General features: G+C 40.5%; 1 protein-coding gene and 1 pseudogene across 1 annotated transcript; both read right to left on the bottom strand.

The window, feature by feature from the left end:
- Positions 1 to 38,456: 38,456 nt before the first annotated feature.
- MYO3B (myosin IIIB) lies at positions 38,457 to 48,615 on the bottom strand. Its single transcript, XM_053665246.1, has 4 exons — positions 48,552 to 48,615; positions 42,519 to 42,625; positions 42,107 to 42,153; positions 38,457 to 41,336 (listed from the first exon to the last, which is right to left on the bottom strand). The coding sequence occupies exons 1-4, from the start codon at positions 48,598 to 48,600 to the stop codon at positions 41,198 to 41,200; spliced, it is 342 nt and encodes a 113-aa protein (XP_053521221.1). The 5' UTR covers positions 48,601 to 48,615; the 3' UTR covers positions 38,457 to 41,197.
- Positions 48,616 to 52,246: 3,631 nt separating this feature from the next.
- Positions 52,247 to 62,717, bottom strand: LOC119044953 (60S ribosomal protein L12-like; annotated as a pseudogene).
- Positions 62,718 to 72,089: the final 9,372 nt, after the last annotated feature.

Below are 72,089 nucleotides of genomic sequence, written 5' to 3'. Positions count from 1 at the left end.
TTATTTTGGAGTGGGGTGTGTGTGTGTGTGTGTGTGTGTGTGTGTGTTTGATCTTAAAGTGTGCCAATTTTTACCCAGTCCTCAAGACATCTTAGGCTATCTGCACTCTAACTCTACATACCATTCAGCCAAGGAGGAATTTCCTTCTCACTGTTCCTTCTCTGACCGGGGAAGCCATGGGAATAGCCAGCTACAAGACTGATGAAATTCCATTCAGTTTAAGAAAAGGTCCTTACCAGTCCCCAATATGATTATGTTCATACAAATAAAATACATAAAACTAGACCTTAAAAATCATATGCTATGTAATAAGACCACATTTTGTGTGTGTGTATACGTGTGTTGCGGAGAGAGATTTTAAAGTTAGTCGTCTGAATTTTCTCCTGTACAATAAAGTCCAATTATCAGGCACGTGGTGGAGGTGCTGTGTGCATGAACGGAGACTTTTACCAGTCCCACGAAAGGGGCTCTACTGGTCACATATATGACTTTTTGTGTTCATGTCAACAGTGTTTATTGTTATAATTTCCCATCACTTATGACCATACAGTGAAATTCCTATTGAACCTAGGAATTTTGGAGGTTAATATTTACTTAATATAAACATTGTGTTTTAAAAATAAAACCTGGACTCTGTACCAGTAGCACTTTTTCAGTTACTCAGTAACTTTACTTTTATCTGGTAGTAATAAATGAGAATTTATTTACCTGCTGTTGCTGGAATAGATGCTTAACATGAGGGTATTGCTGCCTGTTCTGGATTCAATGACTGTTTTTTGAATGCCTCTGCACCACTCTAACTTAGTTGTGCCTTTAGAATAATTACTATTTACCCACAATAGCAATATTTTGTGCTGTTAGGATGGGTTTTTAAGATGCTGAAAACATTAATTTTTCTTGATATTCAGAAAGGTGCCCTCTGGCCCCTTTGGCGCCAACATTCCTTGAAGCACTTTAGATGAATGCCTTTGGGGCAGGTGCTGCCTCCCAGCCTGAGGCCGCCCCTCTGTGTGGCCCAAGACTCCCTCCTTGCACCTGCCCAGAGAGGAGGCTTTGTCATTCTTTACCAGGGGGCAGTTGCTGAGTGGATGGGGCCCCGGACTCCCATCCTAGCACCAGAAAAGGGTTTTAATAACTTTATATTAAAAAAAATAGGCCATTTGACAGCATGATGGTGTTATTCTTCAGACCTCACCAACATAAGAATATGATGGCTTAGCCTTGGCTGGGTGACTCAGTTGGTTGGACCATCATCCTGTACACCAGAAAGGTTGCAGGTTTGATTCACAGTCAGGGCATGTGCTTGGGTTGTGGGTTCAGTCCCTGGTTGGGGTGCTGGAGGAAGGCAAGCTGATTGATGTTTTTCTCTCACATTGATGTTACACATACTTTCTCATTTAAAAATATCATGGCTTAAATTTAAATCTAAAAGGAGGAACTATATAAAATACCTGTGTGTTTTGTTCTTCTCTACACAACTCATTTTTTAAAAAAATATATTTTATTGATTATGCCATTACAGTTGTCCCATTCCCCCCTTCATTCCCCTCCACCCTGCACACCCCTCCCCCACCGTTCCCCCCTTTAGTTTCTGTCCATGTGTCACAAGTTCTTTAGATTCTATATTTCCCATACTATTCTTGCTCTCCCCCTATTTTCTATCTACCATCTATGCTACTTATTCTCTGTACCTTCTCCCCCCTTCTCCTTCTCCCACTCCCCTGTTGCTAACCCTCCATGTGATCTCCATTTCTATGGTTCTGATCCTGATCTAGCTGTCCTTTTAGTTTGCTTTTGTTTTAGGTGTGGTTGCTGGTAATCGTCATTTTGCTGTCATTTTAGTATACATGTTTTTTATCATCTTTTTCTTAGATAAGTCCCTTTAACATTTCATATAATAAGGGCTTGGTGATGATGAACTCCTTGAATTTGGTCTTATCTGAGAAGTACTTTATCTGCCCTTCCATTCTAAGTGAAAGCTTTGCTGGATAGATCAATCTTGGTTGTAGGTTTTTGGATTTCATGACTTGGAATTCTTCTTTCCAGCCCCGTCTTGCCTGTAAGGTCTCTTTTGAGAAATCCGCTGACAGTCTGATGGGAACTCCTTTGTAGGTGGCTGTCCCCTTATCTCTTGCTGCTTCTAGGATTCTCTCCTTCATTTGAATCTTGGCTAATGTAATGATGATGTGCCTTGGTGTGTTCCTTCTTGGGTCCAAGTTCTTTGGGACTCTCTGAGCTTCCTGAATTTCCTGGAAGTCTATTTCCTTTGCCAGATTGGGGACGTTCTCCTTTATTATTTGTTCAAATAAGTTTTCCACTCATGGATGTTCCTCTTCCCCTTCTGGTACCCCTATAATTCGGATGTTGGAATGCTTAAAGATGTCCTGGAGGTTCCTAAGCCTGTCCTCATTTTTTTGAATTCTTGTTTCTTCATTCTTTTCTGTTTGGTCATTTTTTTCTTCCTTCTGGACCACTTGATTGATGTGAGTCCCAGTTTCCTTTTCATCACTATTGGTTTCCTGTGCATTTCCCTTCATTTCACTTAGTTTAGCCTTCATATGTTCCTCTAATTTGTGACTAAAACCAACCAGTTCTGTGAGCATTTTGATCAGCAGTGTTTTGAACTGTGCAACTGATAGGGTTGGCTATCTCTTGGTCACTTAGAAGTATTGGCTCTGGGGCTTTAAGCTGTTTTTCTTGAGCCATAATGTTTTGGTCTTTTACACCTGTTATGTATGAGGGGTGGGGCCTTAGGTGTTCACCAGGGTGGGGCGACCCAGTTGCTGGGTTGTGACACTGTATGTAGGGGCAGGGTCAGAGAGGGGCAGTGGTGCTTGTTCTCTGCTTTCTCAGATTTTAGTCCCCTCTGCTGCTTCCCACAAGAAAATTGGGCCCTTCTGGCATTGGCTCCCGGGCGTGTGAGCCTGTGCACCCTCCAGGACCCTGTGGGTCTCTCCAGCAAACTCTCTGTGAGCCTGGGAGCTTCTCCTGGCACCTCGATCCCGAAAGTTTTTCCAATTGGTGCTTTTAGGCTTTAATTCCCATCACTGTGGCCCTGGTTTGTGCTGCCTGTCTCACTGCTCATTCCTCTGCTTGGTTTATCTGAGTGTGAATGTGTGATTGTGGTCAGCCAGCCACCTTGCACCCCCACTGGGTCTGCCTGTTGCCACCCCACACTTGGGATCTGCCAACCGCTGTCTGTGTGCCTGGGTCCCCTGGCCACCTTTTCCTGTGCGACCCTGCTCCACCAGCCACTGATTCTGCCCCTCTTACTGGTCTGGCTGAATGGTTTGTTGTTGTTGGACTTCTGTACAGTTCAATTTTCTGTGTTTTGGTTGCATTTTTGTTACTAAAACTTTGTTGTCTTTAAACTTGGTTGTGTGAGGAGGTACAGTGTTTCCACCTATGCCTCCATCTTGGCTGGAAGTCCCCAATTCATAATTGACAAAAATATACATTGCTCTGCTCTCTTGGCATAATATGAAGAAATAACACCATTTTCTTATAAAAGCAACCAAGCAATGTGGAGTTCTTGAACTTTCCTATTTTGATTATACAATAACAGTAAGTCCAGCCCCCTGTCAATGCAAACAGTCTTAGCTGAGGGAGCCCGGGCAGAGCTCTTAACCACTTTGAGTCTTATTTTCCTCACCTGTGAAATAAGAGACCATTTTCTTTTGTTTTGCTTTTGTTCTAGGATCAAAGACTGGCCTTGAAATTTAATCTATTGTTTTATAGATGTGGAAGCAGAGGCCTAGAGAAGTTAGTGATGCATGCGAGGTCAGCCAGCAGGGTAGTGTTGGAGTTGGGGACAGAACTCAGGCTTTGGGACTCTTAGCACAAGTATTCTTTCTACCACAGGAGATGAAGGACTTCATTTCCTGACAATCTAAAAGGAGGGTTACAAGGGGTAAAATAGCATTAGGTAGAAGGGAAGTAGCATCAGCTGTGCTTGAGGCCTGTGTTCCTCAATTAGCTGAGTTTAGTGAAAAGTCATGGAGTCCTCTACTGTCCCCCACTTGCATCCACCCACAGATGCTTAAAATGCTTCCGAATAGGACAAAGGCTGAAAGTCTTAGGTTGCAAATATCTAGTTACTGTGACACGTTGATGGACATTCTGCCTACTAAGGTATCATGAGCCAACCCTTCAACAAGGGATTTCATCAGAAACTTTCTTGTTTGGGGCGGGGAGCAGGCAGAACAGGTGGGTTCCCAGGATGCTAAAAAGGGGAGAATTAAGACAGGAGGGCACAGAAAGGGGAAGCCCGGGGCCGTAACACCTGCGCACGCCCACGCAGCCTCATCCGCCTGCAGTTGCCATTGGCCTGGACATTTGGAGGCAGATCTGCCTTGACCAGAACAGTATAACTGTGGACCCAGAGGTTTATGTGATTTATGAAGATTTTACTTTTCAGCCCAGTGAATTCCTTCCACAAGGAAGCTTTGTCACAGATGATACATAAATAGCAGAATTAGGCAACATTCTGCTGTTGTGAGTGTTACATAATATGTGTCTTATGGGCACCCAGAGGTATTTCTGCACACCCCCAAGGAATTCTAGTTTGATGTTTATTTATTTTGAGTCTTTGTTTTCTACTAACTAATTCTTCAAAGACTTGCGGAGAAGAGCAGGGGTCACCTTTATGGTGGACACAGCTTTTTCTCTCCTGTGCTCCTGGCTGGCTCTAAAGCTATCAGGCTCATTTCCATATCAAACAAAGAGAAGGCAGGAAAAAACTCCCCTGATCGACATAAAAAGACCAGTGACTGGAGATTGTCTAAGAATTTGTTTTTATGGCCAAAGTTAGCAAATTATTCACAGTAATAGGTGAGTTGGATGACAATAATGTTTAAGAGAACAAAGCAGCTCACGAGGACTCCAACCCCAAATCCACCCCAAGGCGGGTCCCCAGCTGCCTGAACATCTCTGCACACAGACAGCCAAGAGGCTATAAAAGAGAAAGAGGCAGCCAGGAAGTCTGCCACTTACCCAGATGCAGCTACCAGAAAATGCATTCCAGGACTCTCCACACTCACAGCTGCCCAGGAGGCTCTGTGGGTGGCCGCTGTGTTAATGTGGGGGCACACGTGGCTCCCATCTCGCCAGTGGTCCCAGGGAAACTGGGGAGTTTCAGACGCTCAATATCTATTTCCTTTTTTGACTTGAAACTCTTTTGGAGGTTTCGGAGTCTTTCAGCAGAAACCTGAGCTGCCAGCTGCCAAGCATAAGTGCTTGATTTCTTGACCTGCACTTAATCAATACCAATTTAATAACCCCTTTGAAAACGTTAACGTACAGTGGGTTGCAAGGTGGTGAAAACATGCTTGGCACCTTTCTGTATTAGATCTGTCCCAGAGACAGTTTATCACATGGTAAATCAGTGTTGGCCATCTGGGACTCAGCAACCCTTCCTATGAGACCATGGTAAAGATTAAATAGACAAGGCCTTGAAACTGGACCTGGTAACTGGGGCCTCCAGTAGGGGAAGAAAGTCTTACTGCAGGACCTGGGATCCATCTGTGGGCATCTGGGCTCAGACTTGCCGAGGTAACATCAGAAAAGAGCCCAGCCAAATGAGCAAATTTAATGCTGTTGTTTGCTGATCATTCCCTCCGCTTTAGGACATTCGTCCCTCCCCCGTCCCCTCATAAATAACGAGGATTTGTCTGGTGTCCTGGGCTCTCAGGGACATGTCCTCTGCTAGGTGACAGCTACTGAATCTCATAAGCTTCCTCTTACATTCTATTTGTGGCTCTTGGAGACAAGATCTCAACTCAAAAGGCAGCCTCCAATGGTAGGATTCCAGGCACCAGCTCAGAGGCTCCAAACTCCGGCAACTTCTCAGACACACAGACACCCAGACTAATTAAATTAGAATCTGTGAGGCCCAGGCATTGGCATTTTTAAAAAATTTCAATTTTCCAGTAATTACAGATTCATGGGAAGTTGCAGAATGAGTACAGAGATGTCCTGTGTATACTTGATCTGGTTCCCCAATGCTTACATAACCATAGGCCACAAAACCCAGAAACCAACACCGGCACAGTGGATGTGTACCGCTCTGTGTCAGTGTATCACAGGGGGAGATTTGTGTGAGCATGGCAATCGAGATACAGAACTGTTTCATCATGGCAAGGCTCCTTCCTGCTACCCTGTATAGTCACGCCTGGCCCCCACACCTCAGCACGGCAGCCACTAATCTATTCTTCACCTCTGCCATTCTGTCATTTTATGTAACATTCTGAGAATGTCATGCACCGGGAATCGTACAGTATGTGACTGCCCAAGACTGACATTGTTCACTCAGCATGATGCCCTCGAGAGCAGTTCGAGCCGTTGCATGTATCAGGTCTGTCCCTTTCTGTCGCAGAGTAGTATGCCATTGCATGAATCTACACCAGTCAACCCGTTCACTTCTTGTAGGACATACTGTTTCCAGTGTTTGGTTATTACAAATACGCCTGCTATAAACATTCACGTACAGGTGTGTTTGTGAGCTCATAAGTTTTCATTTCTCTGGGATAAACTTTTTAAAAAGCTTCTTGGGTCATGCCAAAGGGAGTAGGACTAAGAAACCTTGGACCAGGGCAAGTGAAAAAGTGGCCACCAAATCTCCCAAACATTCATTAAATACTCTGAGTGACACTGTGCTCGATGGTAGTGAGTCTAGGGGACTAAATAAGAGCGTGGGTGCTGGAGTCAGACTTCCTGGGATCAAATCCTGGCTTTCCCACTTCATAGCTTGACCTGTCTATGCTTCTATAGTTTATCCTTAAATTGGACGGTAGCACTAACCTGTAGTACATTGGACATTCAATCAATACTGCCATGAACTCAATGTGCACTCCAAAATTCGTATCTTGAGGCTCTAACCCACAATGTGATGGTATTTGGCGGTGGGGCCTTTAGGAGGCGATTAGATTTAGATGAGGTTGTGAATGCAGAGGCTCCATGGTGGGATTAGCGCCCCTATAAGAAGAGACCAGAAAGCTGGCTTCTCCCCTTCTGTCCCTCTGCCATGTGAGGACACAGCAAGGTGGCGTCCCACTGCAAACGGGGAAGAGAGCTCTCTCCAGGAACAGCACCGGCCAGCACCTTGCTCATGGATCTCCCTGGCTCCAGAACTGGGAGAAATAAATTTCTGTTGTTTATAAGACACTCAGTCTATGGTATTGTTATTGCAGCCCAGGCTAAGACAAATATAACAAGTAGAGGCTTAGAATATTTTCATAGTTCAATAAATGTTAGTGCTTATTATTATTGGGCTGGGAACTGAACTTAGTTCAGTGAGTTCCTGGCTTAGTACTCCTCAGTGGCCATTATAGGATCCTGCACACAGGCCATATGAACTTGGGCAGCGGTATCCTCTGTGGATTTGTTGCACATCCTGAGTGCTGAGGTAAGGGTGGCACTTCCGCTGGGGAACTCCCACGGTTTCTGCCCTTTCATAACACCCTAGCTTACCTGTCCATCTTGTGACACTTTGTGCTGGATGTTGGAACAGCCTCTTAGTATGTACGTTGTGAGCTCCTTGGTGGCAGGGACCATGTCTTGCTCATCATTGTGTCTCTGTGCTTAGCACAGTGGTTCCTGTCAGTAGGACCTCATTAAATATATGTTAAATGAAAACACAAATGAGTGAACTAAGAGTCCTGTTAGCATGTGTGGGCAGGAAAGGACTTAGCTCTCAGCGTCTGAGCAGTTCCCGATCTTCTCCTATTTCAGGGTGGTGGAGACCAGGGAAGCCAGGGCGGAAGGCAGGTCCTTGACTTAGCCTCCAATTTGCCCTGCTGGGACTTTCAAAGCTATTGGGGTCACACTGAGACCCTCAGAGTAAACCCGATGGGTTGGGAGAATGCAGCTAAGGGCACCGACACAAGCATAATGAAGCTGTTAGAGCAGAAAAATCCAGGACTTAAATTAGAGGCAGGTTCAAGTTGTGTGACTTGGAAAATCAAGTAAGCTCTCAGTACCTGGATTCATTTGTTGTCAAAATGAGGAAATTAATTGGCATTGTACCCTACGCCTGGTTCTGGAGCCAGATTTTTGGGGTGTGATTCCCAGCTCTGCTACTTGCTGCTTTGTGACCTTGGGCATTTTACTTAACCTCTCTGTGCCTCATTTTCCCATCTGTAACATAGGGATAATAATAATACCTACCCTGTGGGGTTACACTGATTAAAACCATTCATAAATGTAAAGGGTTTAGAACAACATGTAAAATTAATGTTAATTAAACTTAAAAAAATACATACATAAATACAACAAGAATAAAGGATTGTGAGAATCAAATGAAATGAAACCAAAGCCATGCTGCTTATCATTCTGGCAGGATTCCTGAAGACTTTGTTTTCTATTTCGGTCTACAGTTAAAATTCCGCACTCTGACAAATATCCGGAAAATAGGAAGGGCTGCAGCAGGGCACCGTTGGATACCACATAACTCATCTGCTCGGGAGGGACCAGGAGTTGCTGCCATCTGATTTCTGTCTTGTGGCCGCATGAGAGGCATTGGGGGAATCAGTCTAGTTCCTAGTGGACAGGTGTTTGAAACCCAGAGCCATCCTTACAATTGGCACCTTGGTGAGGTCAACGCAGACAGGCGAGGATTAAGCGGAGGGGAGAGCAAATTGCTCTTCCACCTGGAGCGGGTGGCCCCAGCAGGGCAGGGCTGAGGCTCAGTGACAGGGACTGGGCAACCGGAGTTAAAACCTTCCTGGTGCAGCCGACACGCTGCTTCCCAGAGAAACCTCAAGTTCTGGTCCCCAGAGCAGTCAATCCAACAACTTTCATAGACACTGGCATGTTCACATTACACGTCCATCTGGCCACGACTGTTTCAAAGAATTAGATGCATCTCTTTTATTATCAAAAGAATAATTTAATTAATGCAAAGTTTTGGGCTCTGGATTCTGCTGTCAGAAGTGAAATAAAAAAAAAAAAAGCAGTGCCCTTGACATTACCTTTTCTTTAGAAGTTTTTTATTTTAGTCAAAGAAAAGAGAATGCCAGGAAGGAGAGGAGTTTTGAAGTGTCTTGTTCTTACTTTCTATTAGGAGTTCAATTTTAGAGCATTGATTTTTATAACTACATAGAGACTTTTAGAACCCAAGGAGAGTGTATAGCCAAATTTAGCAACATAAGAAAATATCTCCCTCTGAAACTGAAATACATATGTATGATTTTATTGCATCTCTGGAAATCTCTCAAACTGCCAAGAAATTATTTGCCAGTGAGACCGATGTTTCTCTCAACTCTCATCTGAAGGTGTAACGTTGTATTCTCATTATTGATGTGCTGTCTGCCTTAAGACAATGTTGTAAGGTCAGAGGATCATGGACACGGAGGTGGAATATTGGAAAGTCTTGAAAAATGAAGTATTTGTCAGTCAAGTGACGATAGTGCTCAGCGGTCCCTGGGTAGGGGGCAGCTGATGCAGCTGCGCCAGACCCCCAGATCTTCACACCCTCTCCCTTGAGACAACCCTCGCGTGGGAGAGAGAGTGCCTCAGCACAGACACCCGCCCCCCGCCCCGCCCCGCCCCGCCCCGGAGACTTGGACCGCAGGTGTGGAAGAGAGGCCGGGGCGCTGCGGGTGGCACGCGTGGTCTGCCACGGCTGTCTGCTTCTCAGTCAGCCAGCACTTGGAGGAACCTGCCTACCGCTCCTCTAGCTCAACTTCAACTTCCTTAGCCATCTTAACTTGATCTTAGAATTTGCTTAGTAAACTTTCCTGCTGACAAGTAATGGCTATTCTATTTCATAAATCAGTCCTCTGCAAGTGAGGCAGCCAGAGGTTTCAACTTCGGGCGCTTGGGGCTGGGGAGGCAGAAGAGGAGGCCCTCCTGGCTCCTTGGGTTCACTACCCCGGCTTGCTCTGTGTTTCACAGACTCTTGTGACTTCACAAGAAAGAAAGGCTGTTGACTGAAAACACTGTAAAAACAGCTGGGTTACATTTACCAGTCCTCCAGAGCCACGCCATCCCTCGACAGACCAATGAACCTGAGTTGAGCTCGCAAAGCTGAGGCTGTAGCCCTTGATAAGTGCAGGCCCCATGGAAGCTCCGTCTAAACCAGCGATTTCCAACCTTTCTCATCTCTTAGCTCACGTAAAGTGATTACTAAAATTCTGCAGCACACCAAAAATATATTTTTACCAATCTGACAAAAAATAGGTATAATTTTGATTCATTCACACTAGACGGCTGTCGTGTTGGCCACTGTCATTTTTTATTTGACAATCTAAGGGAAAAGAGGTCAGTGCCCCTGTCTAAATAGTCAGGAACTGCATGTTTTAAAAATTCTTGTGGCACACTGGTTGAAAATTACTTGTCTAAATCCTTTAAATTTTCTCTCACAGTAGTAATCTGTTTCCTAGACTCACTCAGCCTCTCTTTTTTGTTTTTGTTGAAAATTTAAATAGGAATGAAGAAGGAAACCAGAACCAGTTGCCCGTCATCTCGTCCCCCTGGCACATCTCTGCCCCTCCGTCGAGACCTCTCGTGCCCCCACAGCTGGCATCACATCGTCGAAACTGTAATGTGCAGAGTTATCCTGCTTTCTCACGTTCCTTGATAATTAAGATAACTTACATTTCTAATAGTTGCATAAGTGTCCATTATTGTGATGTGCTAAATTTTTAATTACCTTAATAAAGAGGCTATATAGGGCCTTTCCCATAGAGGACTGATGGCGAGTCCATCCCTAGAAACCTCTTAATGAGAAACAGAATGTCTAAAATAGGAGTAGGCAATGCTAAAAAGATTCCACAGAAAAGCATTTTTCATTAAAGAATGAATTAAATTATAATTAAGTTTTATATTTCTTCAACTATAAATAAGATAAATTTCTGGTGAAATGAAAAGAGCCAGTTACTTTCTTCCCTTCAACATTAACTGTTTAATACCACTATGAACTGTTTAATGCAGAAAGCCAGACATTGCCAACCTTCTAGTTTATGCCTTGCTAATGTTTTCCACAGCTGTACAGACCTATTTTATAGTTGAAAACAGTGTCGGTTTGTACTTTTTTTTATAGCTAAGCTTCTTTATTCATTCTTTTTTAGCCATGTTAAAGACTGTATTATACTATTAATTAATGCCCTACTATTGCATATTTAAATCATTTCCAGTTTTTTGGTGTTATTACATATGCTGCTGCAATGAACAGCATTGTGCATGTATCTCAGACCATCCTCTCAGGGTGCATTCCTGTAAGGAGAACAGCTGGGTGAGGAGGAGGCATTCGTGCAAAGCTTTTGATCTCTATACTCAGGTTGCAGGCCAGGAAGATCATGCTAAGTTACAGTGCTACTAGTACTGTTGGACAGTACCCATTTCCCAATATTCTCATGAGCACTGAGCACTTTATGAAAAAATTACCATTCTAAAAATAACAATGGCATTTTGTTTGTCATTTCTATTTTATTGCTAGCAAAGCTTACCAGTTTTCATAGGTACCAATTCTTTTGTGTACTGCCTGTCCATCTCTCTTTTCTTCATCTAATTTTTATGATGTTTCTCTTTTTATAATAGTTTGTGGAGCTCATTGTGGTTTTTGGAGGTGAGACTACAATGTCTTGGTTTTTATTTTATGCTTAGTGCATTGTAGCTGTGAATACATATTTACTGAATGAAAAAATAGTCCTTATTATTTTTTCCTTACTATTAATATCCTTATATTAGCCTTCATCATATATACAACAGATGTTATTTCTAGCTTATTTACAATTTAACATTTAAATTTTTCTAAGTTTTGCACATAAGATTTTTTCTATTTTTAACCATTTCAAGTGTGCAGTGCAGTGGCATTAAGTGCACACACATCACCGCACAACCATGGCCGCTGTCCGTCTCCGGAACTTCATCATCTCCCGGCAGAGACTCCCTGCTCTCAGACAGTAACTCCCCGTTTGCCAGTGCAGTTTACTTTATTTCATAGTGTCTTCAACATGCATAGGCTTTACATTTTTATACACTAGTTGAATTCATAATTTTTTTCTTGTAAGTTGCTTTTGACCTTATGTTTGGAAAGGTCTCCCTACCTAAAAAGTAAGGAAGCATTTATATGTATTTTTCTCTTTTTTTATCATTTATTTTTTCTTCCCTTCATTTTGGTTTTTGTACATTCCATCTAGGATTCGTTTAAAATAAAGCACTAGCTAATGAGTGTTGGGAGATAGTTCTCCATATGTCTCTTGTGTTGCTGCACATCTTGTGAGCAGAGACTCTGACTGCCTTTGTTCTGAAATACCTTTTCAACAATGTTTGCCTAGCGAACAGCCTGGGAAGACAGGGGCGGTGTCCCCTTAGGAGCAGAGGGCAGGTTGGTACGTTGTCCCAGGTAATAAAGACAATGCCTTGGTCCAGGGCTGAGGTCAGGCAAGCTCACTGCCCATTACAGAGGAACTGAGTTCCTTAAGCTCCGGGTTCCTCTCCACGATACACTGCACTGTTGAAGTATCATCTGGCCCTCTGTGCATCACCCCGTTAGAACTGGCGCTCAGGGAAGTGGTGCAGATGCTGATCCTCTGGCTGCTGCAGTTTTGTCTCTGACTCAGGAGTCTTGTGTCTTCTACCAACATCCATGAAACTATGGTAAGCTAACTTGTTAGTTTGAAAGTGAGTACAAGTCTGAGATCCTCACAGTTCTTGATGAAGACTCAACTTTCTTATCCCCCCCAACACTTTAATCAATTTTCCCAGCACAATTAATTGAATCATTTGCCCACTGACTTGAAATTTCAGCTTTATCATAAAAATACTTAGATATACTTGTTTGCATTTCATATCTTTGTTGTCTGTTCATTTACCTATTTGTCTATTCTGGTGCCAGTAAAATTCTATTTCTGTACAGAAGGTATCCAGCCATGTAATATGAAAAATAGAGAAATAGAGACATTTAATAAAGAAGATACAAGACACAAAAAAACACTGTACATGGGATGATGACGCCTCAGTCCCTTTCAAAGCAGGCACCTTGGGACCTCACACAGTTCCCTCAGTTGCCATCAGCTACTCCATCATATTTTCCTGAATCTCACTGATGGTCTGAAATCTCTTCCCTTTCAAAGATAATTTAATTTTGGGAAAACCCAGAAGTCACAGGGTGCCAAATCTGGGCTGTAGGGGGGCTGAGTCACCTGGGTGATTTGATGTTTTGTCAAAAAACTCTGCCCGAGATGTGATGCATGAGTGGGCAGATTGTTGTGATGAAGCTGCCAATCACCAGTTGCCCATAGCTGTGGCCTTCTGAATCATAGAAATAGTTTCTGTGGAGGAATGTCCAAGCTTAACAAAAAATTTGATGCATATTTGTTGCTCTACTTGCTCAGTCATTTTGAATTCGATGGCCACACAGTACACATGCTCACTCAAAGGTCTCTACCACCCCCACTGACTAGTACAGGCATCATTGTTTTCACATGCGCACCCCAGTCCACTCTCCTTGGCTGCCAGATTACATTGATGTTATGCGACTGCCTCTCAGGCACCCCCTACTGGGGACCTGGCCCTCAACCCAGGCATGTGCCCCGACTAGGAATCAAACTGGTGACCCTTTGGTTCACAGCCCGTGCTCAATCCACTGAACTATATAAACCAGGACAAAAACTAATTTTTAAATGTTAAGAATTTAACTGTTACTGATTACACAATTTAAGAAAACAATTTACCTTATTAGAAAATGCCTAATTATAAACAACAAGGGCTCTTGCACTATTTTTTTGACTGAGAATTTCTTGGATATCTGAACAGTTTTGAAATTAATGATATTTCCTGGCAATCTTAAGGACACTTTTAAGGCAATATTTATTTCTCACCTTTAGTGGGCTTCATTATTTTAGCATTCCTAGCTTTTCATTAGAATAAAATTCTGCTTTTGTTTTTGCTAGGAATGTTATAGTTCACTCTCAGGAGAACTTTTAGTAAACAAAATGATGGCAAGGATAGCATTTATTTATGAGGATACATTAAGGAAGCAACATCAGTATGTGGCCTTTGTCCATTAGCAAAACTGCTGCTTGGGTGTCACTGAGATTGTTCCTCGAGTTGCTGTTTCTGGTGCTCCCTATTCAGTAGGCTACTCTGCTGGTTACTGCCTGGGGAACGCCACAGCCGGTGACCTGCCTGGCAGCCAGAAGGTGAAGTGCCGGCCGTGGCAATGTCTAAAGCCACAGGTGAGGCAGCAACCTCTGAGTGCTTGCCTCATTGACAGCCAGGGGTCCCAACTTCATTAACCTGAAGACACTGAAATGGCAACTAGTCCCCAATTCCATGTTGTTTATGAATCCTGAGTCACCTGTTGATTTGATGCTATTGAAAGAAAAAGAAAAGTTTAGTACTCTATAGTGAAAATAGCTAAATTTTCCAGCACAGGTTTAGTTAGATTTTACATCAATTTCCTCATTTTTTCTTGGAGTCACGGTAAACTACATTTCTGCAGTCTAGGAGTTCTGACAGAATTGGGGTCAGTATTTAAATCGACTGTGGTAGCTGTGAGAGGCTCGTCAAACGGATAGAAGGGTACTGACCTTTCGGAGGCAGGGATGAGAACTAGTGGATAAGATGCGCCTTCCACACAGGAGACCCATCCACTTTTCAGATACAGTACTAATGCTTCTATTTCTGTAAAGTAAAGCTCAGTTTCTCTACTCCCCCCATTTGAAATTTAGTCCCAATGATTTAGAAAAGCACACTACAGTGTATAAGGATAATACAAATGGTTTCTGGATGATTATACCTTAGTGAGGGGCTGCCTGACACCAGTGACTGGAAAAAAAAGTGATACAAAGAAAAGCCAGAGGCTTTGTTAAGGGCTGCTGGAAAGAACTGGCCAATTTTTACCTCTCCTCCTCAAGGGCTTTCCCTGGAAGGTGGAGGACAAGTCCCTCCTCTCCTACATTTAATAGTCAAACTTATCCACAATGTTAGATATTTGTTTAGTTAGATAGACCAAGTCTAAACACTACAGCATTTCTGTCATTCTTATACAGTAAAGAAGTTCAGTAAAGAGGTCTTATACAGTAAAGAGGTCTTACTCTTTATACAGTAAAGAGGTCATATCAGTGCTAAGAGAGCAGCAGCCTTGTCTATCTTGTTCACCTTGGTATCTCCTGCTCCTGGCACGGTGCTTGGCCCACAGTACGTGCTCATTAAAAATGTGTTGAACGGCCCTGACCGAAGTGGTTCAGTTGATTGGGCATCATCTCACCAAGTGACTGTTCACCGGTTGGATCCCTGATCAGGGCACATGCCTGGGTTGTGGGTTTGGTCCCCATCTGGGGTGCCTACAAGAAACACCCAATTAGCCCTGGCTGGCGTACCTCAGTGGTTGAGCACAAGCCTGCGAACCAAATAACTGCAGTTTGATTCCCAGTCAGGGCACATGCCTGGGTTGCAGGCCAGTTCCCCGCAGGGGATGTAGGAGAGGCCACCATACATTGATATTTCTCTCCCTCTCTCCTTCCCTTCCCCTCCGAAGATAAATAGATAAGTAAATAAATCTTAAAAAAAAAAAAAAGAAATAACCAATCAACGTTTCTTTCCCTCTCTTTTTTCCTCCCTTTCCTGCTCTCTAAAACTAACTAAATAAAATATTTTAAAATGTACTGAATGGGTGATGGTTTGGTATTACAGACTAAAGAAAGCACTCCCAGAAGAACTGTAATTTATCTGAGGCATTTCACAAATCATGGGGACTGGGAAATTGGACATGGTATTTTCTAATTTTGGTGATAGTTAAATAACTGAACTAACTTATTTTAGATAAGTGAGCTAATATATTTCAGGTAGAATTATTCATTATTTCTTTTTTGATCACCTACCCCTTGCTAGCTGTTTAGAAGTCAAGCATCATTAGCAGCTCCAAAAGGAGGCAAGGTGGAGGCTAAGAAAAGAGACTTACTAGATACAATGAAAGCTGTGCATGCTTTAGGCAACTAGAAAGGTATGTCTAATCTCTCCTAATTTAAAAGTGTATAGTTTATTGTTGGAATTTATTTGAGACAAACTCTAGGCTCTATAATAGCCTTGTGGACAGATAAAAGCTTTGTCAAATGGAAGTGGCTGTTGCTCAGCCAGGAGTCATGAAAACTTTACCAAGAGTTGTGTTTATGGCCAATCAAGGGGGAAGCTTTGTAAATAAACGCTCCCATAATTGAGAGTTGCCATTAAACTGGTGGGTGGAAAAGTCAATTTTACAAAATATTTCAGGCACAAAAGCAAAATTTCTTAGATCCTGTCCTGAAAATAACTTGACATGAACATTTTTCCCATTCCCTGAGGTCTGGAGTTGGGCTCTGTTATTTACATGATATGGGTAAGAGGATTCTATGCCGTTTTAGCCTAATTACGTAAGTGGAGGGAACACACCATTCACCGTGAGAAAGTATTCACCATCCATGAGTACTAACTTCTAATTTAATTTACTTCTTTTTGTAATGCTGTGGATAGTTGCCTTAAATGTTATGAATTTCTCAGTGAGCATTAAATGCAATAAGCCAGTATATATTTTTTGAAAGACCAAAATTAAAGTCCCAGATAAAAACAAAATCCCCAATAAAGAAGCAACACAAAATATGTTTTGCCAGTAGTCAGTCAACTAATTAGGAAGAGAAAAATTTGTTTGTGTTGCTCTTCCCTTAAAAATACAGTGACAATACAATGGTTGATTGTATTTTTCCTCTTTAACTTTCCATAATGTTTCCAGGCTTTACAACTTGGCAAAGACAATGTGGGACAGATTTCTTTATTTTCTACTCTGGCCTAAAACGAAAAACCCCCACTTTCCAAACTGTTACCACCGAAGAGTTTATTAAATGGCTGAAAAAGACAGCTGGTCCCACCATCTGTTAAAATTTTTCAGGGGCCAAATAAAACAGGTTACACCTTTAGCCATGCCAAGTTGCAATACCCCCTTCCTCTCACAGCCTGGGGAGGGCTAATCTGAATTTCACGCTCTGATTTTGCTATTGCTAATGCCTGAGCTGCTTATGTGCGCTTCCCCGTGTTGCTTATATTGCCTCTCTTTTTTTAGTCACAAAGCTATTCTCACATTTCAACCAAGCTTATTTGCAATCCATTACCTTACACCTCCATGGTCTCTAAAGTTACAACCAGTAACCAGAAGGAAATCCACCAATACCTAATTAATTTCTGACTTTTTAAGCAAAAGGGGAGAGCCAAAAGGTATATCTCTGTTGTTTTGCAACCATTTTTCTATAAATGCTAATGGAGGTAATTCAGATTTGGGAACAAAGGTTTAGCTCACCACACGTTGCAGGTGTGGAAGGGCTGAAACAAAGGAGATGCTAACCCTAATGGTATTTCTTGTCATTAACAATTCTTTGATGTTCACACTGGAGCCTCCCTTTCATCTTTTAGTTTTTCAGCCATCTTTGTTAACAGAGTAGCTCAATTGAATCTTTTTCCCCCCTACCTTCCCCTGGCCTTTAAATACATCTGAAAAATGTTTATGCTAAGTTAGTTTCCACTGCATCTTTCAGTATCAAGGCAAAGTAAAATGAGATAAAACTTGTGAGGTTATTATTAAAACATCAGTAAGTTTCTATCATTAAGCTGAAGGGGAAGATCAATAAAAAAGGCGCACTTAATGTTACTTTAATAAGGATGAGTTTCCTGTAACAGTACCCGGGATTAACTTTAGTATCACTGAAGTCGGCTTTACATTAAGAATCTTGCTGTAATGAGAAGAGTTTGACTTGCCTTTATCCAATTAAACACTTTGCAAATACTTTGAATGTGCTTGATCTATTGTTTCCTGTTTTGTTGAAAGCTTTCAGGATGGAGCATATTTTAAGAATATTTGACTATAGGTTTTCTTCCTTGTGGATCAGTCTCTGGCATGCTGCCAAAGACTTTCTAAGGCAGGTTTGCCTCCGTCTGTCCTTCTGTCCATTTAGGACTGGGGAAAGAGGAGGTAAGTGACAGGGAGTAGAACTGCAGCTTCAAGAAAAGTTTAACTCGCTTTGATGACAGCAAAATGTAGGGAACAGTCAACACTTTGTAATATACCGTCCTATGCTATTCAGCAGCAGGATCTGCAGCGAGACAGTGGGTGCAAAGTGGAATCATATGTTTCACACCAAAATGGTTCTGATGATTTTACTATTTATGAGTATCTTTTGCATTGTTTTGCATAAAGCAGAAATGCTTATTAGTTGCTTCTGAATCAATGCACCTCTCCTTCTGTTAACTACTTAATCTGTGTAAGTGAGGATCTCTGGACAGCTAATTTATTTCTACTTGAGGACTCATTTTTGGCAAGTATTAATTTCGAGCTACTTTAATATTATTAGTTTACAGCTGTAATAAATGTGGCAACTCCCTCAGCCTTTATATATAGTTCAGCCCCAAATGTCAGCTGCTGGGGAGCAGATGATAAGGAAAAAATAAAATACAAATTAATGTTAACAATGTACCTATATTATTATTTTCCTCTCATATTATTTAATAATTCTTAGCATTTATATGATGCTTTTTCATCTTCAAAGCATGTTACAAATGTTAGCTAATTAACTGTGAGTTAATGAGGCCTGGATAATAATGTTGCAGTAAATTTTCTCTAGTAAAGTAAAAATAGAGATGTATGTATTGTATAATTTTTTAAAGTAGCATTTGGTGGTCTCAGGTTTTGTGAGTCCAAGATGCACACAATTTATCTTCTACTTATAACTCATGTCTATAGAAAAACATCTTAGGCGATTCAGATGCTCATGAACTGTAAGGATTTTTCCATCTGGCAGGTGGTTGGCAAACTTTCTTTCATCTTCGCCTGCCTGTTCTTATTCCTCGTTATTTTCTCCTTGATCTCCCTTCTCTTGTTCAATAACAGAGAAAGGCCCAAAGAAAAAGACACTCATTATTAGGAATTAGGAACAGACACCTATTTTGTTTCCCCCCTAATTTTCCCATTTGGTTTTTCCCCAAATTTCCCCATGCAGTTGTGGCTTGTGAATGACATGCTGAAACCCCAGTGCTGTCCTGCATGGCTTTGGGCAGTGGTGCTAGCACAAGTAAGTTTTATTACTTTAGAATGTGTGTGTGTGCACCGTAGTTTACCTTGGGGTAAGGCCTAAGTAATATACTTTTTCGACAGAAAAATCATACTTTATTCAATAGAGAATAGTGTCATCTAATATAAAATAGTGTCCTCTCATATAAACTGGACTCTGGTAAGGAAAATTAAGTCACAAATAAAAGCATCGTGATTCATAGGAGACTCACATCACACACTCACAAACACACTACTTACCAGAATGGATCCCTGCCCTCAGTCTCTGGGGGCACATCTTATTTTCCTGAACCCCTAGTTTGGGAAAGCTACTAAACATAATCAGACTGTTCTTAATCATGAATAAGATCCTGGCAATTGAGAGGGAATTTTATTTGAACCACTGAAAGTCCTCTACACTTTAAATTAGGGAAATTTAATTTAACAAGGATTTACTCTATTTGTTAAGGGCCTTTTACCTCTTCTTTCTATGAGTTATGGTATTGGGCCATGTCTATGTATCTCAAACACAAGACCGACAGGTGAATGCTTAAGTCCAGGTGCTCTGCCCTCCTGAGGCGTGGGAAACGTGCTGATGCCCTCTGGAACAAGGCAGGTGATGACTGGTGGACAATAGAGGACAATGTCCAGAGGATAGATTAATTATTTTCACTTTTGAAGTCTGACATTTCTGAAGCCCTGAATACCCAGTACCAGCCTGAATGTCTTCACGATAATAACAAATCACCAGGAGGGTAATTCATTACTAAGATATACTGAATCTGGTTCTATAAATCTGGTTCTCTCTGGCCTCTTTAGCAAACCAGTGCCTGCTGACAGATTATATATAAAATATACCATTATTATGCCCTGTTAGAAAGGAATTATACACTTAACTTGTCATGACATAACTTGATCAACTGGAACTTACAATATGCTGGTCAGGGAGAAGTGTTTGTTATAAATCATGGCCTGTCCCGGTCTTCTGTCCCTAAGGATTCCTGTAGCTCGGTGTGTCATCATGAGAGCTCCAGTTTCAGATGGGGGTTGGCGAGGGGGCAGGACGGAGGAGAAACAAAATAAAAACTAAACTTTAATGCCAGTGACACCTACTCTTCTTCCTTGTTTGCACAGGGGACAGAAGTGAACCCCAGTGAAGTTGGAAACTGAACTGAATACAGTACTTTTATAGTATTCTAATGAAATCTCTCAAACGCTTCTTCACTAACTTATTTTGCTTCTGTTGAGATAATCACCAACACACATAACAGGAAATTAACCTGCCCAAAATGCATAGGTTAGTCTGCAGTTAATTGTTAAGAACACTGTGTAAGTGTCCATTAATAGATGAGTGGATAAAGAAGATGTGGTACGTATATACAATGCAATATTAGTTGGTCACAAAAAAGAATGAAATCTTACCATTTGTGACAACATGGATGGACCTAGAGAGTATTATGAAGGGATTAAGAAGTATAAATTGCTGTTACAATACCATTGGTACTGTACAATGGTATTGCAACATACCAAATACCAACTGTATTGTACCATTGTACAATACCACATTGGTATTGGCACACATTATACCATTGATATAATGGTATTTTAATGGATATGCATGGTATCAGCTGGGTACTAGAATTATTAGGGGAATTACTTCATAAGCTATATAAATATCTCTGCCGTACACCTGAAATAATATAATATTGAATGTCAACTGTAACTGAAAAATTAAAAACAAAACAAAACAAAAAACAAATAAAAAAGAATATTACCAGAACTATACTAAGGCCTTAATATAACTTTCGAATCTTGCAGTGTTTAGATGAAAACAGTTTCTTGTTATATTTAGCTCGTATCTATAAATATTGGGGAAAGGATATGAATTTGCTCATAATTAAAAGTTGTTAAGTCACTCAGACATATTATACATATAGAAACTAAAGATGTTAGACTAGTAATAAGTAGTCTCAGAGATCAAGTAGACTGAATAGGATTGATGATAGTTGATGGTACCATTCAAGAACACATCTAAATCTGGCAGTGAATGTAGGATGCTGGAAATGTTCAGGACATAAAATCGTTGAGATTTCTTAATGGTCCAGGAAAAGCCAAGGAAGTTAATAATTGAGGGTTCTTGAAACCCAGGCATAGGCCCCATGGAAAAGCTCAATGCCCTCAACTCGACAGATGAGCAAACTGTGGTTTTGAAGGCTCCTTCCCACTCTGGCCCCTTCAATCATGTTTTCTCCCCTGTTTTTTGAAGGGTGCTTGGTGAGCTGTTAAGCATTCTATAGTTATTGATCAATACATGATTCATTAGATAGGATTACCTCACTAGCTCATATTCCATAGTCCCGCTTATATATTATAGCATTAATCATGGAACTTAAAAAAAGGCAGCAGAACCATTGCTAGGTTCTTGTACAAGGATTCACTAGGCCAAACCTATCTGGTTCCCCTACACACCCCTGCCGCCACCGCCATATACTTGGAAAAGTGGTTAAAAAAGTTTTCCTTCCATTTCTTGCAGTAACAATCTAGAGCAGGAGTTGGCAACTTTTCCTGTAAATGGTGGGACAGTAAATATTTTAGACTTTGTGGGCCACAGCTGCTGTAGTGAGAAAGCAGCCGTGGACAACATGTAAATGAGTGGGTGTGGCTGTACATCAATAAAACCTTATTGGTAAAAACGGGCTGTGGGCTGGTTGTGGCCCATAGGCTGCAGTTTGTCAGGGAGGTTTTTTTTGCCCCCCCCCCCCCCCCCCCCGCCGTTCCCCTTTATCCTTTCAGCTTCTGTGTTCCTGTAGGCACTCTGCACTTTGTGCCTACTGCGGCCTTGCACAGTGTACCTCAGACTTTGCCTGTCCGTTAACCCTCAACAAATTAGTTTTTCCTGGTGCACTGTTTCAGTGATTGGAAGTTAACTGATTTGAGAAACTAATCGTAACAAAAGAGGAGATCGTGACAATAATTTTATGTATTCTTCTCCAGGATAAGAGATGGCTCAGTTTGGTCTCCAAACAGAAATCTCACCATCATTTTCCCTGTTGCTTTGTTAATTTTTACCAAGAAAGCTGCAATTTATCTGCAAATTCCTGTGCAGGCTATTCCATACTGCCTCAGGGCCTCCAATAATTTTATATTTCATAAACCAGTAGTTGTCTTTCAAGCTTCAAGATTCTCTCCAACTCTGCCTCCATTGAGCCTTTGGTGATCTGGTTGCCACCAGGCCCTGTCTGCAGGCCACTCACTGAGGCTGCAGCTGTTACGTATGTGGTGGTGTCAAACAGCAACTAAAGAGCCCTCCAGAGCCAAACCGCCCAGGCTCACATCCTGCTCCACCAAATTGTTGGGTCTTGGGCATGTCACACACCTCATTTACACACCTCGGTTTTCTGTAAAAATGCTACTAATGATAACAGCATTTATCTAATAGGTCGCTGTTAGATAAGTAGTTAGATAAGTAGATAAAAGAGTAGATTGGCTGAAATATTTTCTTTTCAAATTTATAGATTTTTGAGAGAGTGAGAAAGGGAGAAAGAGAAAGATGAAAACATTGATTTTTTTGTTTCTGTCCACTAATTGATTCACTGATTGGTTAATTCTTGTATGTGCCCTGACCAGGGATTAAACGTACAACCTTGGGCTATTGAGACAATGCTCTAAGCAACTCAGCTACCTGTCCAGGGCTGGCTGGAGTGCTGTCGAAGTTTTCTGGTTGTTCAAAAATAGAATCTTTTTGTGTACAGGACAATCATAGGCCATTTTTTATGTCCTTAAGACTAGCCAGCAACATCCAACCATCCAATGTTGTCAAATGAATGCTAATTGGTAGAAAAATTTACTTTGTTTTTAACATTGTGTGCTGAGTGGTGGTAAGACTTCTGTAGATGTTTTATTTTTGTTCCCCTCCTTTTGTTTTGAACAATACAGGCAAATGGCCCAGTAAAACCACAGTGTATGGATGAAGAGACCATTCTGTGTCATTCAAAAGACTAGGATTCTTTGCTATCATTGAGCAAGGGACTGGTTTGGAGAAGAGTAAATATCAGAGGTTTTCATAAGTGGGAAGCATTACCCAACTGAAAAGTAGGCATAGGCCTACTTTTATGTTCTATGCTCCAGTCAAACCAAAACAAGACCTGAATTTTTCTGCGACTTCAGTCCGATTGGAGTTTTCCAGGACACTTTTCATTGTTCCAGTTGCACAGGGGTGCTCAGAAAGGGGGAAGGCACTTTGTCTAATTCACACCAAGGGCAGCAGCTCCTGTGTCTCACATTTTTGGGGATGCCAGTTTCTGCTACTCCTGCTCTACCCACCATTCAAGATTTAGGTTAAATACTGATTTCTTCAAGAAACATTCCTTTATGCTCCCTCTTCTGATCTTTGCCATTTTAAGATAATACCTAAAGGGCAAGTATTATATTGCCCTTTCTGTACTGTAAGCACCTACAATAGTGCCTTAAAACAGTAATATCTGCAAATCAGACGTGACGTATGGAACAAAAATTTTACTCTTAATAATAGTTCAAATATATTGAATTATATACTTTAAAGGGGCGAATTGGACAGTATGTGAATTTTGGCTCAGTAGAGCTGTTATAAAAATTATAGTTCCAATACTAATACTTGTAAATGATTTATTTTAAAATAATTTTAAGCAGGATAGGTTACAACATGACAGACACAGTGTGCACACATTTGTATCTCCTTTAAATGAGACCTCATATAAATGTCAGCAGAGAAGAAACTCAAAATAATGATGAGAACAGGGGAGGGAATCATCAAGGGAAGAGATCTGAACATATTTTGGAAAATGAAAAGTGGACAGAAGGTACCTACTCCAGTAATAAAGGACATGTAATCCAAATCAGCCTTTCTTTGAGGTCAAATAGTAAATTAGGATGAAATTTACAATATACCTAATTGAACACATTGTTCAAAATGTGTTCAATTAGCTAGAAAGAAAAGCTAGCAAGAGAGTGAAGAAATACTGAACTGAGATTGAAGAGAAGAAAGAAATTCTGAGAGGATAGCTCAGCATTTGGGTGACTTTTCTTTCAGAAGGGTTAGATAAGAAGAAGCCCAGAAGCTAAGAAAAAGACAACAACTAAGAAGAGGATGAGCAATGTGGAGCCAGGGGAACAAAAGTTGGAGTGTTAAACACCCAATTCCTCAACACACACACGCGCACATGCACACACACTCTGCTTTGGGATGGGAAAGTGCTCCACTCCAGGAGATAGTGACCCAGGTGTAGACTGCTCCCACAGGGCACGCAGGTCTGTTTCAAACCATCCCAGGCTCTAAAGTTAGATGAAAGCAGTACTAATTCATTTATGCCCCCAGCAAATATTACTGTTTTATGGAGGAAGAGAATATTCTTCTGGGCCTAGAGTTATTTTTACAAACAATTTTGCAAATACAATTTCCAGTATGGAATACGTAGTAATCTAGAGAGTAAGAAAACATAAATAAGGCCCATATCATAGCAGAACCAAAAGAAGAAGTAAACATATCATAGAAACCAAAGAAAGAATAAACATTAAAAGCAGGCAGGAAAAAGACAGACTACTTTCAAAGGCACCACAATTTGGCTCACAGATGACTTTCAATAGATACAATGAGAACCAGAAGATTGTAGAGTGCGATCTTTAAAGTGCCAGGAGGATGGACTTCCACCAAGATGGAGGCATAGGTGGAAACATTGTGCCTTCTCACACAACCAAGTTTAAAGACAACAAAGTTTTAATAACAAAAAATGCAGTCAAAACACAGAAAATTGAACTATAAGGAAATCCAACAACAAGGAACCCTTCAGCCAGGCTGGTAAGAGGGGCGGAGCCAGGGACTGGCAGAGTGGTGTTGTGCAGGAAAAAGTGGCCAGACTGACCCAGGCCACTGGTTGGCAGATCCCAGGCATGGGGTTGTGACGGGTAGACCCAGTGAGGGTGCAAGGCAACAGGCTGACCTTGGTCACATATTTGCAAGCAGATAAACCAGTGAAGGAGCAAGCATTGAGAGAGACTGCGCAGGCCCCAGCAGCAGAAAGCAGCAGAGGGGACCGCTATTGTCCCTCTCTGACCCTGCCCCCACATACAGCATGACATACCAGCGACCTGGGCGGCCCCACCCTGGTGAATACCTAAAGCTCTGCACCTCATATGTAACAGGCACGAACAGACCAAACATGGCTCAAGAAGAACTCAAAGCCCCAGAGCCCATAACTCTAAGTTGAAGGGAAATGCACAGGAAACCAATAGTGATGGAAAGGAAACTGGAGCTCAACTCAAGGGAGTGGACCAGAAGGAAGGAAAAAATGACCAAACAGAAAAGAATGAAGAAACAAGAATTCAAAAAAAGGAGGACAAGCTTAGGAACCTCCAGGATATCTTTTAACATTCCAACATCCAAATTATAGGGATACCAGGAGGGAAAGAGGAACAGCCACAAGTGGAAAACTTATTTGAACAAATAATAAAGGAGAATTTCCCCAATCTGGCAAAGGAAATAGACTTCCAGGAAATCCAGGAAGCTCAGAGAGTCCCAAAGAAGGTGTACCCAAGGAGGAACACACCAAGGCACATCATCATTACATTAGCCAAGATTAAAATGAAGGAGAGAATCCTAGAAGCAGCAAAAGATAAGGGGACAGTCACCTACAAAGGACTTCCCATCAGACTGTCAGCGGATTTCTCAAAAGAGACCTTATAGGCAAGAAGGGGCTGGAAAGAAATATTCCAAGTCATGAAATCTAAAGACCTACAACCAAGATTGCTCTATCCAGCAAAGCTTTCATTTAGAATGGAAGGACAAATAAAGTGCTTCTCAGTTAAGATCAAATTCAAGGAGTTCATCATCACCAAGCCCTTATTATATGAAATGTTAAAGGGACTTATCTAAGAAAAAGAAGATAAAAAAGATGAATAGTGAAAGAACAGCAAACTCACAGTTATTAACAACCACAACTAGAACAAAAGTAAACTAAGAGGATGGCTAGATCAGGAGAGAACCATAGAAATGAAGATCACATGGAGGGTTAGCAACTGGAGAATGGGAGGAGGAGAAGGGGAGAGAAGGTACAGAAAATAAATAGCATAGACAGTAGGTAGAAAATACATAGGGGGAGGGCAAGAACAGTATGAGAAATATAGCATCTAAAGAACTTGAGACACGTGGTCATAAACTAAAGGGGGGAATGGTGGGGGGAAATAGCACAACTGTAATGGCATGATCAATAAAATAAAAAATTTTTTTTTGAAGTAAAAAAAAAAAGTGCCAGGAGGACAAAACTGCCAATATAGAATTCTACACTAATCAAAAATATCCTTCAAGAATCCATGTGAAAGAAAGACATTTTCAGCTTAACAAAAACTTATAGCAGCAAACTGACACTAAAGGAAACACTCATGTGCTCTTTAGGGCTGAAGGAAATGGAGTCCAGAATAGACAGTCAGAAGATGTGGGCAGAAATGAAGAGCAATGAAAACAATAGTAAATGTGTGGTAGGATATAAGATAAATATCAAGTGCAAATATACCAAAAAGTGGTACTATAATCAAGGAGGAATACGTAAGATAGATAGATAGATAGATAGATAAAGATTTTCAAGGTCCCTGAATTCCTGTATTTCCTGAGAAGAGGGTGTAAGTACCAAGTAATATTAGATCATGATAAGACAAGGGTACATACTGCAATTTCTTGGATAGCCACAAGAGATAGATAAAGCAGTAAAAAATTAGTAAGTATGGGAAAGATGAAAATTACCACACTTGATCTACTGTGCATATATAGAAGACTGAAGAATGTACCTATTTTTAAGTGTATAGGGAATATTTACAAAAGTTTTGTTTCAAAAATCATATGCTGGGTTATAAAGTCTCAACAAATATCCAAGTCTTGAATTGTACTGAATTTGTTGTCTAGCCAAACACAATTAAGCTAGAACTCAACAATAAAAGGATAAGAGAAAAATCCCTGTATGTTTAGAAATTAATAAGTAAATGTCTAAAAAAACTCATAGGTAAAAAGTAATCATAATGGATATTTGAAAACATTTTGCACTGAACTATAATAAAAATACTGTATGTTGCTATTAATTCTGTTCTTCAAGGGAAAATTATAGCTTGAATTAATATATTAGAAATTAATATATTGAATTAATATATTAGAATTAATATATTAGACTTTAAAATTCCAATAAGTTAGGAAACACCCACCCCACCATAGCAAATTATATCAAAGAAAAACAAAGTATAAGAGCAAAAGTTAGTGAAATTAGCCCTGGCTGATGTGGCTCAGTGGATTGAGCACTGGCCTGTGAACCAAAGGGTTACTGATTCAATTCTTAGTCAGGGCACATGCCTGGGTTGTGGCCAGGTCTTTGGTTGGGGGCACCTGAAGGGCAACCACACATTGATGTTCCTCTCCATCTTTTTCTCCCTTCCCTCTGTCTAAAAATAAGTATATAAAATATTTTCTAAAAAGAAAAAGGAACATAATCAAAAGTTGTTTCCCTTAACAGACTGATGAAATTGACAAATCTGGCGAGACTAGCCAAGAAAAAAGAGAAAAAACAAATTATCACCATCATAAATGAAAAAGGGGGCCTCATTGTAGATTCTACAATGTTAAAAATATCTTAAGAGAGATTTTGAACAATTCTAACCAAATTTGCAAAAGTAGAATAGATGGATGAATTTCTAAAAAAATAAAACCTACCAAAACTAGGAAGACATATATAATATATAATATGGAAGACACAGGAAGAAATATATAATATAAATAGCAATAAGTTATTTAAAAATTTAATCCATTCTTAAAACTTTCCCTCATAAAAAAGCTGTAGACACCAATAGCTTCCTTAGAGAGTTAAACATTTTTTAAGAAAAAATTGCCCTGACTTGTGTGGCTCAGGTGATTGAGTGCTGGCCTGTGAACCAAAAGGTCGCCATTTCGATTTCCAGTCAGGGCATATGCCTGGGCTGCAGGTCAGGTCCCCAGTTGGGGACAACCAATTGATAACCAATTGATAATCTATCCCATGCACAGTGATGTTTCTCTCCCTCTCTTTCTCTCTCCCTTCCTCTCTCTCTAAAAAAAATAATAAATAAAATCTTTAAAAAAGAGAAAGAAAAATTGTATCATTCTTACACAAACTCTTCCAGAGAAAAACAAATCACACATTAAGAATAAAAAATTCGAGGACTTCCGCCAAGATGGAGGTATAGGTGGATGTGCCGTGCCTTCTCACACAATCAAGTTTAGGGACAACTAAATATTAGCATCAGAAAACACAACCAGAACATGGAAAATTGAACTTTTCGGAAGTCCGTTAACAACAAATTCTTCAGCCCGACCGGTAAGGGGCGAAACCAGCGTCTCGTGGGGGGTTGCACAGGAGGACTCCGGTCAGACGGACCCAGGCGCGGAATCCAGACACGAATCCAGACGCACGGGTTCCAAACACAGGATTGGACCTAGTGAGCGACCGAGCAACCCACCGGGTGAGCGACTGCTGAGGAGACAGTGGGGAGGCGGTGCTGCGTGTTGACTGCGGTTGCCTATCTGCGGGCGAGCGGACAGGCGAGGGAGTGGGCGGTTGGATCGGGCCGGCGGTCCCCGTGGTGTGTGGCAGTAGAGGGTGCCGCCATTTCCCCGCTCTGACCACGCCCCCACATACAGCGTCACAACCCAGTGACCTGGGAGTCCAAGGCGGCCGCTTCTCACATTTAAAGGGCCAGAACAGATCAAAAATGTCGCAGGAAGACCTCAAAGCCCCAGAGATAAATCTAAGCGACAAAGAAATAGCAAAACTCTCAGACGCACAGTTTAAAACACTGGTCATCAGGATCCTCATAGATCTGGTTGATTATAGCCACAAATTTGAGAAACATATGAAGGCTAAATTAAGGGAAATGAATGGAATTCCACAGGAAACCCATAGAGATGAAAAGGAAACTGGGACTCAAATCAATGGAGTGGACCAGAAGAAACCAAATAATGGCCAAACAGAAAAGAGTCAAGGAGCGAGAATTCAAAGAAATGAGGAGAGTCTTAGGAACCTCCAGGACATCCTTAAACGCTCCAATATCCGAATTATAGGGGTACCAGAAGGGGGAAAGACACAACCACCAGTGGAAAACTTATTTGAACAAATAATAAAAGAAAATTTCCCCAATCTGGCAAAGGAAATAGACTTCCAAGAAATCCAAGAAGCTCAGAGAGTACCAAAAAAGTTGGACTCAAGAAGAAACACACCAAGGCATATCATAATTACATTAGCCAAAATTAAAATGAAGGAGAGAATCCTAGAAGCAGCAAGAGCTAAGGGGACAATCACCTACAAAGGAGTCCCCATCAGACTGTCAGCAGATTTCTCAAAAGAGACCTTACAGGCAAGAAGGGGCTGGAAAGAAATATTCCAAGTCATGAAATCTAAAGACCTACAACCAAGATTGCTCTATCCAGCAAAACTTTCATTTAGAATGGAAGGACAGATAAGGTGCTTCTCAGATAAGATCAAATTCAAGGAGTTCATCATCACCAAGCCCTTATTATATGAAATGTTAAAGGGACTTATCTAAGAAAAAGAAGTTAAAGAAACATGAACAGTGAAAGAACAACAAGCTCACAGTTATTAACAACCACACCTAAAACGAAAGCAAACTAAAAGAACAGCTAGATCAGGAGTGGAAACATAGAAATGAAGATCTCAAGGAGGGTTAGCAACAGGGGAGTGGGAGGAGGAGATGGGGGGAGAAGGTACAGAAAATAAGTAGCATAGACAGTAGATAGAAAATAGATGGGGGGGGCAAGAATAGCATGGGAAATATAGAACCTAAAGGACTTGAGACACATGGACATAAACTAAAGGGGGGTAATGGTGGGGATGGGGGGGCAGGGTGGAGGGGAATGAAGGGGGGAATAGAACAACTGTAACAGCATAATCAATTTAAAAAAATAAATTAAAAATAAGAATAAAAAATTCATGAATTTTTAAATTCTCATAATTTCGTCATGAACACAGATATAATTTTTTGTTACTTTTCTTTTTTTTTCTCCGTAAGAAGTTTCAACATTTGTGTTGAATAATAAAATTTCGGGGGGCTTCTGGCCAAGATGGAGACATAGGTAGATACGCTTTGCCTCCTTGCACAACCAAAAGAAAGATAACAACAAATTTAAAAACAAAAAATAACCCGAAATGCCAGAAAATTGAACTGTATGGAAGTCTGACAACCAAGAAGTTAAAGAAGAAACATTTATCCAGACCTGTAGGAGGGGCGGAGACCAATAGCTGGGGTGCAGAGGACTTGCAGCAAGGCTGGGGCTGGAGGACTGGGCAAGGTGGTGGCTGGTGGAATGGGTGGTCTCACATTTGAGTGTGGATACACTAGGAGGAATAACTGGGGAACAAGACAGGCCACACAACCCAGGGTTCCAGTGCTGGGAAATAAAGCCTCAAAACCTCTTACTGAAAAAACCTGTGGAGATTGAGGCAGCAGGACAAACTCTCAGCCTCACAGGAGAGTTCAATGGAGAAACCCACAGGGTCCTAGAATGTACACAAAATCATCCACCTAGGAGTCAGCACCAGAAAGGCACAATTTGCTTGTGGATAGCAGAGGAAGTGATTGAAATCTCGAAAGAGCTGAGCAAGTGGCATTGTTCTTTCTAGGACCCCTCCACACATAGTGCTACAACCCAGCAATGTGGGTTGCCCTGCCCTGGTAAATACCTAAGGCTCTGCCCATTACTATGGAACAGAGGAGCTGAGACAAAAAAAAAAAATATGGCTTTAATGAAAGAACAAATCAAAGCTCCAGAAAAAATACAAATAAGCAATGAAGAGATAGCCAACCTATCAGATGCAGAGTTCAAAACACTGGTAATCAGGATGCTCACAGAAATGGTTGAGTATGGTCGCAAAATAGAGGAAGAAATGAAGGCTATAAAAAGTGAAATAAAGGAAAATGTACAGGAAACCAACAGTGAAGAGAAGAAAACTGGGACTCAAATCAATGGTTTAAGAAAAGAAATACACATTCAATCACAACAGAATGAAGAAACAAGAATTAAAAAATCATTAGTAGAGGCTTAGGAACCTCTGGAACAACTTTAAGTGTTCCAACATCTGAATCACAGGGGTGCCAGAAGGAGAAGAGGAAGACCAAGAAATTGAAAACTAATTTGAAAACATAATGTGGGAGAACTTCCTCAATCTGGCAAAGGAAATAGACTTCCAGGAAGTTCAGGAAGCCTAGAGAGTCCCAAAAAAGTTGGACTCAAAGAAGCACACACCAAGATACATCATAATTACATTACCGAAGCTTAAAGATAAGGAGAGAATCTTAAAAGTAGCAAGAGAAAAGACAGTTACCTACAAAGGAGTTCCCATAAGACAATCAGCTGATTTTTCAAAAGAAACCTTGCAGGCAAGAAGGGGATGGAAAGAATATTTGAAGTCATGAAAGGCAAGGATCAACATCCAAGATTACTCTATCCAGAAAAGCTATCATTTAGAATGGAAGGGCAGATAAAGTGCTTCCCAGATAAAGTCGAGTTAAAAGAGTTCATCATCACCAAGCCCTTCTTGTATGAAATGTTAAAGGGACTTATCTAAGAGAAAGAAGAAGATAAAAAATGGAAACAGTAAAATGACAACTCACAACTATCAACAACTGAACCTAAAAACAAAAACAAACTAAGAAAACAACTAGAATGGGAACAGATTCATAGAAATAGAAATCACATGGAGGGTTATCATGGGGAGGGGTGGGGGAGAGAATAGGGGAAAAGGTACAGGAATAAGAAGCATGAATGGTAAATACAAAATACATACAGGGGTAAGTTAAGAATAGTATGGGAAATGGAGAAGCCAAAGAACTTATATGTACAACCCATGGATATGAACGAAGGTGGGGGAGTGATGGTAGAAGGGTGGGGTATAAGGCAGAGGGGAATAAAAGAAAGAAAAAAATGGGACAACTATAATAGCATAATCAATAAAATATATTAAGATTAAATATAAAATATTTAAAATTATATTCTATTGATTATTCTATTACAGTTGTCCCAATTTTCCCCCCCCTTGCCCTCCTCCATCCAGCAACCCCACCACTCTCTCAGGTAGTCCCCACACCATTGTTCATGTCCATGGGTCATGTATATAAATTCTTTAGCTGCTCCAATTCCTATGGTGTAATTTACATCCCCATGACTATTCTGTAACTATCTGTTTGTACATTTTAATAACCTCACCTCTTCACTCATCCCCCCACACACCTATGCCATCTGGCAACTACCAAGATGTTCTCAATATTCATAGTTCTATCTCTGTTCTCATTTGCTTAGTGTTTTAGATTCAATTTTTGAGGGATATGTATTTATTGCCATTTTATTGTTCATAGTTTTTCTCTTTTTCTTATATAACTCCCTTTAACATTTCATATAATGATGGTTTAATGATGGTGAACTCCTTTAGTTTTTTCTTTTCTGGGAAGCTCTTTATCTGTCTTTTGATTCTAACTGATAGCTTTGCTGGATAAAGCAATCTTGGCTGTAGTTCACTGTTTTTCATGACTTTGAATATTTCTTGCAAATCCCTTCTAGTATGCAAAGTTTCTTTTGAGAAATCAGCTGATAGTCTTATGGGAACTCCTCTGTAGGTAAATAACTGCTTTTCTTTTGTTGCTTTTCAGATTCTCATTTATCTTTAACCTTTGGCATTTTAATTATGATGTGTCTTGAAGTGGGCCTCTTTGTATCCATCTTGTTTGGACTCTCTGTGCTTCCTGGACTTGCATGACTATTTCCTTCACCAAATCAGAAAAATTTTTCTTTCATTATTTTTTTCAAATAGATTTCCAATTTCTTGCTCTTTCTCATCTCCTTCTGGCACCCGTATGATGTGAATGTTGGAATGCTTTAAGTTGTCCCAGAGGCTGCTTACACTGTCTTTGGTTTTTTTTTTGTTTGTTTTTTCTTTTGTTCCAATTGGTTGTTTTTGGTTACTCATGTTCCAAATTATTTATTTGATTCTCAGCTTCATCTACGCTACTGTGGTTTCCCTGTAAATTGTTCTTTATTTTGATTTGTGTATCCCTCATTTTTGACTGGATCTTTTTTATGCTGTTGAGGTCCTCACTAAGGTTCTTGAGCATCCTTACAACCAGCGTTTTGAACTCTGCAAAACAATACGCAATATGGAATGCTTATCTCCATTTTGTTCACCACTTTTTCTGGAGTTTTTATCTGTTCCTTCATTTGGGCCATGTTCCCTTATCTCATCATGTTGGCAGCGTCAATGTGTTTGTTTCTGTGAATGAGGTACAGCTAGTATGACTCCTTGTCTTGGTAGCATGTCCTAATGTGGTAGGTGTTCTGTAGGGTCCAGCAACACAGCCTCCCCTATCACCCATTCTGGGTGCTTTAGGTGCATCCTTCATGTGGGGTGAGTACACCCTCCTCTTGTGGTTGAGCCTTGGTTGCTGTTGGCAAGTCAATGCAAGGGATTTTACCCAGGCCATTCAGCTGCAAAGATTGGCTATGACAACTAACCACCAACCTTTGTCTTCAGTGAAGGATGAGCTGTACAGGGGCAGGGTAGTGGTGCTCTGATGTGGTCTATAGCTGTTCACTGGGTGCACAGGCCCTGGTATTTCCTGGGTGGTGCAGACCAAGGTTGGTCCCCACCTGTGTTTTTCCTGGGGCCATCCTGCATGAGCTAAAAAGCATTGTAGATGGCTAGTAGTTATCGGGGCTTGGGGATTCCTAGGTCAATAAAAGCTGTGAATCTGGTCTGGCTGCTGCTAGCAATGTGCCTGGGGTCACTTAGCAAGAGGTATGGGGGCTGGGTGATCACTGAAGCTGGCTGTTGCTTCTTTGAAAGGATTTAGGAAGTCATGAAGCAGGAGCCATGGCCAGGCATTCATGTGGAAAAGCTACTGTTAATGGCTGTAAATCGAGTGGGTCAGACTCTCAGGGGATCTTCATGATGGGACAAACAGTGTTAACCAGGTTGATCCAGTTTCAAATATGGCATGGGACTGCTGGCTCTCTGGCTCTGTGTGGGGAGGGTTCAGAAAAGGGACAATGGCCTCTGCCTACCTTTCTGTTTGCGAGAAAGCTGTCCCTCAGCTTTTGCCTTGATGCCAAACACTTCAGTTCCTTTCTGTATGTGACTGGTACCTTTCAATCTGCTACCCAGATGCTGGAGCTCTGGGAAGAGGAACTGAGTCTAAGTAAGTCTGTGTGTGGGTTCTTTAAGAGGAACTGCTTAGGACTCCAGTTTCTTCCACTCACTCAATTACTGCTGGTTTTTGAAGTCACAAGTTATGGGTACTTAACTTCCTGGCACTGGAACCCTGGGCTGGGGAGCCTGGTATGGGTCTGGGACTTCTAGCTCCTGAGATATTCCTCCTGAATTTTTGTCAACAGGTGGATGTGGGACTCGCCTGTTTCGAGTCTTCACCTGTCCTACTAGTATGGATAGATGTGATTTTTAAAATTCTGTAGTTGTCAGACTTCCATTCAACTTGATTTCTGATGGTTCTGAGTGATGGTTGTTCTATAATTTAGCTGTTATTTGATGTGGTTGTGTGAGGAGGTGACCCTATATGTTTACCTATACGGCCATCTTGACAGAAAGTCTTCTGTTACTTTTCAATTGTATTTTTTCCATTAACATTTAGCCCCTCAAACCTTCTTCCATTTTCATCCACCCACCCCCATAATTTAAAAAAACCAACAAATCAAATGCTGCAATATGTAAAAGAATAAGAGAACATGATAGATCTATACGTACTGCAAGAATGGAGGTTGGTTTTACTTTAGAAAACCACTGTAACTCATCACATTAATAAAAAAGAAAGAAAAATAATAAATTACTCAAATATATAAAAACTATACGTTTGATGAAATCAAGCATACACTCATAAGGGAATAAAACCTCTTAGGAATAGAAAGAAAATTGTGAATATCATAATAATAAAATACTAAAAGTTTTCCTTCTAAGATGGGTAAAAAAGGCAAGAGTCCCACTACTAACTCTACTAATCCACCTTTTACTGAAAATCTTAGGTCAGTGAGGCACATTGAATACAAAAATTATTCCAATTCCCTATCTCCCCCCAGTATCCATTCCCTTTGCAATATAATTGTCCTTGCAGTGTCTCCCATCAAGAGATGAATCCATTTACCTCCCTCTTGAATCTGGACTGGCCTTATATTTTGCTTTGGTTGAAAGAATGTGGTAGAACTGACAATATGCCAGTGCTGAGCCTCAAGAAATCCCTCCAATCTCAACTTTTTGGAAACCCTGTCATTGTCATTTGTGGATAATAGCAAATTGGAGGATAAGACCCATGTCAAAAAGAACTAAGTTAGTCCAGCTGTCTGTCCCTGCTGTGACCCTAGGTATGTGAGAAACCTCGCCAACATCAGCAAAGCTGCTTAGCTGACCTGCAGCCAATTGCAGATGCATAAATGAGCCCTGGCAAAACTAGCTTAAATCAGCAGAAATACTTAGCCAACCATCAGACTTGTGAGAAATACGTGGTTGATTTGGTGTGCAATAACTAATGGATACTGGCACTACATCAAGAAAAAGCAAAGTAGAAATGTTAAAAAGGAAGAAAAAGTCTATAGTTATTTGCAGAGGGTATAATTGTGTATGTAGAAAATCCAAAAATATTTAGAGATACATTATCGGAATTAATAAGTAAATTTAGCATAGTTGATGGATCTCAAATGCAAAGCATCAATTACATTTCCACATAATGACTATGTCTTAGTCTGTTCAAGCTGCTATAACAGGATATCATAGACTGGGTGATTTAAACAGAACTTCAAGAATAAGTGCTGGTAGATTCCATGTCTGGTGAGAGTGTGCTTCCTGGTTCAGAGAGCCATCTTTTTACCATGTCCTCTTATGGTAGAAGAGGCAAGTAAGCTCTTTGGAGTTGCTTTCATAAAGGGGCACTAATTGCACTCATGAGGGCCCCACCCACATGACCTAATCACCTCATAAGGTCATATTAATTTGGGGGGGACACAAACATTTAGATTATAGCAGGTAATAAACAGACAACAAAAAAATTTAAAAATTTTTAAATAACATCGAATTATATGTGGTTCGTAGGAATAAAACCAACAAAATATGTATAAGATTTCTCACATAACATTATAAATCACTCTTAAAAGAAGTGAAGGGCCCTGGGTGTAATGCTTAGTGGGTTGGGCATCGTCTCACAGACTGAAAGGTCCCCAGTTTGATTCCTGGTCAGGACACGCACCTGGGTTGTGAGCCAGGGTCCCGGGTTGGGGGTGTGAGAAACAGCTGATCAGTGTTTCCTCACATTTGATGTTTCTCTTCCTCTCTTCCTCCCTCCCTTCTTCTCACTCTAAAAATAAATAAAATATTTTTTAAAAAGAAAAAAGAAGAAGAAGGAAGAGGAGGAGGAGGAGGTGGGGGAGAAGAAAAAGAATAAGAAAGAAGAAAGAAGGAGAAAAGGAATAGGCCTGGTCAGGTGGCTCAGTTGGTTGGAGCATCATCCCATGGACTGAAGAAAGTTCTCAGGTTTGATTCCCAGTCAGGGCACATTCCTGGGCTGCGGGTTTGGTCTCTGGTCAGGGCCCATATCAATGTTTCTCTCTCACATTGATGTTTCTCTCTCACATTGATGTTTCTCTCTCTCTCTCTCCCTCCCTTCCCCTCTCTCTCTCAAAAAAAAAAAATCAATAAGCATGTCCTTGAATGAAGATTTTAAAAAAGAATAACTAAATAAATAGAAGGATATACCATATTTATGAACTTCAGTATCATAACTATGATAATAGTTATATGATAAAACTTCAGTATCATAACTATGATAATTCCTTCCAAATTGAGTTATAGTCTCAAGATAATTCCAAAGAAACCCCAACAGTTTTTTCCTCCAAAGGTTGACTATTTGCTTCTATGATATGAAAACTGTCCAGTCTAATTAAGGATCTCTTGGAGAAGAAAAATAGCATTGAAAGACTTGCTCTGCCATATATCCAGGCCTATGATAAAGGTATGGTATTTAAGACAAGGGATAACAAACAGATAAATGGGAGAAAATAAAGAATCTAGAAACAGATTCGTGAATGCTTGATTTATGTAAATGGTAGTATTTTAGAGTAGTAGGAAAGGATAATCTTTTCATTAAATGGGGCTGAGACAGCTGAATATCCATTGTAGGAAATACAAAAATTGACCATTGCTGTACACCATTTGCTAAATCAGTTCTGTGTGGTTTAAAGATCTAAATGTGAAAGGCAAAGCAATGATGCTTCCAAAAGATACTAAAGGCAAGTATCTTTATGACCTTGCAGTCCAAAACTTCTTAACAAGCCATAAAAAAGCACAAATCAAAGAGGCAAAATGGGTAAATTATACTATTTTAAAATTACAATTTTTTTTCATCAAAAGCTACTTTAAGAGAATGAAAACAAGCCATCTAGTGGAGAAAATATTTGCAACACATACAACTAAGATTTCTTCAAATTAAAAAACAAAGTTAATTGAGCCCTGGCTGGTGTAGCTCAGTGGATTGAGCATGAACCTGCAAACCAAAGGTCGCAGGTTTGATTCCCAGTCAGGGCATGTGCCTGGGTTACAGGCCAGCTCCCCAGTAGGGGGCGTGTGAGAGGCAACCACACACTGATGCTTTTCTCCCTCTCTTTCTCTCTCCTTTGCCCTCTCTCTAAAAATAAATAAATAAAATCTTTTTAAAAAGTTAATTAGGAATGGGCATGTAACAAAAAAGACATCTAAAATGGCCACTAAAACACATAAAAGTGTTGCAATATCATTATTAATTGGTGATATGTGAGCTATAATCACAGCGAGATTATGCTATATATCCATCAGATTGTCAAAATGAAGACATAATAGCAAGAGTTGGTATAAATGTAGAACAATGAGAGCTTTCTTATACCACTGGCATGACTATAAACTGGTACAACCACTCAGGAAAACAGTGTGGTATTACCTACTAAAGTGAAGATGCGTGTACCTTAGGGCCCTGCAATTCTAATCTTAGGTAGATAGCCAACAGAAATGCAAGAAAATATCTACTAAGAGACATATATGATCATGTTGGTAGTAGCAACTTTCAAAATAGTCCCTAATTGCAAAAAATTCATATTTATATATCACAAGTAGCATGGGTTAATCAATTACAGCACATTCATATACTGAAGTCATCAAAATAAATAAACTATATTTGCATTCTACAACATAGATGAACTCCCAAACACTGAGTACAAAAAGAGAAGATCCAAAAAATTACATACTACATGATTCTATTTATAGAAAGTTCCCAAAAGGTACCTACAAAAGGCAAATTTAACCATAGCATTTAGGGATGCATGCAAGTGGTAAAACTATAAAGAAGATCATGACCATGTTTGCCACGGAGGTCATGAGGTTGCTTATCTTTGGGGAGGTGGGTGGGACAGCCGTGATTGGGAAGGAACTGCTTCCCAGTCACCGCTCCCCTTCGGGGAGGCTTCCTGGGTGCCGACCACGTTCTGTTCTTGACTGTAGGGAGTGGTCACACAGATATTCTCTTTGATAACTTATTGAGCTGAGTCTTCTAATTGGTGTTCTTTTTATATAAGTATTATATTTAAAGTTTAAAAAGTAGATGGAGGTGTATGTGCACATGAATACAAACAGAAGAAGAAACCACAGCTCAGAACACAAACACCAAGGGTTTGCAGTGAGTTTTAAAAAACGGTTCTATCCTCAGCATGATTGCTGTTCTGTCCAGGGCCCCTTATTTTATCTGTCCTGACATTATCTTTCAGCCGATTGTTTTTTTCATGTCAGGCAGCCTCATAGAGATACTATCTAAAGTCGAGGGTGCAAAAATAGGGGTTTAATTATATAAAGTTGAAAAAGTAATCAACAAAAATTTAAACATAAAATTGTAAGCAGTGGAAGAAGTAAAGAGAAGAGGGAAGAATTAAGATAAATGAGCATCTTTCATAGAGAGGGAGAGTGGATATTGTCTAAAATGATAAATCAAGAACATAGAAGCAAATATTCAGAGACACGATGGAGGACAGAAAATAATTAGAATTAGAAAAAATTTTTCAAAACCTTGCTTCTGGGGGTAGGGACTAAGGTAGGGGCTTAGAAGGAGGTGGCTTTCCACTGTAAACTCTCTGCACTGTTTGATTTTGGTTTTGTTTCTCCCATGCGCCTATTATTTTGATAAGTCTAAGAAGGCATTTATGAGATTCCAGGTTACATCATTCTCATCAGCTTGTTTATGAACTGCTCTTTGAGTTATGGCACTATAACTATCTCAAGAATAATATCTACAGTGTGTCTTATCTATGCTGTAGCTAATAGTGAATACCATTTCTAAAGTACTGTTAGGAGTTATTGCTAACTGTAGGAGTTAGGAGTTATTGCTGTGGCAATGAATAATTATTACAGAGCTTCTGACTTATGATTTTGTAATTACTTCTATTCCCTTTTAAACTTTATTTATGTGTATGTCTAATTAGAAACAAGGCAGGTATACAATTACATTGTACACAGAGTAGTGGGAAGTTACAAACATTCCTATTCAACAGATTGAAAAGCAGCTAATATTATCAAATCAAGAGTAGACAAATCAATGACAAAAGTAAAATTTCCCAAAATAGTTATATTAATAATGTTAAAAATTTATATATTCTATATATTATTTTTAAACAATAAAATGAAGTTCATTTGTATTTCTTCTGCTCTACCTACATACCTTAAAAACACTACCTTCGGGGTGATGATCTGGAAAAAAAATCAACTCATTTTTTTAAAAGTAAAATTTGACCATTGAATAATTGGTTCTATTTCTCTTTCTTATAAAATTATAATTTCTGAGATCTTTAAATGCCTCATTTCATTATTTACGTTTGTAAAATATATATTAGAAATCTCTCCTTTAAAATTCTGGAAACAGTTTTATTTCTATTTCCTCAAGTTTATTTTCCTCAAAATCTGAGTACTCCCATGTGTACCATCTGCCAAGTATTTTGGAGTAAGAAAAATGTTGTGAATATCGGTTCTGGAGAAAGGGTCTTATAGGGTTTTTATATCACATAGAAATCTCACATATTGTTTTGCATATAATTGCTCAAAAAGTTTGTTGTATTGAATAATATAGAGTATTATAATATATAGTACATCATTACTTGAATGAAGACTTATGGTGTAATAAAAGTGATTAACCATGTATAATATATAATTGAAAGTAACTGTCCTATCATATGCTAACTAACTCTCCCCATTCACTTGAGGGTGGGCATTTACTGTCCACTGGGTGCCAGGTGCTGTGCTGGGCTCTGCACACAGAGATGGAGGAGACAAGACGCTTTCCCGTGGCAACTCACAGCCTGCTGGCTCCAGCAACCAGAGAATGGAAAGTTGCAACGCCATGTGACATGGAGTCTGACCAGTCCAAATTTTCTTCCTTTTACTGCTAAGGTAATGAGGGTGTCTTGACAGGGTAGAGTAAAGAGGCAAAGGCTTTCTTGGCATAATAATTAGCAAGAGAGGAGTTCATTTCCTTTATAGAAAGAATATGGAAAACTTAGGCCTCGCCTCCTAAACATACAAAAATTATCCTGGCCTAGGAGACCTTCTGTCCTCTTCCAGTATGGAGATGCTCAGGAATGGAGCCCTGACCGTGGGGAGAGGCGGGCAGGGTTGAAAGATCAGCAAAGGGGCAGGAGATGTGGTGGAGGGGCAAGGAGGAAGGGAAGTCCTGGCTTTTCACAGGGGCATAGTCTGCGTGGATTGATGTGGTGAGAAAAAGCAAGAAATATGATCAGTGTTCACAACTGGCTGATGGTGAGATTGTTACTCTCTTAGATGGGGGCATGAATGATGGTTATTGCTGTAGTGGAGGTTGCTCAGTGTCCCCAAGAGACTTATGGTTTGCAAAAAGAAGGGATTACTCAGTTCAAGCTGCAGAGCAGATGTGGGGGAAGGTAAGGGAGGTAGGAGAAAATGGTTAAGAATCTGAAACTTGTTCAGTAAGGCTCTGCCATGTGTCCAAAGATACTGAGCCCATGGCAGTGCTTTCTTTTTACATGACAATCAGTCAATTACCATGATTGTTCTTACCCTCAACAGACTTGAGGGGCAGGAATACAGCTCAGTGCTGAGCAGGAGATGCTCCTTTTGAGGACGAGGGAAAAAAGAAAGGGAGGGCTGAGTTATCTTCCTCTGGGATGGAGTCCACAGGTGACAGGGACTTGTAATATTCATCTTCACCATCAAGCACTTTGACTTGGCTGCAACAACAAAAAAAGAGTTTCAACAGAAGAGGAAAACAAAGCACCTTCACCTCTGGGGCAGCTCAAGTTGTTTGAGTACTTGGAACAGCGTGGGTTCCAACACTGAGGAGAAGGACAGCACAGAGGGGCTAGGGTCTGCTACACAAAGCCTTTCAGCTCTGAGCAGTGCTTGGTAATGGCCTGATTTAGTGGTGCCTGGAAATGGTGATTGTATTGCAACTAGATTTACGTGAATTACGTATTCTGTTTCTGTCTGCTTCCCTCTAGATGAGAAAGTTCCCCTCCTGACCTTCTCCAGTTCTTAAACTAGTATGGATTACCTACCTAACTCCTAGTCTCATTTGAGATGCCAACAATTAAATGAGCTCACACTTTAGAGTCCTGTCTAACCACTGGAAGAAATTTTCCTGTACCTTTCAGGCCCAGGGGTAGGGTGATGTGGGGGAAGCATCCTATTTGCACTGTGTGGAGTGGTCTTGTTTGTGAAAGAGTTTCATACAACCCACTATGCCTCTACTTAGGAAGAAAGTACAGTTCTCTGAGAAATAACATTTGCTTTGAGATGGCAATTCCAGCCTTTTCAGACAGAATAGATTGAAGTTTTGTATACTTGCTACCATGAAAAGTAGTTTCCAATGTCAATAATAGTGGAGCTATTCCCATCGCATATTTTTAGAAGCCTCTCAGGAAAGTTTTGCATTTTCTGTAATATCACAAAGGACCCCTTCTGTTTACAGTTGCTTAGAACTAAGAAGACAGATATTTACCCAAGTTTTCTTGGCTTCCTCTTGCTCCCTTGATATTCTAGAGTTCCCTGTGGAGAGGGCCAAGAACACACAGTCAAAGCAAAGCAGCAAGTCGTTAATTTTTAATTCAAAGTGATTTTGTGTTGAATGCAAGCAGATGCTGATAATATCAGAAGTCACAGCATAATTTTTTTGATCAAAGGGCTCAAGTGAGCCTGATGAAGCATGCATCTTGCTCGTCTTTGATAAACCACATCAATTATTCACCGTGAAGGCAGACATCCTGACATGAAAGCAACAGATAAAGAGCCTAAGCACATGTTCGAGAGGAGAGCATAAGAGAGTGGGGGTGGGGTTGGAACAGGTATTAATAACAGAATTATTAACTGGAAACAAAGCCAGTGAAACAGCTTTATGGCCACTTTGAACTCACATTTAACTGGTTATAGTACATGGTGTCCTCAGGGCTACTCAGCATTTTGGGCTGCTGACATCTTCGGCGGGGTGTTGGCTGCTTCTGTGCAAGACCATTTTCTGAACCTCCAACAAGAGAGTAAAACCTTACTGTAAACCATCCAAAGTTTTGGGAGAATTAAATAAAAAATTGCCCTTCACATATGTGCATTGAGTATAAACTGTGTCTCATCGTAATGGGCATGTTAGAGTTTTGCTATCAGTAAAAGAAATACCACCCTAAGAAAAATAAACACTCAGGGGTTGCGGAGTGTAAACAATAGTCACTGTCTGTAACTTTGCCTTCATCTTTCTTATCTGAATCAGCAGTCAAGACTGACAGAAAGCAAGTAGATGTGTCCACACTAGTGAAGGAGAGGTTGGTGGTCAGCCTTTGTAGGGTAGAAAGTACCCTCTTAGTGAGATAACTCAGCTAGGACAAGGAAGGCGATCTGGGATGGTTTGCACCACATCCTACAGCGTGCGCCGAAAGACATCTGGAGCACACACTCTTGGGTAGATGAGAAACAAACCTTTTGGTTTGTACATATTGGAGGAAAAATGGCTTGTGCTAGTATTTACTGAAATGCTTTGAACAATGCCATTGATCCATGCAGTCTCTGGAGGTAGTGCAAGGGAGAAGGGGAAAAGGTGATTGCTCAATTTCATGGAGCAAGCAGCCTCTATGTTAGTCCTGATTTCAGAATCCTGGACCAAGAGTGCACTGGAGGTTAAGAAACCACGTGTCCAGTGAAGTCATGATTTATTTCCCTTCCAAGCAGATGACTTTTGTGGAATAGGCTGTCTTTTTTTGGCACTCTATGTGAATCAGGGCTCAGCAGTTCTAACTTCTTGTCAACACACACACACAGCTGCAGTAGAATATTGTTCATGAATGTCATATTCTAGAGAAGAGATATCATTTTCCTGGACAAAGTGTATATCATAGACTAATTACTCATAAAAAAGGGTTGAAGATTTGTAGTCACAGTTTGACCTCATGAGGGATTCCTACTCTTTCAGGAAATTCTGGGGGAATTTCTAAGTGAAGAATGACTCAGCAGGGACCATTTGAAATAGTGAATTATTAGTCTCCTAAGTATGAAGTTTTGCATTTTTATTTTTCTTGAATTGGAACATATTTATATTAGAATAATACAGGATTTTAGGAAGCATCCATTCTAAATACTCATTTTCTTTTTTAGAAAAAAAAAACAACTGAGGCCTATAAATGTTGAGTGACTTATCCCGGATCAAGTGACAGGGTGGGGACCCCACTGTGGACCCCGCCCTAGATGTTTTACCTCCTATTTTAGCAATTTAGAAAAAAATCTTTCTTAACAAGAAATATTCTTTTTGAAATTCAAAGATCGAAGTAAAAGTAAGCTCCCAGAAAAAATTATTAATTAGCATAGCATAAGGATGTTGCTTGTAGAGGGTTCCAGTGACCTTAATGGCCACCCCGCCCACAGCTTCAGGAACTCTGTGCAGCGGACAGGACTCCAGCCTCTTGTGCTGGTATCGTCCTCAGAGAACAAGAATTCCAGAACTGAAATGGTCTTTGCTTTTTTTTTTCCTGATAGTTCCAACACACCTACCTCCTGCTTGCTTTGCAAAATCCATATTATTCAATATCATAGAACACAAGGTTGTGAGGCCCTTTGGTGTTATCTCCTCTGATTTATAGATGAATAAACAGAAGCATCCAGAGCTGAGGCTGCTGGTGTGAACATGCACTGGAGATCTGACATAGATCTCCTTTAGACTTTCTGATGTTATAGGAATTCCAAACTTGGCAACTCAAAAGACTGATCTTAAATACTTTTGGGGTTCAGCTGGAGTTCAGCCTACTTTAGCTGGACTTTATATTTATATAGTGTTTACACTTGATCAGAGACTTTTATTTATATTCTCAACTGGGAATGCTTAATATAAGATGTGGTTTTCAACTTTTGCTCTTGAACAACTTGATGTTCCATGGGTGAGTTCTTACCCTCCTGATTCTTAGAAGACATTAAATTATTGGATAGAATTTTTTCAAACTTACAATTTCTCCCACAAATTAAAAAAATATTTGGTGTCTGATCATACAGTATCTATACTGTACTAGAACCTAGCATAAACTGGTGTCTGATTTAGCACCAAATTTTAATTTTCATTATTTTAACTTTAATATCTCCATATTTCATGATGTTTTGTGAAGAGTGCTACAACTTCCAGGTGCTTTGCCATTGGAACAAATCTGAGCATCATTGATATATGACTGATCATAAGCAACCAAATAAATAATTGGGGAATGAATCATGATTCAGTGAGTGCTGCTGGAACAATCTGATAGCAATATGCAAAAAATATAACTTCAATACAGACCTTACAACATTTATCCTGAACGTAAGGCACTTTGTCAGATATTGTGGGGAAGATAAAAGGAAATAAGAAAGGGGCTCTGCCTTAGTCCAGAAGAGGACACTGCATTTGGAGACATAAAGGGACTTGCATAAAGGCCACAAGCTAGTGTTGCTGGACTCAAATTAGTTTTGTAAAAAATTTCTAAATCTTTTACTTATCTCAATATACCTCTTGATTTTCATAGGCCACAATAAATTCCAGATGAGTTATATAGTCAAACGTTTTAAACATTCCCATAAAAATCTTAGAAGGAAATGAAATAGACCATTTTTTTAACTGTGGGAGAAGGTATGAGTGACAAGGATGGGTTCAATCATATTCCAGTAAATTATTCTACATGATGGACAGTAACAAAACTAAGATGAGAGAAAGTGCCATGGAAAGATAAAAACAAAATATGACATATACACACACAAAAGTCTACTATCATAAGATGGTTGGAAAGCCTGAATCAAGAGAAAGAGAAATATTTTTATATATTGAAATGCAATATTAAAAATATTCAGCCACTTTAACAAAGAGCTTAAATTAAAGCACTTACTACTGCCTTCCTATTAATTAGGATAAATCAAAAGGTCAAAAGACAGTGTGAGAGAGGCCCCATGCACACTGGTGAGTCCTTAGGCTCCGCCTCTCCTTAAGTGCAACTTGACAATCATGCAACTTGACAATCTAAATCAAAAGCTGAACACATCCCAACAAGGAGTTAAGCCAAAAGATAAAAAGAGATGATCTGCAGGAAGATGGATATTATAATACTTTTTGTAGTAGAAAAAAAGCTAGAAACATGATATATGTTTAATAATTGGGGAAGAGTTAACTTTGAGATATAAAAATGATGTCATACCATGAGGCATCAATAAGGATAATTAAGGGTATGGTGTTGATAGAGGAAATTTCAAAATCCAGAAAAAGAAGCAAAACACAAATAGCATATAGCACATAGATTAAATCCAAACATGTATGCACTTTGAGAAGTTTATCATGATTTTTATGATAAAAGTTTAAAAATAAAAAAGTCAATGAGGCATGTAGGACAGAAATTACTTTTTTTTTTTCAAAAGATGAAGAAACCATAGCTAAGAAAGACTAATCTGTAAGTGTCAGAATGGAAGCCTCAACTATCTGTTGGCTTTTGAGCCAGTTTGCTTATGAGTTACAAGACAGTATGGTCATCTGACTATTACCTAGTTCACTTGAGCAGTTTTTGTAGATAAACTGGGAAATCCAAGTCTGAAGGTACACACTAGAATATGAGTTATTTACTTTGAAGACAATGAAGTTCATATTCTGAAACTGCCTGATTTCTACCTCACATAAATGTTTGTAAGCCAAACTCTCCAGTTTGTAATACATGGGAGATACCTCCCTATAGTGATTCTTTAAAGAATATTGTGTCCTGAATGTCGGTTTGCATTTAACATGGGTCTATTTCCTTTACAAGAATCCCTGTACCTTTTGATTTCATACTTGAGACCTTGAACACGTTTCTCTTCTGAGTTGTCACAGAACCTTATAATAAACTGGAAAGAAGTCTGCCAGAAAATAAAAGAAATCTGGATGGAGTTTCAGGAGCCCAGGAAATGCATACTCCTTTCTCTCTAATCCCAAATCATTACACTTTGTGGCTGCACAATTGACCAAGCCCCTGATGAAAGACAAATAGCTGAATTCAACTGATGGCTTCATTACATAACTTCAAACAACTGGTTTGGAAATTTAATATTTCAGTACTCCACTGAACATGCAGGTATATCCAGCTAGAGTTGCCAGATCAAATACAGGGCACTCAGTGAAATTTGAATTTCAGATAACCAATACTTTTCAAATATATCCTGTGTAATATTTGGGACATACTTACATTAAAAAGTGTTTGGTTGTTTACCCGAGATTTGAATCTAGCTGGTGTCTTTTTCCCCCTTAAATATGGCAACCCTAATCCCAGCACAATTTAAGTCACAACTGAGGCTTTTTGTTCTTTCCTAAGGTCTCAGAGATGAAGAGGGAAATGGCTTCCTCTACTCTACTCGGCCTGTTGAGTTATGGTTATTTTGGCCACAAGCGCTCTTCTCAACATTGTCTCCTAACACTTAGCGTTTCACTTTTCATTGCCCACTGTAGATGTGCCTGTTCTGGTAAATTTCCTAGCAGGACTGCAGTGAGGGAAAAGCAACCACAAGGGAGAGCAGGGTGGGGCATGCAATTCAGTTGTGCTGGCCTGGTGGGGCAGCATGGATTCCAGGCCCGTGAGAACTGGACAGGCAGTGAGCAGGGCTTCTGGGAGAGAGCACACAGAGAGAGCTGCAGTCCTTGCACCTTCCCTGTAGGCCTGCGGAGGCACGGATGCTTTCCGAGCGGTAGCTAATCTGATTGTCATTTGTGGGTGAGACATTCCCAGGGTCACTTGCCAAGTAAAACATCCCCTTGAAGCAAACAGAATGGTCAGTGTTCTAGATTTACAGATGGCAAATCTGAAATGGGGGGGGGTCATTGAAATAGATTTAGAATTATGCCATTAATTTACAGAGCTCTGTCAACTCTGTGTGTAAAGGGTCTATGAACATGTTCCTCTTCTGAGTTGTCATAGAACCTTATCACAAACTGGAGATAAGTCTGTCAGAAAATAGAAGAAAGCTGGAGGGAGTTTCAAGAGCATGGATCATTTCTCTGCCCAAAGTTCTCAGGGCACTTGGAAGTGACAGTAGCCCAGCTGTTGGCTGAATAATCCTCCTCAATGGTGGTTGACTGCATGCTACTCTAGTGGACACTTACATGAAGTAGCGTCCAATGGGATGACCTGTGTTTTCCAGCTATGAGATGATCTGTCTTTTCCAGTTATGTGCTTCTAACCCTTACCACTTCATTTTATGTAGCACATCTTGTTTTGCAAAGTATCTTATTCTTTACTTTATCTCATTCTGGGCAAGACAAATACCTCCAAAGAGATATGAGGCATAGGAGGATTAAGAGGTCACACAGCAAGTTAGAGGCAAAACCCAACTGAGAATTCAGGTTTCCCAGTGTCCTACCGCCCAAAGGCATCTGGCTTTTCTATCTGAGTGGTCTGAGGTCCAGGGAGGTTGGGCGCCTCTGCCATCTTCTAGCCCTTCAGAGGCAGGGCTAGAACTCAGGTCTTTTGATTCTAAATCCCAAAATCTAGGCCATGGCCTCGATTATGATGCTTGTTCTTTTACTGAGATGTTCTTACAAGTTTTCTTACACATATTGCCATGGCTAACTTTAGAAGGGACTAAGGAATTCACCAGGTTTTTGTAAAACACATACACACAACTAGAAAGAGAGATTTCTCCTTTGGGGTGCATGTAATTCAGTTCTTCCTTTCTAAGATGAAAGGAAAGCTCAGATTTGCCCAGTTGCCAAGTTATGTCACGAACTATCTTCTTCAAAATTGTAAAACTGCTATGAAGAAAACATCCCTGAGTTAAATTAGTGTCTGTGGAAGATGGTGGAGTTATAAATTGTCTATGAGGAATTTTCTTGTTTTTGTTAAGGAAGTGGTAATAATTTCCTTCAAAACTGTTTGATGGTTCAGGGTTTGGCACACACTCAACAAATAATGAACGAATGAATGGTAACTATTCACCATTCTTAGATTTGTTCCATTTACGTGGCCTACTCTTTGCTTCTGTCATGCGGGATACATTTGCCAAAGCTCCCGACAGGAAGAGGCCTTTTCTGTACTGGGGCCGTGCTAGAGAACCTGTAGTGTAACAAGGAGGGAGGGAAAGTCAGCTTCTTAAAAACCAAGTTCATTGTATTTTCATCTTAATATCCTTTCAATATTTTTCTGGGAATGTGAATTCATTTGTTTTAACTCCACCCCAGAACACTGGTGTCAGTATTCATCTACAGTAATTTGTTACTGCTTTCCCTCCACTTAACAATAAAGTCATAAATACTTTTCCATGCTGTTACCCTGCCTTAAAAATAGTATCTTTAGTTTAGAGTTACATTTTAAAATTCCTTTTATTTTATACAAATTTTTATTGAAGTATAGCTGGAATTTGTAAAGTTATAAATAAACATGACATACAAATAAGTTAATCCCCTTACCCCACCCTCACACTAGTAGCAGATGCCGGAACAAGTTTCTTATCTGTATTCTAGGTTAGACTAAATGGCATCATTTCTAATTGCTGTATGGTATTTTATTTAGTAGATGATCCACAACTAATTTATATAATCTCCTATTTTGGGCAATGTTTTTCTATAATGAGTAATATTTTGAGGAACATATGCATAGTTTGATCTTTGATAATCTGCATTCTTTTCTTTTTTTTTTAAGGTTTTATGTAGTTTTAGCAAGAGGGGAAGAGAGGGAGAAAGAGAGGGAGAGAAACATCGATGAGAGAGAGAAACATCAATCTGTTGCTTCCCACACACCCCTAACCAGAGACTTGGCCCACAACCCAGGCGCATGCCCTGCCCAGCAGCTGAAACGGGGACCTTCACTTCCAACCAAAGGAGCCAAACGGGTCATGGCAATAATCCACATTCTTTTCTTAGAATAAATTTCTGTAAGTGGAGTTATTGCCCAAAGAGTATACATATTTTAAAAAGTTATAATTTGTACTTCCATTCGCCATCCAGAAAGTGTGTAGCACACCATACTTCTACTGCCTATACCTGAGATGACCTTAAAGATGCTATCTCGTCTTAAAGAAAAGGTCTGACAGTTCAGTAGGAGAAAAAATGGCATGTTGTTTGTGTTTTGATTTGCATTTCATTGATTACTTGGCAGAGTGAGTGAATGTACACCATTTGCACTCCCCATATTTATTAGCCTTTGGTGATTCAGGACTCCACCTTGGTTGGAAGCAGCAACAAAGGCCATAGGTCCAGGGCTGGACCTAATGTGGATGAAACAAGTTTTTGCCTATCTGGTGTGATTGGATGGTAGGTGAGAGGTCTCACTGGCTAATAGGTATGAGATGGCTGTTTTAAAAATTAGCATGTTATAAAGATGTATATCTCAAACTTCTGTCATTTATCTACTACTTAAATATTTTTTTGCTGTATTCAAGATACCTGTACTATTGTTTAATATTTTAAAAATTCAATGGATTTCTTTTTTACTTAAATGCATTTCTTTAAAATGAAACTTCATTCACTACCGTAAATGGAATAGCAGTGGCAACATTTGCCATAAACAGAAGTAAACCATTAAGTAAATGAAATGAAGACAATATTATCACACCTGAGCTGGATTCTGTTTCCCACAAAGTGTTCTGAGCTTTTAAAAATGTTTTGTTAAGAAGAGAGGTGAGTAAATGTGAGAAGACTTAGGGACACCCTCACAACTCTCACCTTAATCTGAAGAATTTAAACTGAGAATTGAAAAAGGGGTGATTTTCTTTTACACAATTCAGTGTCATTTAATGTCATGTCCACACACAATTTAAAATCAGCTTGCAAACCACCAACAGCCTGTGTTTACACTTCAAGAAATAAAAAAAGCAGCTGAGTCAGAAACACCTGGGTAGGAATCCACCTCTAGCACTTATTAGAGATCTGAACTTGGTGATGACGATCACTCAAGTAGGGCTGTAGTGAGGCTGATGGGTAATGTATGAAAAGAGAAGACATGGTACCTAAGGCAGAGCAGGTGCTCCTAAGTATGTTGTAATTCCAGTTATAAGGGAGTGGTTCTTCACCCTGGTTACTGATTAGAATCACCTGAAATGCTTTTTAAAAATACAGATGTCTTGGCCTCACAGCTGGAGATCCTAATTTGATTGGTCAGGGGTAGGGCTGTGGCATTGTTATTGTTGAAAAAGAGCCCACCCCTTCTTCCAGATGATCTTAATCTACAGCCAGGTTGGAAAAACCAGAGATTTTACCCTTGCCTAAGATTTTGGCCTGATTTTGCAAATTAGCTAGCTAGCTGCCATCTTGAAAATCTGGCACAGGATCAGAGAAGTTTTGATTGGGCAGAAGGAATTCTGGGAAGGGCAAGCAACCCCAGTAGGGATCCTGGTATTGTCAGGTATTTGCTTTGTTCTGGAAGCTGTATCAAATGGCTTGAACCCAAAGCAGACACTAATTTCCCTGGACACTGGAAATTTTTTCTTATTCCAAGAGAACAATTTTGCTGACCATGGAAACATTATCTCTGGTTTCCAGAGGTATGATGCTATTAAGTGCTGTTGTGGAGGTTTTGCTGCATAAATAAAAGTCAAAGATGAAAAGCAATTCTGACCAAGTGAGACTCTTTAAAGCATAACACAAATGTAGGGCAAAAATGCTGGGATCTCAGGAGGGTTGCAACCAGTTGAAATGTTCAAAAGGCACAAGCTTAGAATCAGCTATACAGAACCAGCAATGGGTTGCCATGGATTTTCTTTCTTTTTGCTTTACTGTGCATAGTACCAAAAAAATTGGCATTATGTTCCCCCTCTCTGCTTTTAGAATTTTTTTAAATTTTATTTTTCAATTACAATTTACAATCTAAATAATTTTGTATGTTTCAAGCATACAGCATAGTGGTTAGACAGAAATACACTTTACAAAGTGTTTTCACTGATATATCTAGTACCTATCTGGCACCGTACAGTTATTATATTATTGACTGCATTCCCTATGCTCTACTTTACATCCCTAGTACTATTTTGTAACTACCAACGTATATGTCTTAATCCCTTTGCCTTTTTACCTAGTCCCCCAAAACTTCTACCCTCTTGCAAACACCAGTTTGTTCTCCGTATCTATGTTTGTTTCTATTTTGTTTATTTTGTTTTTTAGATTCCTCATGTAAGTGAAATCCTATGGTATTTGTTTTTCTCTGACTGACTTGTTTCACTTAGCATAATACATTTTAGGTCCATTTATGCTGTCTCAAATGGTAGAATTTCATTCTTTTTTTTGGCAAAGGAATATTCCTTTTGTTTATATTCTACAACATTTTTATCCACTTGTTTATTGGTGGGCTCTTGGGTTGCTTCCCTAACTTGGCTGCTGGAAATAACACTCCAATAAACACAGGGGTGTGTATATTTTTTTGAAGTAGTGTTTTGGGTTTCTTTGGAAGTGTATCCTAGAAGTGGAATTGCTAGGTCATAAACGCAGTTCCATTTTTCTTTCTTAGGAAACTCATATTGTTTTCATAGTAGCTACACCAATCCGTATTCCCACTAACAGTATCTGAGGGTTCCCTTTCTCCACATCATGGCCAACACTTACTGTTTGTTGTTCATTGATGATGGCCACTCTGGCAGGTGTGAGGTGATATCTCACTGTGGTTTTAATTGCATTTTTCTTTTTTTGGTTTTTAAGTGATCTTTAATTAAAATATTTCCTTTGTGGTTCTTCACTAGCGGGGCACTCCACTGCACCACTGCTGATGTCATCTCTGATGTCATGAGGGTTGCAGCCCACAGACTGGGCTGTCCCCGGGACCTCTTTAATGGTTCCAAAGAGTTCTCCAGCCAAAGATCAATGCGGTACCTGTCAGGCAATGTTGACGATCTCACCAAAAGTGATATTTCCACCTTGCTTAATGTTTGTTTTTTTTTTTTTTTTGCTTTTTTCTGTCTCGTGGTGGTTCTTTGAGGACTTTGATGATCAGGGCAAAGGCAGAAGGCACTACCTCAGTCTGGGCCTGTCTGTTCTGAACGGTCAGTTTCACTGTGATCTTCGGACTCTTCCAGTCACCGGTTGCTTTGGGGATGTCATCACCAACTTTTTTTGGAGACAGGCCCAGGGGTCTGATCTTGGGGGCTTGGGTGGACATGGCACTGACTTCCCTGATGGTACAACTCAGGTAAATGACTTCGATCTTGTTGGGGTCGAATTTCAGGGACGTGGTGGAGGCAGTTGGTGCCGATGAACCCGGATTTGGGCAACTGAAAAAAGTTGCACCTTCACCACCTCCGAGCAGAAAACAGATCTACATGTCTGTTTTTATGCCAGTATCATGCTGTTTTGATTACTATAATCTTGTAGCACAGTTTGATATCAGGTAGGGTGGTACCTCCAACTTTATTCTTCCTTCTCAGTATTGCTATGGTTATTTGGGGTATTTTGTCGTTCCTTCTACATTTTTGGAATATTTGTTCTAGTTCTGTGAAATATGCCATTGGTATTTTGATAGAAATTGCATTAAATCTATACTCGTAGATTGCTTTGGGTAGTATGAACATTTTAATGATATTAATTCTTTCTGTCCATAAGCATGGTACATGCTTCCATTTATTTGAATTTTTGTTAATTATCTTCTTCAGTGTCTTGTAATTTTCCAAATACAGGTGTTTTACATCCTTGATTAAATTTGTTCTTAGGTAGGTATTTTTTGATACAATTGTGAGACTGTTTTCTTATCTCCCCTCTCTAATAGTTCATTCTTAGTTTATAAGAATGCAACCACTTTCTGAATAGTTATTTTGTATCCTCTTTACTGAATTCGCTTACCAGTTCTAGTAGCTTTTTGGTGGAATCTTTAGGGTTCTCTATATAAGGTATCATGTCCTCTACAAATAGTGACAGTTTTACTTCTTCCTTTCCAATTTGGTGTCTTTTATTTCTTCTTTTTTGACTGCTGTTCCCAGGACTTTCAATACTACATTGAATAAGAGTGATGAAAGTGAACATCCCTCCCTTGGTCCTGATCTTAATGAAAAAGCTTTTAGTTTTCCCCACTGAGCATGATGTTAGCTATAAGTTTGTCATATATAGACTTTATTATGTTGAGATTATGTTCCCTCTATTCCCTTTTTGTGGAGAGTTTTTATCATAAATGTGTGTTGCATTTTGTCAATACTTTTTCTGCCTTTATTGATGTGAATATATAACTTTTATTCTTCATTTTGTTTATGTGATGTATCACCTTACTTGATTGGTGAATAATGTACTAACCTTGAATCCTCAGAATAAATTCCACTTGATCATAGTATATTATCTTCTTTTTTTTTTAAATTTTTTTATTGATTATGCTGTTACAGTTGTTCTATTCCCCCTTTATTCCCCTCCACCCTACCCCCATCCCCACCATCACCCCCCATTTAGTTTATGACCATGTGTCTCAAGTCCTTTAGATTCTATATTTCCCCATGCTATTCTTGCCCCCCCCCCATCTATTTTCTATCTACTGTCTATGCTACTTATTTTCTGTACCTTCTCCCCCCTTCTCCTCCTCCCACTCCCCTGTTGCTAACCCTCCTTGAGATCTTCATTTCTATGTTTCCACTCCTGATCTAGCTGTCCTTTTAGTTTGCTTTCCTTTTAGGTGTGGTTGTTAATAACTGTGAGTTTGTTGTCCTTTCACTGTTCATGTTTCTTTAACTTCTTTTTCTTAGATAAGTCCCTTTAACATTTCATATAATAAGGGCTTGGTGATGATGAACTCCTTGAATTTGATCTTATCTGAGAAGCACCTTATCTGTCCTTCCATTTTAAATGAAAGTTTTGCTGGATAGAGCAATCTTGGTTGTAGGTCTTTAGATTTCATGACTTGGAATACCTCTTTCCAGCCCCTTCTTGCCTGTAAGGTCTCTTTTGAGAAATCAGCTGACAGTCTGATGGGGACTCCTTTGTATGTGACTGTCCCCTTAGCTCTTGCTGCTTCTAGGATTCTCTCCTTCATTTTTATCTTGGCTAATGTAATTACGATGTGCCTTGGTGTGTTCTTCTTAATGTATTGCTAAATTTGGTTTGCTAATATTTTGTTGAGAATTATTTCATCTATGTTCACTAGGATTATTGGTCTGTAATTTTTTTCTTTGTAGTGTCTTTAACTGATTTTGGAACTACAATAATGCTGGCCTTGTAAAATGAGATTGGGAGTCTTCCCTCCTCTTGAATTTTTTGGAATAGTTAGAAGTATAGATGTTAGGTCCTTGAATGTTTGGCAAAATTCACCTGTGAAACCATCCAGTCCAGGACTTGTTTGTTGGGAGTCTTTTGATGATTGCTTCAATTTTGTTGGTTGTAATCGATCTGTTCAGATTTTCTGTTTCTTCTTGATTTAGTCTTAGAAGATGGTATGTTTCTAGGAATTTATCCATTTCTTCCAGATTGTCCAGTTTGATGGCATATGGTTGCTTGTGATATTTTCTTATAATCCTTTGTATTTCTCTGGTGTCAGCTGTCACTTCTCTTTCATTTCTGATTTGATTTATTTGGGTCCTCTCTCTTTTTTACTTGATGAGTCTGGGTAAAGGTTTATCAATCTTGTTTATCTTTTCAGAGACCCCTTGGAGTTTTTAAACTGCTTATTCTGAGACCTCACAATATTCCCTTCTATCCTCATGGTCATGACTGACCTCATCTGTACCCTCCTCGACGATGGCTATTCCCTTACTTTGGCCATGTAGCAGGGCAAGAAAGGTCAAAATGGCCATCCAAGCTGCAACCGGTGGGAAAACCTCATTAATTCAGCTTTTCCAAAAATGCCCACATTAAAAAATCTCAGACCCAGGTCTGATGCTGAACAGTCCCACAAAACCAGGCAGCAGGCTGAGAGATGTCATTTTTGGAGCTCTTAATGAGATGCAAATCACCTAGTGAACTACTTGCGAGCTAGGAAACAATGTCCTGGGTAAAAGCAGATAAAAATGGAACAAAAGAGTGTCTTTGAAGATTGGAACGACATTTTACATGCTCGAGGATATGGGACACCAGATAGTGCTGGTTTTACTAAATTAATTGTAACGGGGTCTTTGATTCTTTGTGACAGGGGATCCTGGGGCATTCATCCCCAGCTCTGCTTTGCTCTCTAAGTTGGGAACCTGGTTTCAGTTCCTGCTGTTAGTGTGCAAAGAGCTAGAAGTTGTAGTGAAACAAGCACTGTTTGGGGGGTCAGAAGGCATTGGCATAGTTCTGGAACTCATTGGTGTGACCCTGGGTGAGTTGCTCACCCCTCTGGGCTTCCATGTTTTATCTGTAAAACAATGGGGTTGGACTAACAGTGATTTTTCAACAGAGGGTGTTGTGTGGTACATTACACATGTTCTTACCTTGAGATGCTGAGCTATTTTCTTTGGAGTCATGTTCTTTCCCAGTGTGTGAGAATCTGGGTGCAGTAAGAGATGTGACTGATGGAAGTTCATTGTGTGAAACCAGTGTGAAACCAGAGAAAGGAGAGACATATTAGCTAAGAGGCTCTTTAAGCCCTGACTGGTGTGGCTCAGTGGGTGGGTGTCATCTTGCAGACTAAGGGTTGCCAGTTTGAATACTGGTCATGGCACATGCCTGAATTGGTGTGGGCCAGGTCCCCAGTTTGGGGTGTGAGGCAGCCAGCCAATTGTTGTTTCTCTCACACACTGATGTTTCTCTCCCTCTCCCTCCTTTCCTTGCTCTCTGAAAATAAATAAACAAAAATTTTTTTTAAAGAAGCTCTTTAAGGTCCTTTTTGACTTTATGGTGCTATGAATAGAGTTCCAGACCTCTCAGTGCCCTATCTGTGAAATGGACACAAATGATGTAAACCCTACTGGCTTTTTGGAATTTAAAGGAGAACAATCAAAATGCATTCGGGATTCAGGGGGAAAATTTCTCCACAACTACATCAGAATGTTGTTCTAATAGGATTCATTCAAAGATCAATGCTGCTCAAGTGAGGCTAATTTTAACGTCCTTCTGGGTCCATTAGGTTACTGATAGACGAAAAGACAGCATTTTTAACTTCACTTACTCAGGCTTCTAGCTGTGAGCAAACACTGCAATGTATAGGTTAGTGTTGTACAGCTGTACAAACAGTCACCCAGGTTCATAAATTCAAACATATTTTTACACATAGAGAGAGTGTCATCAGTATGAATTACTTGATTTGGGGGTTATTATACACACAAATGAATTGCCGGTGTGACTGTGTATATTTGCAAGAGACAATAAAGCATATGAATAGTAGACCAAAATGAAATCACAGGTATGATTTTGCCTGCATTAAATTAATGAGATGCAAAAGTAAAATCAATGCAGCATTAGTTGTGAGAAATTAGATCACTCTAGTTCTTTCAGTTTTAATCTCTGAAAAGTCAATAAAATAGGAAGTATCTGGGGGAAACGCAGTTGAATAGAATATAATTACATTTTGGTTATTTTTCCTCTCATGTGCTAAGAAAAAATTTCCTTAGTACACTGTAAAATTAAATGTGTCCCAGCTATTCAGTGAGCATTTAAGGATTTATAAAAATAGTGAGCTGTCAGGTCTCTGTTCAGATCAAGAGTTTAGACCTCAGTTCTTCAGAGTCAAGCGAAACTACTAAATTTCTTTGCCTTGTGTTCTTACATTCTAATAAGAGATTGACAACAATTCACTTCGGAAACAATAAACAGAAGGATGACCTCTCATGTCCTCCCCTTCCCTTTATCCACATAGGGAAGGTATAAGAGACCTTTCTCCACTGGACTCATAATCTTCCAAGAAATTTATGTTATCGACTTTCTAAAATCCCTCTTCCCTAGATCACCTGACCAGTATGGCTATAAACACAATCCAGGATGTTACAAAACAAAAAACCAAAAAACCAAAAACCCAAAACCAAAATACCACCCCACCAGGCTTAACAAAATTAAATACAGCTGTTACCAGCATAGCTGAAAATGGGTATGCCCTATGTTATATAGTGGTTTAGGCCTTGACGAGAAAATTGACTATTGCTTTCACTCATGCTTCTTTGCATGACACATGAGGTGCTCTAACCATTGTTTGACCAGACTAAAAGATAGTTTCAGTGCAATTTAGGTTTAAGTTTCCAAACTAACATATTTCAGAGGAGTCATATCAACAGTCCTCCACTCTTGAACCCTAAGGGAAACACTCAGGGGCTCTGTTATCTTGGCTTAGTCAAGTGAAATTATTGTAATAACAATTGGAAACCTGGTAGCATTTATCTGACGATATAGAAAAAATCATATTAACAGGAGCTTTTCACTGGAGTGATCTTGGACACCCGTGATGGCACCGGGAAATGCGCCACTAGCTCTGAAAGAGCAGGAGGTCCTGGCTGACTTGGCACCTTCTGACTTCCAGCTCTCACTGCCTCTCACCCTGCGTGAGATGGGGACCCAGCAGAGAGGGGTTAAATGGGTTGGGGAGCCAGTCCAGCTGGGGGTCATTAGCAATCAACGACCAGCTTTAAAAGGCAGCAGGAGACTAAGGGTCTGACAGGCTTGGCTCCATGCACCATCTGGAAGGAAAGAGGCTATTGAAGCTGCATTCAAAAAAGACTTCATGGAGACTCTTCCTGGAGATAGGAACATGAATAGTGATGCTATATTGAAGGTGGTCCTTCCTTTTACAGAGTAGGGCCAGGTAGTCACATTTCTAGGCCAATCCCTAGCCTTAAAGGACTACTAAGTGGCTCCAGGGATGAGACCAGCCCAGGAAACTCTGTCTAATGACAGAGTAGCTAGGGATCAGAACATCCATGCTGGATAATAAGGTAACGAGCATGTGTGAGGCCTGAAGCGTGGGGCAGGGCACATACCAAACTCATCTAACTGCATTTTACACACTACAGTAAGATCTACGACTAAAAAGGGAAAACCAGATGGCATTACTTAGGCTGTGCTCAAGTTGGTCATTTTAAGTGGAATTTTTGACACAATGAAAACTTAATAACAAACTGGGCTTACTTTCTATGGTCACTCTAAGACAGTATGTACAAAGAGGTGGCAGTCACAGATGTTATATATTGCATATGTCTGGTCACTAACTTGGGTTACATTATTTGTTCAGGTGTCTCTCTCTCTCTTTTTCCCTTTAGACTCTGGTTCCCCCTCTTATTCCACCTTATCTTACATATAAATATGTAAGAAAGAAAAAAATGTTTAAAATACAGAATTTTATTTCTTTTGGTCATGGATTGTTAGACTTACAGAATAAAAAGGTCTTGCCCTGGCTTGTGTAGCTCAGTGGATTAAGCATGGGCCTGTGATCGAGGTTTGATTCCCAGTCAGGGCACATGCCTGGGTTGCAGGCCAGTTCCCAGTGGGGGACGCACAAGAGGCAACCATACATTGATGTCTCTCTCCTTCCCTTCCCCTCTAAAGATAAATAAAATCTTTAAAAAAAAGGTCTTACGGGATCTTTAAGATATATTACAAAACTAATTTGGAATGAGCTGCTAGTCTCACTGGAAGAATCATTTAATATTAGAGTTGAATTTATAGGAGGAATTGCATTCCAGGTCATTATCATGTGGTTCTAAAATTAGTCTTCAGTGTATCTCTAGTTCTTATAACAGAGCAGCCAGAGCAAGGAAGAGAACTCAGGGTTATACTTGTTTTTAGATGGCGAATCTACTTTTCTTATATTGTTAAGAATGTATAGTAGCTTAAATTGTCCTCACAAAGATTTTGGCAAGTTGCTAGATGCCTGGAATAAGGAGAAATTGATAAGGAAGATCCGGGACACTGTCGTCTGTCACAGGCAGGCTTGGCAGGGTTGGTGAGGAACTGGGTGACAGTGGCTGCTCATCTAGGTCGTGGCCGTCATTTGGAGAAGTAATCAATGCACTGGAGAAGTAATCTGCCAGGGTGTGGCAGACCGGCAGGAATGTAAGATTCTGAGAGTTGAATTTGGATCATTTATCATCATCCTATCCTAAGCTTTGAACAAATTTATACCCATTACTGGTCATCCTGTCAGAGACAGTGTTCACATGAAATGTCCCGTTATGCAGAACAAAGCTTGTTTAAAGAGACATGCACATTCCCAGAGGGAGGATGTGAGTGGACATAAATTGTGGGTGAGCACCGTCCTTAAAGTTCTGCAGTTGGGCTCACGCTGATTTTTGGCAGTTCTCATGGAAACTTGACATTTTCTTAGGTATATAAGTGTAACTATGTGAACATGACTTTTAAACAATGGAAACCCTGTTCACATAAGTGTAACTATGTGAACATGACTTTTAAATAATGGAAACTCTCCCGCTGGTGAGAGTTATGGGTTTCTGGGGATACATGGAAGATTTCTTTTAAATAAGTTGTTTGGTAAAAATAAGCAAGCTTGATGCCCACTGTGCATTTTCACACTAAAACTTCATCGAAGATTTGTCTGCTGATTCCATATGGAAGGTCGTTGATACTAGCTTACTCAGGTTTACTCAACTAAGAAGCAGAGAGTAGTGCCCAGAATTCATTTGGCACCAAAGCCCATGCCCCTTTCATTAATGCCCCACTGCTGCTCCTGCACTGTATTGGTGGGACAGTGGAAGAGTGAGGGGACTGAAAAGAGAGGAGAAAGAAATGGGAGTGGGTTCTAGTCCAGGACTTGTATTCAGGGAAGAATTACAGGCCCGGCTAAGATTGGAGATGATTATTTTGTGAGTGGCACCAAACTGCATAGGGATGCTTTTCAGTTGTAAAACTCTTAGGGTCTTGGGTGTAGTGTGATAGAAGAGGAAGGATTAGTTGGGTGTTCTGGGTAGTGGGTGGAAGACTGAGTAACTGAACTCTAGTGTAGGCTGAAGGCAGGTGGAAGAGAAGCCATCGAAGCTTGGAAGACAGTGGAATAACGGCCCTAATGGGGGTGAGAGGGCTGGAAGGAAAGAAGACTATGGTTCGATGGGGAGCAGGTCCAGTGCATCCATGAAAGTAGATGCCTGAGTGGACAAGAGATAAAGGTCATTGACATGAAGAAGTAGGGAGCTGCAGGGTGTAGGTAGGCTGGATGGCTGTGAAAAATCACTCTAGTTGGTGGTGAGATTTAGAAATGGAGATGATGATAGTCAGATGATACCAAGATGATACCAAGATGAAACCTTGATGATACCAAGATGAAGTCAGTAGATGACAGGAACATAGGGCGGATGATCTAGGGGAGCATGGACAGCAATAGCAAGTGAACGGGATGTGGATTCCACCTCTACCCACTCCCTCACCCCCAGGTCATGCTGGATAGGGCTCCACTCATGCTATCAGGGGAAATGGTGGCCAGTAGAAAGGGTGGGTCAGAGGGGATGAAACCCAGAAAACAGTGAGAAAATCAATGAGATCAGGGATTACTAGAGTGATCTGAATTTTGGGCAGTGGCCAGTGGTGACCAGCATGCAAAGCCAGCAGGGGGGAGTCAGCCTAAGGTATCAAATGGAACAACTATTGTTGTGAATTCCTGTTAGCATCGGTGTGAACTCAGATTCCTGACAGAGTGGAAGCAAGATGCCAGCAGGCTGGATGGTTCAGTGCTCCAAAACAAAAGTTGGTAAGGGGTTGTGTCCGTGCTGTAAAGTAATTACTATGTATAGGACTGAGATTAATAGAGATTAATCTAGTGTTGGGATATAAACTAGTCTGTGGGAGTTTGAAAAAACTGGGGGTGAGATCAGGTGGGAGGCTACTGAAGAAGTGCAGGTGTATGGCGGGAGAGGCTGGAATATGGCTCATCCTTTCCCGTCACCAGATTCATCTGCTCTGGCTGCCCTGAGGTGTTATCCTGGTCCCAACTGCTCTGCATAGGCCTCGGCTCTTACCAAGGACAGGTGCCTTCTCCTGCACCCAGCCTGTGGGGACTTTTAATCCTTAAAAGAAAATGATTGAGTCTTTTGTAAAGTGAGAAGGAAGATATCAGGTGCTTGTGTCATGTTCTGCCAAGAAAGGGTGGTTGGTGTTTTGAAGTATTTAACAAGATCTCTCACTCATTTTGCAAACATGATATCTTCCTCCTCAACTGGACCTGCCACCAGGCTCAGTGCGGTGTGATGAGTTCAAACACCCTTTGCCAGGCTGCACCCAGGGTCAACTCCCTTCCTGCCCTGGATCCATGCCGAGTGTGGGTCAATTTGTCCTTTTCTCCCTGATGGTGAAATCTGTTACTCATCGCTCATTCAATTTTGTTCAGGGCCTGTTCTGCCCTTGGCCTTGTTCTAGGCACTGGGGCCATGGCAGTGAACAAAGATCCCTGTTCTCAAGGAGCTCACTGGATGGTAGCAGGTGATATAAACAATAAAGCATAATGAATGACTTGGTATATGTGTTAGAAAGTAGGATTATTTTAAAAGAAAGAAACAGCAGGGCAGAGCACAATGACTCACCCACTGTCCCTGAGGCCCTGAGCACTGGCACCACTGAACTTCTTTTCCCAAGGTCTGACGACACCCTGCCCCACAAACTCCCGACGCAGATACCTGCCGGGGTGGCCCTTGCTCTTCCAGGCTTCTCCTGGCTGGGTAGATGCTCTTCTCTGTAAAAGTTTTGGGTTCACGGGGGCTGGACAAAAGCATGGAGCAGGTAAAGGACAAGATGCAGTCACGTCTGTGCTAACTGGTGGAGGTGCAGCTTTGCAAGGAGGGGGTGGCTTAGCCCGGGCTCTCTTGTCCTGCCCAGGTGTCAATGGATGGGGTCACCCAGCAGAAGTCCACTGTTGCTACATGGGTGGGACTCACTCACTCAAGAGAACTGGCCTGGAGATCTACTAGGGTGACCAGGAAACATATTTTTCTCCTCTTTAAGAAGAATTTTTTGGCTGATAATGAAATGAAATTGAAAAACTGATTCACAGAACTTGGAATGTACACATTTGGGTGGAGGTCCCCAGAGGAGGAAAACACCCTGCTTCAGTCTGTACATCCTCTGCAGCAAAGCAAAATAGGTCCATACGGCCATTTTTGAAGCTACAGGGAGACGGACTCTGACAAGCTTCCTGTAAACAAGGGAAGGTGAGTGGAATTAGTTGTGCTATACCCATGGTTACTAGTTTCAAAGATTTATAAATGATCACTGCTGGTTTTTACAGTGTGCCATCTTTTATCTATTACTTCATTGAACCCAATAGTAGAAGGTTTTTGAATTCACGTACCTTGTCCTCTCTCATCTCCAGGAATGGAGCCCTCAAAGAGAAAATACTGAACTATATTCCTAATTCCATTTCTAATTAGTTGAATTCCCTTTTGTCCTACTGTGCTTGACACTCCCATTTTGTGCAAATGGTGAAATTTTGTTGCAAGTAAATGTTATTCCAGCAGTTGGTTGCTATTGTTTCTATTTTGCTAAATGAGCTTGGCCCTTGACCTTTAAAAAATAAACAAAAAAGCATAATCATTTAAGACATACCACTTACTGATAAATTCTTTAAACAAGATTTCCCAATCATGGGTTAAATGCATTGCTTCTACGCGATGTTACATAAGTTATTTTGAGGCAGAGTGTTCTTAATCAGCCAAATCCATGCTTTAGAAGGATCAAGATGGTGCCTCATCTAATTTCCGACAGTGCTGATCTGCTAATTCTATCCATTCTGGAGCAGGGTTTGTCTGCAGCCCTGATGAGTCTGCCCCGCTTTCAGCTGGGGTTGATCTGGAAGTCCTACAGGAAGGTTGGTGGAGTGAAAGCGGTCCTTATCCTGCCTCCTGAAGAGACAAATAGACTCAGGGACTCTTCCTGGTCTCCCACATTTGCAACTACTTGCTTTGGAAACTTTAGTTTCTTTTCTGTGATAATACAGCTTTGAGGAGTATGTTTTCGGCTTTGTGTCCACATATTGAAAACTATATAAACTAGCTTCATAATATATAATTGCTCAATAATTAGAACGGGCATTTCACATCAAAATATTCAATTCGGTTTTTATCTACTACCCAATGCAATATCCTCAAGAGTGCTGACTTATGAAATTATTCAAATAAGAAATTAACATTTTAAAAGTTCTCAGCTGATAAAAAAAGTACTGTGCTCTGTTTCTTTCCCCTGGGAATGATTTAGTAACAGTAAGTAATAGTACATTTAGTGCAAATACATTCCATAAAGTAGCATGATACTTAAATATATAGTGGGAAGTAAGAAGAAAGTTATTTTATTTGAGAAAGTGACCATAGTTAGGGAAAGGAATGTACATAGGTGTTTCACCTCTGCTACTCAAGACTTACAGGGAGTTTCTGTTTAGAACTTGATAGAAAGTTACTGACCCCCTGATAAAGGGTAGTAATTCTGTCAACAGAGCACAGAGTTGCCGCATGATCACAGGGGTCCTGTCATGGCCTCCTCTTTGGAGAATTCGCTACAGTCAGCATCTGAGCATGATGAATATGAGGGAAATAAAATTCTCCAGGTGGGCATTAGTCATTCTGCCCCTGTGCTTTGGTAAGAGAGTCTCCACTTCCCAATGGAGAACACATTTCCAGGCATTTGAATATGGCTGATCTGCTCTCCTTTTCCTCTTCCCCGAATAAGGCTGAACATGTGACCCAGGCCTGGCCCAGAGAGGTCCCCTTTCCTATCCACAGAGATTAGATCAGAGGTGGGCACACAAGCTGGACAGAACTGGATTTCCTCCAGGGGACCTGGGACATGGACACTGGAAGACAGCGATCCTTTTGTTCTTTGCCAGCTGGAGTTCTACTTAATAAATATAGGCTTGGGGCTAGCAGGGGCCACTCTAACATTGAAAATGACAGACTAAAAGGGCTAGGCAGCAGTGAGAAATGAGGAGAACCCTAGCCAGGTAGCTCAGTTGATTAGAGCATCGTCCCAATACACAAAGGTTGTGGATTCAATCTCTAGTCAGGACAAGTACAAGAAGTAACCAATGAATGCATAAGTAAGTGTAACAACAAATTGATGTCTCCCTCTCCCCCATTCTGGACAGAATCTTCTATAATCTTCTCTCTAAAAATCAATGAATAAAAATATGAGAAAAAGAAATGAAGAGAGAGAGAGAGAGACCCAATGACATTGCTTGAATGCCTATAAATTGCACTTTGCTCTGAGTTAGTTTGAGATGGATTTCTGGGTCTTGACTCTAAACAGATGCTTACATAGTCCTTGCAAATGAGTAACTGACATGTTATTGCTCTTCCTGCTAATCAGCAGCGTTGTGTTCCACACCTGCACCCAGTGGGGAGCATGGTGGGGGGGCCCTTTGTCAGCAAAGCTGCAACCTGTGGCACGAGTCTAGTATGTCATGAATTAGGTCATCGGGTCCTTCTGAGCCACAAAAAAGTGGAGATTCTTGAAGGAATTCCTGATTGTATGGTGCATGCCTGTATATATAGCCTTTCATTATTTTAATATCAGCTGGAGGTAAAACAAGCTAAGTGTGCCAGTGTAGTTTGTGAAGCATCCATTTCTTACTAATGAGGTGTACACAGGCATTTGTGAGGAAGCATGAGCAAGGAACTCAGCAAGCACGTGGGCAATTTCCCACCTACATCAGATGAAACATGAAAGAGCAACTCTTAATTACAACCAAATATTAGCTCTGGCTCCTGGGAACTCATCATCCCATCTCAAGGTCTATATTTATGAAAATTTAAGCAATGTCTTAAAACATGTTAATTTGATCTTTGTTTATTTCTTTCCCTGACAGATTAATTTATTCCAAGGGACTTTGGTTCTCAAGCGCTAATGTATCGATTGGGCCCATGCACGACATCGCTAACAGCCGAGGGAGGAGATTTTGGTGGAAAACAAAAGTCTTTCTTGTAGTTTTCCTCAGGTAATTAACTTTTTATTCGTAGGCCTTGGAATACTTCCAGTATTCTCTGAATTTGCATCTCTGACTTTCAGATCAATGGTTAATTTCAAGAGAGGCTGGGAGCACTGAAAAAAATGAAATAAAAACAAAAACAAAAACCCCCAAAACATTTCAGGCTTGAAGGAGCCAGTCAGAGCACACTGAGGCCATAAGAAAAGTTATGTTGCTGTTTTTTTCCTACTGGGTGATATCTTTCCAAGAACTTTTATGTCAAGGACAATTTAGACCGTAATAAGAATATAAAGTGGCTCTGGAGAAGGAAAAGTGAGGGTGTAAGAAATGCTGTTTACCACTATGCGAACTTCTCTTGGTGAATTTTGGATCCTTCAATCTTGGATAATCCCACTGGGAATTCAAAGCAATGTTTGCAAAGTGCCACCCCCCCTTTTTTTTAGATTTTATCTATTTATCTTTAGAGGGGAAGGAGAGAGGAAGAGAAACATCAATGTATGGTTGCCTCTAGTGCTTCCCCTGCTGGGAAATAGCCTGCAGGGAACTGGCCTGCAACCCAGGCATGTGCCCTGACTGGGAATCGAACCTCGATCCTCTGGTTCGCAGGCCTATGCTCAATCCACTGAGCTATACCAGCCAGGTCCAGTGCCATCCCTTTAATGTCTATTTATTATCAGTTCTCTTATAGCCCAGGAACTGTACTGAGAAGGCTGGAACTTACACATTATAAATATCTGTATCTTTTAGAAAGAGAAAATGCCAAATAGGTAATAAAGTCAGCCCCGAGGCTATGTGTTCCCACACCAACCTAGTGCCTGTAAGGGCATCAGCAAACTAACTTAAGCACCACAGAAGCCTCCAGAAATGTTCCCAAATTTCAGACACATTCTTAAATGTGCTTGGATTTTGTCTACAGGTAATTTTAAAGATGTATGAGTTTAAAATAGTACATCAAAAGTCAATGACCCCAATGATGTTATTTCCTCTTCACAAAAGCAAATCAGCAAGCATGGCAGAAACTGTTCTGACACTCTTTACATTCCTGATTTCTATAAGCATTGTGCCTTAACCTAGAGCTTCCGTTAAATACCACAAACCTACATTATTACTTATAAAATGATACAGGCAAGTCAGGTATTATAGATATTTTTACTATCTAATATTGCTTTTACAAATAGGCCAAATGGCATAAACCTAGTCCTATTTACTGCTAGGGTATATACAGGCAATTTAGGTGAAATTGGGTGTTGAAACTATCAGATAGTGTTGACACTATCAGATGAAAGCATTAGCTTTTCAGGATTACTACAATAGGTTGTATTACTTTTATACTAAATATTTCTGTTATTACCCATACAGTGCCTCTTCCAGAAGAGAGGTTTACATTCCCCACCCTGCTGAACACAGGAGTGGTCATATGACCTCCTTTGGCCAGTGAAATATACATACCTCAAAGAAATGTGTCTGTTGCTAGGTAGAAACTAGAATTGGTTTGCCAAGTCTCTGTACAACCACCAGCAATGATTCGGCTGGAAACTGTTACTGCATTGGCCTGGGTTCTGGAGAGAAGGCCACAGGCGACTCACAGTGGGAGGCATAACTGAGAAATACGCCTTTGTGGGTGTCAGTCACTAAGATGTGAGGGTTGTTTATTTCTGCAGCTTAATCCAAAATATCCTGACAAAACAGCTTAAACTAAATATGCATACTTTATTTAACTGTTTATTACTTTGCACCTTATGAAAGTGCCATTTGGTAGTAAAGAATGATCTAACAGCAGCAATCTCATATGATCCCACTTACTATAGTTGAGAACAACTGAGATAAATTTCTATTTATGAATGCTTTTCATAAATTTCTATTTACGAATGCTTTTCCTTTCAAGCTATAATTGCTTATTAAGAGAAGACCATATTTATTACTTGTATTTTCTTTTTTTATAGGGAACATCAGGACAGAGTCAGAAAAATGGCTGCAAAAAATTCACATTCCTAAATCCATAGTGATATCAATAATCAATGGAGTATCTTCTATGCGTCAGTCCCTAGGGACGTATTGGTAAGCAAGACAGATACAATCCCTGCCTTCCTGGAGAGTTCATTCTTCCTACTGATGGAGATCAATTCCAAGGTAAATTATCACAGATTATGATTAAGTATAAACAAATAACCAAATAGGTTGTTTTAAGTCAAAATTACATCGGAAAGGGAATTGAAAGATACGATAGTGTAAGGTTGTCCCTCTGAGGAGGTAATAGTTATTCTGAGGCCTAAAGAATGACCAGAGTGCCCTGGCTGGTGTAGCTCAGTGGATTGAGCACGGGCCTGCGAACCAGACAATTGCGTTTTGATTCCCAGTCAGGGCACATGCCAGGGTTGCAGGCAGGTTCCCTGCAGGCCAGTTCCCAGCAGGGGACGCACGAAAGGCAACCATACATTGATGTTTCTCTCCCTCTCTCCTTCCCTTCCCCTCTAAAGATAAATAAATAAAATCTTAAAAAAAAAAAAAAAGAATGACCAGAGCCAGCCCCGTGAAGACAGGTGGAAGCGGGGGTATTCCAGGCTGAGGCAACAGCAGCCACACACATCATATTCGTCTTCCAGACGGATGGGGTCTAACCAGTGTGGCTGGACGGCAGCGGGGAAAGGGATCGTAACGTGAAGCAAAGTGGGAGGAATAGGCTGTGGACAGGTCATGCAGGGCTTTGCTGGCCATGGAGGAATTTAAATTTTATTTTAAGTACCTGGGAAGCTACTGAAGGAGAACGAGAGAAAACAAGACAAGATCAGCCTTGGCTGATGTGGCTCAGTGGACTGAGTGCTGGACTGTGAACTTTGGTTGTGGGTTCGATTTCCAGTCAGGGCACATGCCTGGATTGCAGGCCAGGTCCCTAGCATGGGGCAGGCAAGAGGCAACCACACATTGATTTTTTTCTCCCTCTCTTTCTCCTTCCCTTCCCCTCTCTATAAAAATAGATAAAATCTTTGAAAAAAAACAAAGATCCTTATCTCAGGTGGGAGTCTCATACCTGTGGAGGTACAAGCATGGAAGCAAGAAGCCTAGTGAGAAGGCAGGTCAGAGGCAATGGTTATCTGACCCAGGTGGTGGTGGTGAAGAGAAGGAAAGGTGGACAAGATCAAGACACGTGTAGAAATCAAAAATAGAAGTTGCTGATGGATTAGATGTGAAAGGCGAGGGAAAGGGAACGATCCAAAATGACTTGCAGATTTCTGGCTTGGGGCCTTGGGCGGATGGCGGACCGTTTACTGAGATAGGGAGCAGCAAGGGAAGACGAAGTCTTCTGAGGCCGTGAGGAAATCAAGGGTTCGGTTTCGGGCATGGTGAGCACGGGATGCCTGTGAAACATCTGAGGGGAGATGTCACGTGGAAAGCATGTCTGGAATCCAGAGAAACAATCTGGGCTGCACATATTAACTGGAGAATCATCAACACATCAATGGCATTTCAGGTTTGGGGAACATATGTAGAGGGAAAAGGAGAAAGGTTCTCAAATGTCTGAGGAGCTCTAGCATGTAGAGGTTTCAGTAGGAAATGAAGAGCAGCCACGAGGCGGGAGAAGCCAGGAGGGTGAGTCTACGTGTGGCTTACAAAGGCGACAGGTGGCGGAACGAGGAAAGAACAGAGACGTTCTCTGGACCAGGTAGCTGGGCGGTGTTCAGAGGCCCTGATGAGCTGTTTCAGTAAAGCCGTGAGGCCGACAGGTTCTGTGAGGGAGAAGCAGACAAGCCGTAGGGACAGCGAAACTGTTAAAATTAGTTTTGGCTAAGAAGGGGAAAAGGGAAGAAGGGTGAGGGAGGAGAGCCTGGAATTCACGGATTTAAAGAGAAACTGTGAAAAATCCTAGAGGTAACTGAGTTTACCTGGCACCTCCTTGATGGTTTTCTGCCATCAGCCAAGACGGAGGCTTGAGAAGTAGCAAACCAGTTATAATCTTGCCCATCTGCATTATGTGGCCTCTTCCTGAAACAGCACAGCCTTCAAGGGTCATCTCCTCTTCCACTCTCTTTTCCTACATTTCTGGAAGGAGTCTGTTTGGGTTCCTTTAATTAATATAGCTTTTCTATTCTTTTATCTTATTTTGTCTCTTAAATTCTGAAGTATGCAGTCATCGGACAATGTTCTTCTGTTTAAGAGAGTTTTATTTTTTTCCCTTTAACTCCAAAAATACTGACCTAGTTGGTTTCTGTATCTCTTGGTGCAGTTCATTTCCCTCTTAGCTTAAGGGCTGTTAAATGAGAGTAATATTTCATTACAAATTTTAGTCAAAACAATGTTTAATTAACATTTTAATTGAAAAATTCACACACTTTATGTATAGGAAAAAAAAGAAAAATAACATGAATGAATAAGAAGTCCTCCTCCAACCCTGAGTCCTTGCTGCAGAGAAAACCACAGGCATTATTGTATTGTGGGAAATTGCCTAAAGCTATAGCTCTGGTCCTTAAAGCAAAACCACCCCCACACCCCTCAAATGTAATTTCTGCACTCTGTGCCTTGCTGTTTTCATATTTCAATATAACATGGAGGCTGTTCCACAGAAAAACATATGACTGTAACTTTCTGGTGGCTTCATAGTATTACATTTTTATGGGTGTGCCATCATTTAACAAATTTTCTATTGATAAACATGTAGGTTTTTCTTAGCATTTGAAAAACATTTAAAAAGTTCTTAAGAAATTACACAAAACCTTTACCCAGCATTAGTTAAAGAGTCATTATCCCCAATTCCAAAGAAGTAGTTAGGAGTAACTACTGTTTTCATAGTTGGTGACCAGAAAGATGGCTCTGTCACCTGTGCTGTGTGCAGACACCTGAGACTCTAGCCCTTGGGGATAATACGCAGAAGCCAAAGGAATAGTAAAGACAGAACAACTATGAAAGTTTTATAACACTTAGAGAAACAATCCTTTAAATAAAGAAATGATATAGTCTCTCAAATAGCTCAGGTAGCAAGTACATGTTTGTTTTTTTCTCAATTTGCTATGAGATTCTTCAAAATGGCAAAGTTTCTAAAGATGCTTTCTTTCAGACTTTACATTATATGGACAATTAGTATTTTTGCTCTTAAACACTACTGCTACTTTTCTTTGGGGGCGATTTTTGTAGACCTGATTTATGTGCTACAGAAGTGAAGTGGTTGCAGTCTTCCCCTAGGATGGCCACTGACTGGGAGGTGGGTTGAAAGGCAGGCAGGTGGAGAGTTGTGTGCAAACACATAAAATAAAGTATGGCTGCAAAAGTTTGGAAGTCAGTCTTCAAGATTTTGCCTTTTATCTGTGATCTCTGGAGAGACACTGAGGCTTCTGGTGAGAAGAATGACGCGTACGAAAGAGCAGTGGTTTGTAGACTGAGTTAGAGGCGGGGAGAAAGGCAGAATCTGAAAGGACCCTGCAGGAGGCCGGGCTGAGGCGATGAAAGCTCTGGCTGCAGTGAGAACAGCAGGAGCAGAAAGGGAGTTTGAGCCCTTTTCTCTGCCCTGGCACCCTGGAGAAGTAAGACAAATGCCATTAATTAAGAGGGTTTCACTCTGCTTTCAAGATTTTATTGCAAATGCACCAGAAAGCCCAATTAAGAGCCTAAACCATAAAAGTGTGTCACAACAGATCACTAAAGGCTACATGAACAAGGAAGTGACTGTCTTCAGACTTTTGCTTACATTGCACGGGCTGCTTTTGCATTCGTGACTGGCAGCACCTTCCAGGGGCCATCACTGTGGGGAGGTAGCAAGGCAAGCCTTCCGAGAAGAGAAAATGGTCAACAATGACTATTCACGAATTTTATATAAGAGAGTTCTAGAAATGATAAAAGATGTGGGTGGAGACATAATTAATTAGGGGTGGGAAAGATCTCTCTGAGCATAAGACCAAAGGCGATACTCTTAAAAAAATACTGAGGAAAAAAAAATTTTGACTATATCAAAATGTAGGAGGGAAAATCTTTTTAGCAGAAAAAAGAAGAAATACAAGAACAAAGAAATCCAAAATAAAATTAAAAGACAAGCAATAAAGTGGAAAAATATCCGTACCAACTATATTTAACTATACGCCTAACATATAAAGAGCTACTGTGAATCTTTGAGAGGAAGAGATTTCCTACTCAGAGCTCCCTCCAGAGAATAAAGCAGGCTGGGCACACTTTCTGAATGCCTCCCCTTTGATGTAAAGGCAGCCATAATTACCTGGAGTGTGGCCAAATGGGTGCTCCCAGTACTAACAGAATTATATGCTTTAGCTTGATGTAGTCCTTTCTCCTGGGTAGTAAGGAGAAAGAGGGTGACTAAGAACGTGACATGGAGGTGTGGGAGAAAGTCTTATAGAGTGAAATGCAGACAGACTGGGTGGAAACACAGAATGAGTAGAGAAATATAAAGCTATTTTCCAGGCAACGCAACACACTGAGAAGGTAAAAATATCTAAAACATAGGACCCAGCCTGCAGTAGGCACTTTATTAAATATGTATTGAATTTAAGCAAAGACATAACATGACAAGAGGCAAAGAGGCAGAGACGAAATAGGTCCTGCCTTTAATAACAATTAAAATAATATCTAATTATATTCTAATGGCTGGTAGGTACCAGATCCTTAGCTTATAGCTCTGACATGGGTGATTTTATTTCATTCTCATAACAACCCTGTAAGACTGATATTTTTATCCCCATTTTACAGATTTGAAAATGGAAACATTTCTCAAGTTTACAGTACTAGAAAATGGCCAGATGATTCAAATTTGACTCCACAGCC

This window comes from Artibeus jamaicensis, unplaced genomic scaffold (assembly GCF_021234435.1).
Source record: "Artibeus jamaicensis isolate MK-2021 breed Jamaican fruit bat unplaced genomic scaffold, CSHL_Jam_final contig_391, whole genome shotgun sequence".
In the NCBI taxonomy this organism is placed as follows: domain Eukaryota; kingdom Metazoa; phylum Chordata; class Mammalia; order Chiroptera; family Phyllostomidae; genus Artibeus; species Artibeus jamaicensis.
Note: the sequence above shows the minus strand (reverse complement) of the source record. Positions and strands in the feature narration are given on the sequence as shown.

What these genes read in the sequence shown, in the direction of transcription:
- MYO3B (XM_053665246.1), bottom strand. Translation starts at nt 48,600, where the DNA reads ATGACAGAAGCAAAGAGTAGGCCACGTAAATGGAACAAATCTAAGAAT. An exon ending in ATGGAACAAATCTAAGAATG is followed by an intron (nt 42,626 to 48,551) that starts GTGAATAGTTAC and finishes CTCTTGTTGGAG; the next exon opens with GTTCAGAAAATGGTCTTGCA. An exon ending in TGTACTATAACCAGTTAAAT is followed by an intron (nt 42,154 to 42,518) that starts GTGAGTTCAAAG and finishes CCCTCTCCACAG; the next exon opens with GGAACTCTAGAATATCAAGG.